Below are 71,705 nucleotides of genomic sequence, written 5' to 3'. Positions count from 1 at the left end.
CCATGCTGAATTTGCAAAACTGAGAAGGATTACTCAACCAGAAAGACTATTCACACTCACATATACAGTTCGGAATTCATGCCTAACTATTTCATTTGAACCAAGCAGGAGAAAAGAGGAGTTATGATGGAAGATGATGATGATGAAGAAGATGATAACTACATTCCTGACTGGACTCAAGGAGGTGCCTTTGCAGATGCTGCAATGGACGAGGCTAAAGAAGAGATGGTTGCAGAAGAAGGTCCGACCGATGATTTAGGTCAGGTGCTATGAGATGCAAAGGAAGACTGCGAGAATGTGAAGGACTGAAAGAAGTTTGAGCATATGTTTGATGATCATAAGAAATTGTTGCACCCAGATTGCAAATAGGGGTACAAAAAGTTGGGTACCACACTGGAAATGCTGCAATGGAAGGCAAAAAAATGGAGTTTCTGATAAGGATTTTGATGAGTTAATGAAAATTATAAAGAACATGCTTCCCAAGGGGAACGAATTGTCGTCCTCAACGTATGAAGCAAAAAGGTTGTTTGCCATATGGGTTTGGAGGTACAAAAGATACATGCATGTCCTAATGATTATATCCTCCATCACGATGAGGACTACGAGAAATTGGAGGCTTATCCTATGTGCGAAGCGCTGCGTTATAAGATCAGGCGAGATGACCCAGTAATGTTGAGGGGCAGGCCAGCAAGAAGAAATTTTTTGCAAAGGTAATATGGTATTTCCCTATAGTACCACGCTTGAAGCATTTGTTCAGAAACAAGGCACATGCAAAGTTGATGCATTGGCACAAAGAAGAATGTAAGCAACATGAAATGATTAGACACCCCACTAATGAGTCCTAGTGGAGAATAGTTGACAGAGAATTTTTTGAGTTTGAAAAGGATGCAAGGAACATACGATTTGGTTTAAGTATAGATGGATTCAATCCATTCAGTGAGTTCAGTAGTGGTCATAGCACTTGGCTTGTGACCTTATGTCTGTTGAACCTTCCGCCCTGGATGTGCATGAAACGAAGTTCATTATGATGCCGGTAATTATTCATGGCCAAAACAACCTATCAATGACATTGATATTTACCTAATATCGTTGGTTGATGAACTTTTAATGTTATGGAAGGTAGAAGGTGTACGTGTGTGGGATGAGGATAAAAAGGAGAATTTTAACCTACGAGCATTACTGTTTGTAACCATCAATGATTGACCCGCACTTGGTAATCTGTCTGGACAGACAAATAAGGGATATCGAGCCTGCATGCACTGTTTAGATGATACTTGCAGCATGTATTTGAAACACTGTCGAAAGGTCGCGTATACGGGCCATCGTCAATTTTTGCCTGCTAAGCACCCATTAAGAAAGAAAGGGAAGCATTTTGAAAGGGAGGAAGAAAAACGTACTAAGCCCGTTCACCGTAATGGTAAACGTGTATTTTCTATGATAAAAGATGTGAGAGTAGACATTGGCAAGGGCTCTGATAGCCAACCTGTTACGAACGACGAGGATGGACATGCACCCATGTGGAAGAAAAAGTCTACATGAGCTACGTTATTGGGAAGTCCTTGATGTCCATAATGCAATCGATGTGATGCACCTGATGAAAAATCTTTACGAACATGCTTGGTTTCCTAGGTACATATGGAAAGGCAAAGGATACAATTGAAGCATGTCGGGACCTGAAATGTATGAAACAACGAGTTGGCCTACATCCAGAAAAGAGAGATGATGGACATTACTTGCATCCTATCAGTTACACTCTCAGCAAGAAAGAGAAGGAAAGCATGTTTGAGTGCTTGAATAGTATCAAGGTCCCATCGGGCTACTCCTCAAATATACAGGGAATAATAAATATTAAAGAGAAGAAATTCATAGATCTAAAGGCCCATGACTGTCACATCTTGATGACACAATTGCTGCCTGTTGCACTGAGGGGTACTCTACTAGAGAATGTGAGAATTGCAATCGTGAAGCTATGTGCAATCCTCAACATGATTTCTCAGAAGGCAATCCATCGAAACAATCTACTAAAGCTGTAGAATGATGTGGTGCAATGCCTTATCAGCTTTGAGATGGTCTTTCCACCTTCCTTCTTTAATACCATGACCTACCTTCTAGTCCACCTTGTTGAAGAGATTTTTGTTCTCGGTCCTATATTTCTACACAATATGTTCCCTTTCGAGAGGTTTATGGCAGTTCTGAAGAAATATGTTCATAATCCTACCCATCCAGAAGGAAGCATCGCAAATGGATATGGAACAAAGGAGGTCATTGAGTTTTGTGTTGACTTTATTGACAACCTGAGTTCGATTGGAGTCCCTTCTCGTGCAGCTGGCCCTCCTCGCACAGCACCTCTGCCTCTCCGCTAGCCTCCTCACCCCGATGGCAACGCTGCTTAGGAATGACATTCGAGCGGGCTTGGACCTGAAACCCACGGGTTTTAGACCCAATAGGGGTAGGGGCAGATCTGTCCCCCCTCCTCCCCCACGGGTTTGCGGGTTCAGGGACCTAAAACTGGGCAGGGGCAGGTTTCTAATCCCCCCCGCAGGTGACCCACGAGGCCCCAAAGTTTACATTCTAGCCCAAAAATTAGATGTAGCCCAACCCAACAAGCAATTGGAAACCCTAGATATGTAACTCTCCCAACCTTATCCTCTTCCACCCACTCCACCATCTGGCTGTCTCCCACTCTCCCTGCATTGCGTCGCAAGCCCGCACTCACTCCCGCACAACCGCACCTCGCCCGCGGCGCCGCCTGCTCCCCTCGCCCTCACCACGGTGGCGCTCGCACACCTCGCTTGCGAGCGCTGCCGCCTGTCCCCGCCCCTCGCTCGTTAACTGTGATATGTCACTATCTTGCTCGGGTTTCAGGGGGCCCGTCAGGTTTCGGGCACCCGCGGGTTTCGGGGGCGGGTGCACATTGTCACCCGAAACAAGGTTCGGGTTTGGGTGGGTTTTATTCTCGGGTTTCGAGGGTGGGTCTGCCGAAGCTCCACCTGACCCCAACCCACTCCATTGCCATCCCTAATGCCGCCCCCTCCCCGTGCACGTACCGCACGGCCATCCGCGGGCTTTGTGTCTTCTCTACCGACCTTAGCCCGTGGTCGGGTGACATCATTTTTTTGTTTTTTTCCTTGTTTTATTTCTGCAATATATGAAAATAGCTAGAAATTGTAGAAAAATTGTTGAATTAGCTAGAAATTATAGAAAAATTCTTGAATTAGCTAGAAAATATAGAAAAATTCTTGGAAAAGTCTATTAATTGTAAATTATACAACATTGATTATGCCATGTTTATTGTATCCTGTTAATTGTTAGAAATGTCTAAAAAATGATAATTACTTTGATACTTCTAGAAATTTCCAAGAAATTTTATGATGGTGAACGACTACGTTTCGTTGTAAATATTTTGGATGTCATTTATATTACAAATTCATCAAATAGTTCAATAAATTATAGAAATGTGCATAAATATTAGAAATGTAACAAATTGTATAAGTGTTTCATTCTTTTTATTCATTTATTGTTACAAAATATATAACTATTAGTCATTTATTTTTTAGTCATTTTTGTAATAATTGTGCATAATATTTTAGAAAATATTTGATGATGGTTGTAAATGACGCGCAATTCAATGTAAATAAATTTTTAGTCATTTATTGTAACAAATTGTACCAAGTGTTTGATTCTTTTTTTAGTCATTCTTTTTATTGTTGATGGCTACTATTTCTTAGAATAATACTTTTTATATTATATTAGTTAAAGTGGCACGATCAGAGGATGAGCAGGTCCGATTGGACGAGGAATACCTAATGGACTTGATTGATCAAGGTCGCATGAACGATCAACCAAACGAAGAGGTCGATCACAGCCAAACTGACATCTACCTCAACGTGTCTGGTGATGGCAATGAGGAGGAACCAATTGCCGAGTGAGGCAATGATGGGAAACAAAGAGATATAGCAATTAGTATACATAAACACGATTTGAATTCTATATTTATTAAGATTATTGGGAATTAATAGTTCTTTCATTTCCAGCCATCTGGATCGAGAAGGCCTAAACGGAAAAGAGGCCCGAAGAAGAAGCTAGAGGGACGTCTCATCATCATGGAAATTAATGAAGAGGGTGAACCAACTGCTCCAGACAATGCTAAGACCAAATTGATGAATCAAATTGGATTTCTTGTTAGAGATAGAATCCCAATAAGCTTTCAGAATTGGAAAAGCCCTGAAATCGATGAGAGCGTGGTCCCCACAATCATGGTCCCAATAAGTGTGGTCCCTAATGGGGAGAAGGAAATATTATGGGAGCAGATAAAAGAAAATTTCATGTTCGAAGGTGTAGATGAAGCAAAAGTGAAAGATTGGAGCTTTCATAAGGGTGCAATTGCTTTTCAGACATACAAAAAGAACCTGAACAAAGATTACATAAAGAAGGGCCTTACCCCAGATTTCATAAAGCACATGAAGTTAAGAAATCATTGGGATTCATTTGTGCAGTTCAAATAGTCGCAAAAGAGCGCTAAGGAAACTAAAACTAACACCGACAATGCTCATCAGAAGAAATACTTTCATTATCTTGGACGAGGAGGTTATAAGAAGGGAATCATGAAATGGCAGAGGATGGAAGATGACATAATTGCTAGGGGAATAGTACCAGCGACTCTCGAATGGCTGGAGCGAGCAAAGCATTGGTATTATTCTCATGGCAGCACGTTCAATCCCAAAGATGGATTATTTGTGTTCGGACAAGAATTAAGAGAAGCGGCTATGAGGCTTGTTGAGTTAATAAAGGCAACGATCGAAGGATATTTCGTGCCTGATCGATAGAAGGACGAGCTGACTATGACATTAGATAGTCCAGAACACCCTGGACGTTGCCGAGGCAAAGGAGTAATTCCATGGAAGTTTGCCATTCATGAGCACATTGATTCCTACAGAAGTCACCAAAGAAGTAAGGCCGAATACGCACAACAGCTGCGAGAGTTGCAAGAACACATAGCTTTGACAGAGGCAAGAATGGAGGAAGCAATCGACCAGCATGTGGCTCCAGCTCTTAGCAAACAAGCTAGTGAACAAGCAGCTGCATCATCAGGGGCTAATATCGATGTAAGTCCCTCTCAGCGTCGAAGCAGCATCGCTTCCATGGAAGCCCCAGCTGGAGGATCTTCTGACATGTTTGAGGACAACCAATGCCACCCCGTGGATGACAGCACTGAGAAATCCCCTTGTGAGCTTGTTACTCCCGTGAAAACAAGCTCATCATGGTGGCTTATGGTGTGGCTGAACAACCAACACAAGGCCAAACGATTCATGGCATGGAGATTCCAGCTTGTGGTTATGCCAAAGTTGGGCTGGACCGAGTGGTCGATGGTTGGGATGACCTGGAACTAGAGATCCCTAGAGGTGATGGGGAAAAGAATCTAGGAGAAGCCATCCATGGTTGGATTCTATGGACCAAGTGCTACATAAGGATTACGCATTTGTATCCCCCCGACCTTGGGATCATCTCCTCAAGGCTCAAGGGCAAGATCACCTATGGCATCTGCCAGGGCACCCTCTCCACTACCAGAAAGGGATCCTAGCATGAGTCCACCAGCAGACAGGGATCCTAGCATGAGTCCACGTTCTCCACCAGCTAACAGGGATCCTAGCATGAGTCCACCTCCCCATGTTATGAGCAAGGCTACATGGCGAAAGATGCCTTTAGTTCTGCCTACTGCGGCTACAAAGAAGAAGCAGAAGAAGTTGAAGGAGAAGTAACTAGAGCCCAAGAAAGCTTATGAGATTACTGATGCGGAAATCAATGAAGTTGTGGATGTTGATGTTAAAGCTCACTTCGCACCAAAACCTCCCGTGAAGAAAGATCCACCACTTGATAAGGTTAAATTTTGGGCTTTCATTAGAAGCATGGAGAAAAAGGCAGAGAAACCACCGCTATCTAACTACGACCGCTTAATAACAAAGGCTTTTCAGAAAAAGAAGAAAAGTAGGTCAAGTATTCCACAGCACGAAACCCAATCCAACCAATAGATTGCCCTGTTCCAGGTGCTTTTGGAGTTTGATAAGAACCTATTTCTATTTGCCAAAGGTACAAATCTCACCCTAGCTCAACTTTGAGGGGAGGATCACGTCCCAAAGCACCCTGGGGCTGCTAAATGGAAATTTGAGTTAGGAAAACCGCTTGTGTGGCCGCAGTTGGTGGACCGTCTTCCAACGAAGATGTACAAATTGCACCAATGGTACATGGAGGCTGCAACCAATGATTTACTCATGCTCGAAGTTTGGATTGGAGATCAAGATTATTTCCGTGGGGAAGACATTATAAATGTGTCGCTGGAGGAACTCTATTTCCTTTACAATAAAGATGCACTTGACAAGTCACTCATCAGTTTCTGGGTTCTGTAAGTCTTTAATTTGCTCTAACTTCAAAATTCCCACTCTAGTCATTGTGTGATATCTAAACTCATATTCGATTTTGTATCATGCAGGATGGAGATTCAAACTTGATGGAGGAAAGGATACTATAACATCGGTTTCATGGACCCAGATATTATAAACAAGTCAACTATAAGAGATAGACCAAATCGGACCTTGAAGAACATATATAAGTTTCTATACAACCAACATTATAAGAAGTACATACTTCTACCGTACAACTTCAAGTGAGTGTGTTTCCCATCTCTTTTCTTTTTCGAACTAGCAGTTAAACATAAGACTAACTAGCTTTGGCTATGCATATATGTACAGCTTCCACTAGATACTCCTTGTTATCGCGGTTGATCGAAGCGCGGTGTATATCATGGACTCTTTGAGGAAATCAAGAGATCAATACAAAACCTCATAGACATTCTTAACAAAGCATGGGCTCGCTTCCATCGACATCACATAAGTGAATTCAAGAAGGAACCTAATTTCGAGCCTGAATTCCTGGTATGTGATGAATTTCCACATCTCGTGACACTTTCTTGAACACAACAAATATTTCATAACTTCTTTTGCCATATATATAGTGTTTGAGACAGATCCGAGAAATAATTTATGCGGATACTACGTATGTGAGTTTATCAATGGCTTTGTAGGTCCCAAGCGTATAACCGACCACGAATTTAGAGTACATATACAAATTTCTTAACAATAAATTAGTTCTAATTGTGCAAACTCATTGATCTACTATATAATAATCTTTGCCAATGACACAGACGAGAGACATGAAGGAAGCACTCCTCGAGATGGAAAAAATCAGGGCAATTCAAGAACAACTCAGTGGATTTCTTCTGGATGAGGTAGTAAATCCAGCGGGGAGTTCCACAATGATGGATCAAATCTGCATCACTGTCAGGACTCAGGTTCAGAATAGTTGATCCAAATGTTGATGCAATGTAATATATAATATTATATCAAATGTAATCTTATAGATAGATACAACTTTATATATATTAGTGTATTAGAACTAGTATACGTAAAGGAAACAAATACGAAATACCAATATAGAATAAAGAAATAGAAAAGAAAATGAGAGAATAAATAGAAAATAAAAAAAACCTTTAGTACCGGTTGTTTATACCAATTGGTACTAAATTGCACGTGGTTGAGGCCAATTTAGTACCGGTTGGTATAAATAACAGGTACTAAAGGCCCCCCTTTAATACCGGTTATTTGACCCGGTACTAAAGTCCCTCCTTTAGTACCGAAGTAGCAATACCGGTTGCACAACCGGTACTAAAAGGGGGTTAGGAACCGGTATTGAAGGCGCTTTGCCAGCATTGCTTGGTGCTATACGCTGGTTGTCGCTTTGCATTGTCTGCATCATCTCCACCATGAGTTCAAAGTACAAGTTGGTTACTTGATGCTTCTCCTTCATGGGGAACAATGCTTGGAGCTCATTCACAATGTCAGTGTGCTTCTTGTTCATGTCGTTCGATTAATTGTTGTTGGTGTTGTGCTTGGCTATGAGAGATTTCACCATCTGGATATAAGAGGCACTCCATTGAACATTGAACCTGGGATCCATGGGGTTTCAATACTACACAACAATTGGTAGTATGAACTGAGACTGAGGGTTGTTGCGTTTGTGGAGAATGGCAGGCACAAGTCCAGGTATTTATAGGCCCTATAGCGAATCTATTTGTGCTAGTTTTGATTGATTGCAGAACAAACATTGATACAAGGCAAACCGTGATCTTTGAATAAAAAGATTTAAAGATATGGATTCGTGCATATATATATCTATATATATATTCATATATCAATGCACATTAATTATGATTTGTATACTTTAGAAATAACTAGCAGAAATGATTGTGCGTTGCTACGGGTCCTTACTTGCTCTCACATTCTTATTCGCTTGTTCCTAATATGTTGGCTTTGCTTCACAATATGTTGGTGCGTTGTCCCTAGTAGTGGTTTTATGCCATCTGTCGGTGGTTTGATGCTATCTGTTTATTACGTGGGATCCACACACAAAAATAAAAAAAATTCACCGCTTAACCTCCGCTCTATCCATTCATTCGATTTCCCTCGTATTCATTGTCATCCAGCCAGTCGCTGCCTTTTTGTCCATCGACACCACCCGCATCTTGCCCCATCCTCACCGTCGCCCAGGCACTGCGCATTTTGCCGTCTTCGCTGTCGCCTAGGGAAGCGCTCATCCTCCCCATGCCTAGCCTCATTCCTGCTTCGAGCGCTAGGCCACATTGCTTCTGGCCGCCAAGAGCAGGAGTACTAGCAATTCTGGTACTAGAGGAGGGTCCTTTAGTAACGGTTGAAATAACCGATACTCAAGGGTACCATTCAGTACCAATTGGGGATACCAACTGGTACTAAAGGGTCTTTTCTTATTTTCTGTTTCTTTATTCTATATTTATATTACGTATTTGTTTCCTTTACATATACTAGTTCTAATACGCTAATATATATAAAGTTCTATTTATCTTTAATATTACATTTAAGATACTATTATATATATATATACATACGTATTGTGCATACACATATCGTATCTACTAATCTGAACCCGAGTCCTGACGGTGTTGTAGATTTGATACAGTATTATGGAACTCCCCTGCAGGATTTATGACCTCATCCAAAAGAAATCCATATAGTTGTTCTTGTATTGCCTTGAAAACTTCGGTCCCGAAGAGTTTTTTCTTCCTGTACATCATCTGTGTCATTGGCAAAGTTTATTATATATATAGTAGATCAATGGGTTTACACAATTGAAACTTTTTTGAAGTATAAGCAAATGATCAGAAATACTTAATCTAATTTTTCTAAGTATATACACATAGATTGGTTTTTGAAGTATAAGCAAATGAATTGAAATACTTAATCTAATTTTTCTAAATATATACACATGGATTGGTTTTTGAAGTATAAGCATATGAATTGAAATACTTAATCTAATTTTTCTAAGTATATACACATGAATTGGTTTTTTAAGTATAAGCATATGAATTGAAATACTTAATCTAATTTTTCTAAGTACATACACATGGATTGGTTTTTAAAGTATAAGCAAATGAATTGAAAAACTTAATCTAATTTTTCTAAGTATATACACATGAATTAATTTTTGAAGTATATACACATGAACTAATTTATTGTTGAGAATTTTGTATACGTACGGTTAAATCATGGTCGGTGATATGGTTCGGACGCATAAAGTCGAGGATGCAGTCACAAACGTAGTATCCGCATAAATTAGTACCCGGTGGCTGTCTCGAAGACTGTATATATGGAAAAAAAAAGATATGAAATATTTGTTGTGTTAAAGGAAGTGTCACGAGATGTGAAAATTCAACACATACCGGGAAATCTGTCTTCTAAACAAGTTCCTCCTTGAATTCACCCGTGTGAGTTCGACGGAATCGAACCCAGGCTTTGTTCATAGCGTTGATGATGTCAGCGTATTATTTTTTTGGTTTCCTCAAAGAGTCGAAGACATACACGAAGCTCATATCGAGCACAATAACAAAGAGTATCCAATGGAAGTTGTACAGCCAAATTAAAGCTAGTTAGTATTGTATTTAATTGCAAGTTCAGAAAAGAAAAATGGGAAACACACTCACTTGAAGTTGTACAGTAGTAATATGAACTTCTTGTAAAAATGCTTGTCAAGGAACGTAAATATATCCTTCAAGATCCGATTTGGTTTATCCCTTAGATTTTCCTGGTGTATAACTTAGGGGTCCATGAAGCCTACGTCATGGTATGCGTTCCTACGACAAGTTTGAATCTCCATCCTGCATGATACAAAATCGAATAGGAGTTAAGGCATCGCAAATTGACTAGAGGGGGATTTTGAAGTTAGAGGAATATGCTAAAGACTTACAGGACCCAGCAACTGATTAGTGACTTGTCTAGTGTGTCTTGATTGAATAGCATATACAGTTCCTCCAGCAGCACATTTATGATGTCATCCCCACGGAAATAATGTTCATCACCAATCCAAACTTCCATCACGGCCAAACCCTGTGTTGTAGCATCCATGTACCATTCGTGTAACTTGTACATCTTCGCTGGGAGACGTTTCACCAACTGCGGCCACACGAGCGGTTTACCATACACATATTTCCATTTAGTAGGCACAAGGTGCGTTGGGATGTCATCCTCCCCTCGAAGTTATGCTACTGTCAGACTTGTATCTTTACTGAATTGTAGCAGCTTCTTCTCAAACTCAGAAAGCACCACAAGCGGGGCTACCGATTAGTTGGATTGGGTTCCGAGTTGAGGAATAGTTGTTCCACTTTTCTTTTCTTCTTAGCTGCCTGCTTTCTTATCTTCCTTTCGCAATCAGTTAGCGGAGGTTTCTTTGGTTGTTTCCTTTGCTCTGCCTCCATTCTTATGATGAAAGACCAAAGTTTATGCTTATCAAGTGGTGGCTCCTAATTCTGTTTCTACCTCCATGCTTCTTTTCGAGCCTCACTCCATGCTTTGTACTCAGCTTCCACTACTTCCTTCAGTTCCTCATTTGTCATATCATATGGTAATTTCTCAGCTGGTTGCCTCTCCTTCTTCTTCTTCTTCTTAGGAGGTTGAGGAGGAACTGAACACTTCTTCATAGGAAGGGGAGGTGGACTCATGCTTGGATCCCTTTCTGGTACTGGACTCATGCTAGGAGACCTGTTTGGTAGTGGAGAGGATGCCTTGGCAGATGGCGTAGGTGATTTTGCCCTTGAGCCTTGAGGAGATGATCCCAAGGTTGGGGATTCGGTAGCGTAATCCTTATGTAGCGCTTGAGTCATAGAATCCGACCATGGATAGCTTCTCCTAGATTCTTTTCCCCGTCACCTCCAGGGATCTCCAGTTCCAGGTCATCCCAACCATCGGCCACTCGATCCACCCCAACTTTGGCATAACCGCGAGGTGGAATCTCCACATCATGTAGTGTTTGGCCTTGCGTCGGTTGCTCAGCCACACCATAAGCCACCACTATGAGCTTCTTTTTCACGGGAGTAACAAGCTCACAAGGGGCTCTCCCAGTGACGTTGAAGCGTCCCCACATAACTAGAGACTAAATGTGATACAAATATCAGTCCTAGGAGGCTGATAACACATTTATTCAACAATGATTCATAAACCATACAACTCCAAGGGAGTGGGCGTGGAAGCCACGCTGAAACGATAAGTAAATAAATAACAGCAGCGAGCCAAGCTACTGTCAAGAGACAACACTCAGGACTAAAAGGCAGCGGAAGCATTCTGCAAAGGCCAACACCACAGGCAATATTGGGTGTGGAAGCGACCTCCTACTCGAAATCCTCGGCGACGAAGTCCGGGTCTTCCTATGAAGCAACAAAATAAGGGTGAGTACAAAAGTACTCAACAAGCCTAACCCCATCCACAGAGGGGGACACAATCAAGAATATGCACATGATATATCAAGGATAAGGCTAAGGTTTATTTGCAATAAAGCTAGACTTTAACACATGCATGGGTTCATTTTTGAAATGGTTTTCACAAAGCATTTGTTTAGCAACCGTATCAAAAATCAGGTTGATCCTACACTAAGGATCCAAGTTTTAATGCTACCAGATTCCCCGTCCGTAGTAGCTCACCGCACAACTACCGGACACTTCCGAAATCCAACACACGCTATGAAAATCACCCATCTCCAAGCACTAGTTATGTGCAAAGCCATAACTCGTCCAATGCCGTGGACACGGCTACCCGGATAGGTTTTAACTCTGCAGAGGTTGTACACTTTTTCCACAAGTAGGGTACCATAGCACGATCACCTTAGTGTCAGTGCAGATCCTATCAAAGCCATTACCCATCTTAGCTTAGACTGACAAGTCAACACGGAAGCAACCAAGGGGTTAATGACCTACCAACGAGGTCTTAACCAGGATCTAAGTTCACACAGTTCTTACTCCTTCTCTATGGTCTCCCATTGCTCACCAGCTCTCCTGATGACTAACAGACTAGCTAGTGGGATTTATGCTAAGCCGTTGCCGCATACAACGGTCGAGTGGTTGCATGATGGTTGGGTTAGGCAAGATGACACATCAACTCGGTCCTTAATTTGTGACAAGATGGTTATCTCCCAACATTGCTCAACCACAAAGGTACGAGCCCAACTTATTAGCATTTCACACAAGAAACACCCATCCATCCCATCTAAGCATTTCTTTCCTTTATTTCCGAAAACCTATTTTCCCTTTTAAAAACACTTACACATTTATTCTTTAACGAAACACATTGTAGTCATGATTGAATTGAGTAACAAGATCCTAAGCATTCTAGCAGTAATTATCATCCAAACAGAGCAAGTCATATTTAGAGATAATTATAGGACAATCAAGGAATAATCATAGCAAGCAGGGGTGGCTATCTAACCATGTTTCAGTAATAAAACAATATGCAATTTATAAAACAGGCCAATAGGTTGTGTTTGAAAAACTAGGATAAATATGCATCAAAGGGTGAGATTGGACTTGCCGTCCTCGAAGCCTTCCGGGAGTTCTTGCTTGCGGTGCTGGTCTTCGGGCTCGGGCTCGCGGTCAAACTTCTCCTCGTGCTCCACCTCGGGTACTCCGCGATCTACGGCACACACAATCGAGCACACAATAAATAAAAGAAAATTAAAGCTTTTACCCGTTGAGCTCGAACAGAGAAAGCGAACGGAAAATAAAAAGAATGAGTATTTTCACGAAATTTGGAGATGACTCGGTGGAAGTATATTGGAGGATGTTGTGGTCAAATTTGGGAATAATTGGAGGAAGTTTGGCGCATGAAATGATGAGATAACCGTGTATTAGGGGCTTAAAACAAGTTTTAGGACTAAACTGCGAGAACTAGGGACCTATTCATGAATATTTATGGAAGGTGGAAGGGCATATTCGTGAGATAACTTTGAGAGGGATGGGAGGGCTGGTTCTTTAACGAAACACATTGTAGTCATGATTGAATTGAGTAACAAGGTCCTCAGCATTCTAGCAGTAATTATCATCCAAACAGAGCAAATCATATTTAGAGATAATTATAGGACAATCAAGGAATGTTCATAACAATCAAGGGGTGGCTATCTAACCGTGTTTCAGCAGGAAAATAATATGCAATTTTATGAAACAGGCCAATAGGTTGTGTTTGAAAAACTAGGAATAAATATGCATCAAAGGGTGAGATTGGACTTGCCGTCCTCGTAGTTGGCTGGGAGTTCTTGCTCATGGTGCTGGTCCTCGAGCTCAGGCTCGCAGTCAAACTCCTCCTTGTGCTCCTCCTCAGGTACTCCACGATCTACAGCACACACACAATCGGACACACAATAAATAAAAAAAATTAAAGTTTTACCCGTTGAGCTTCGAATAGAGAATGCGAACGGAAAATAGAAGGAATGAGTATTTTCATGAAATTTGGAGATGACTCGGCAGAAGTATATTGGAGGATGACGTGATCGAATTTGGGATTAATAGGAGGAAGTTTGTCGCATGAAATGACGAGATAACTGTGTGTTTAGAGGTTAAAACAAAGCTTTGGACTAAACTGCGAGAAACCAGGGACTTGTTTGCGAATATTTCTGGGAGGTGGGAGGGCATATCTGTGAGACAATCTTTGAGAGAGGTGGGAGGGTTATTTCACGAATAGGAGAAAGCAGGGGGTTAGATCGAAATTGGGGGGTGTTTTTGCTTTCTCCTTACCCTGGGCACGGTACAAGGAGAGGGGGAGGAGATGGCCAGCGGCGGCCGGCCGGCCGGGCCTCGCCGGCAGCGAGCCGAGTGGCGTGGGAGGTAGAGGAGGGTGAGGGGGGGTCCCATTTGGGGCCTCACCTTGGTGAATCGGTGACGGGAAGAGCGGCGCCGGTGGTGGACAGGGAGGCGGCAGCGCAGGGGAGAGGAGGCGGCGCTCCTGGTGGCGGCGTGCTGCGCAGGGGGAGGCGGGGCTCGGTGGCAAGGGAGAGGGGGTGTGGAGGTCGGTCATTGAGGCCCTTTTATAGTAGGCAGACGGAGGAATGGGAAGACGACGAACAGGGCGGAGGTAGGGGCTGGCGGCCGGCGAACTCTCGAGCGGCGGCCTGTGGAGCGGTGGTAGGGGCTGGCGGTGCTGGCAAGGGAGATGGGGGACAGGGCATGCAGGGGCTGAGCGCTGGGGCTCGCGCAGCCTGAGGGGTGCCGGCGCGGCCCGCGGTGCTGCGAGGTAGGACCAGGTGGCATGGGCCCGGGGGCGCTGGCGCGCACAGCCAGGTGGGGGAAGAGGGCCGACCAGGGGAGGGGCCAGGCGTCGGAGGGAGCCATGGCCAGGGGCCGTGTGTGACCAGCCAGGAAAGAAGAGAGAAGAAGGAAGGAGGAAGGAAGGAGAAAGAAGAAGGAATAAGAAGAAAGGAAGAAAGAGAAGGAAGAAAAAGAAAAGAGAAAATGGAATAGGGGAAAAGGAGAAAAAGAAAGGGGGAGTCAGCGGTGATTGCGGAAAGCGGTCGAAGCACGCGGCGAAATTTGCGGAGAGGATAAAAATGGTGGTTCTCGGCTTTGGGTGCCGGGACGGCGAAATCGCCGGGAAGATAGGAGCTCAACGGTAAAAAGATTTTGAAAACAAATTTTAGCGGGTGATTTAAGTTGGTGATTTTTACAGATGTTACAAACCTACCCCACTTAAATTGAATCTCATCCTCGAGATTTGGTTGAGTTCTGAAGAGATGGGGAAACTCCTTCTTTAATGCATCTTCACGTTGCCAAGTAGCTTTTTCTTCACCATGTCTATTCCACTAGACTCTGCAAATCCGCACCACTGAATTCCTTGTCCTTCTGGTGACGGTGTCTAAGATTTTGACAGGGAACTCTTGATACCGAAGATCCTTTTGTACATCTATTGTTTCTACCGGTACTTGCTCTTCCGGTACTCTCAAGCATTTCCTTAGTTGTGAGACATGAAACACTAGGTGTATATCCGACATTTCCTGGGATAGTTGGATACGGTATGCTACAGCTCCAACTCTCTTTAGCACCTGGTAGGGTCCAATATACCGAGGGGCTAATTTTCCTTGAACTTGAAACCTTCAAGTCCCTCGAATTGGTGAGACCTTGAGGTAGACAAAATCTCCTTCATTAAAACTCAATTCTCGTCTCCTCTTGTCTGAGTAGCTCTTCTGACTGGATTGTGCTGCTTTCAACTTCTCTCTAATTTCAGCCACTCGATCTTCTGCCTCCTTTATAACGGCAGGTCCGACTAAAGTGTGTTCTCCCACTTCTGACCACATCAGAGGGGTTCTATACTTCCTTCTGTAGAGAGCCTCAAATGGTGACATGCCTAAATTGGCCTGATAACTGTTGTTGTACGAGGACTCTGCATAGGGTAAACTCTGTTCCCAGTCCTTGCCATAGGTAAGGACACAGGCTCTCAATATATCTTCCATAATTTGATTCACTCTCTCTGTTTGGCCATCGGTCTGTGGGTGATAGGCTGAACTAAAATCCAACTTGGTGCCCATGGCTTCATGCAGACTTCTCCAGAATCTAGAGGTAAATTGGGTTCCTCTATCCAAAATACTTCTGCTAGGCACACCATGCAGTTTCACTATGTTGTCCACATAGAGCCGAGCCAGTCTTTCTCCACTATAAGTGGTCAGTACAGGTAAGTAGTAGGCAACTTTAGTGAGTCAGTCCACTATTACCCATATGGAGTCATTTCCTTTTTGAGTTTTGGGTAAACCTACCACAAAATCCATACCAATCTCATCCCATTTCCAAACTGGAATGGGTAGTGGTTGTAGTAAACCTGCTGACTTCTGATGTTCGGCCTTGACTCTTTGGCAAGAATCACAATGGGCGACGAACTATGCGATGTCTGCCTTCATCCCATTCCACCAGTATTTTTGCTTTAAGTCCATATACATTTTGGTGGATCCCGGATACATGGAGTATGCCGAGTTATGGACTTCATCCATAATGATCTGCCAAAAATTCCCTTCCTTGGGTACGCAAATTCTATTTTTTGTACCACAAGGTTCCTTTGTTATCCACTCTAAAATCCGGGGCCTTATTTTCTCCAGTTTGCTCACGGATTTTCATTAAGTCCTGATGCAAACCTTGGGCTTCTCTGATTCTATCTTCCAGAGTGGGCTGAACACTTCACTTACGGCTAGGATTTTGGGGAACAATGAGCACATTTAACCGTGCCATTTCTTCTTGCAGACGGGCACTCTCAGGTCCAGGCTGTCCATAGGATTTCCTGCTTAAGGCATCAACTACAACATTAGCTTTGCTGGGGTGGTAATGGATTTCCAGGTTGTAATCCTTAACCAATTCTAACCACCTTCTTTGCCTTAAGTTCAAATCTGGTGGGGTGAAGATATACTTCAAATTCTTATGGTCAGTGTAAATCTTACACTTATTCCCAATCAAATAATGCCTCCAGATCTTGAGAGCATGCACTATGGCTGCAAACTCCAAATCAAGGGTTGGGTAATTCTGCTCATGAGGCTTGAGCTGGCGGGAAGCATATGCCACTACTTTCCCATCTTGCATGAGGACACATCCTAAACCTTGTCGGGATGCATCGCAATAAACGATGAAGTTCCACAGAATATCCGGCAAGGTTAACACTGGGGCAGTCGTCAACCTTTTCTTCAACTCTTGGAAGCTTCTCTCATAGGATTCTGTCCAGGTGAATTTCTTATCCTTCCGGAGTAGCTCCATCATGAGCTGGGCTATCTTGGAAAATCCTTCAATAAATCTCCTGGAGTACCCAGCTAAACTAAGAAAGCTTCTGATCTCACTAACATTGGTGGGTTGCTACCAGTTGGAAACAGCCTCAACTTTCTCAGGATCAACTGCTACTCCCTCTGCAGTCAAAATAAGGCCAAGGAATGCCACTTTCTCAAGCCAAAATTCACACTTGCTGAATTTAGCATAGAGTCAGTGGGCTCTCAATTTTCCTAACACCACCCGTAAATGTTGTTCATGCTCTTGGACACTTTTGGAGTAAATAAGTATGTCATCGATAAAGACTACGACAAACTTATCTAACTCATCCATAAACACCTTGTTCATGAGGTTCATGAAGTAAGCAGGTGCGTTGGTTAGTCCAAAAGACATCACAGTGAACTCAAATTGACCATAACGGGTGACAAAGGCCCTCTTTGGTATATCACTTTCCTTAATCTTGAGCTAATGGTACCTAGACCTTAGATCGATCTTGGAGAAGTACTTGGCTCCTTTTAGCTGATCAAAGAGGTCATCTCTTCTAGGGACGGGGTACTTATTCTTGATGGTGACCTCATTTAGTGCGTGATAATCCACACACATCCTCATACATTCATCCTTTTTCTTAATAAAGAGAACTGGGGCTCCCCACGGGGATGAGCTAGGTCTGATAAAACCACTCTATTTTAACTCTTCTAGCTACTTCTTCAGTTCTGCCAACTCTGATGTTGCCATCCTATAGGGTCTCTTGGTTATTGGGGAAGTTCCAGTGATAAGGTCAATTACAAATTATGTATCCCTGTCTGGGGACATTCCAGGTAGCTCTTCAGGGAAGACATCAGGGTACTCACTCACTACCGGAACTTTCTTAATGGCCTTAGATTCCATGCTAAAAATCATGGGGTCTGGGCCACTTCTTCGAGTGTGACAGGTCACTTGCACACCGTCCCGATTGATCAGAGGTGTACTACCTTATTAGCACATCCTATGTGACCATCATGCAGGTTTAACCAATCCATTCGGAGAATCACATCTATCCCCTTAGACTTAAGTACTACTAGATCCGCTAAGAACTCTACCTCACTTAAATTGATCCTTCCCCGAGAATAACCTAGTTGACACCGAATGTCAGCTCCAGGCATTCGGGTTAATAGGGGTAACTTTAGTAGTACTGTAGGTATAATGTGCTCTTCCAAAAAACTTGAGGATATGAAAGAATGTGATGCTCCTAAATCAAAAAGTATTGTTGCCAAGACTGAGCTGACGAGAAACTCACCGAGTACCACGCCTTGAGCTTCTTGAGCCTCTTGCGCACCGATGTGGTTGATACGGGCTCGTCCAAATGACTGTTGGGTCGGCCTCATCTGCTGATCGTTGTTGCTAGGGTTGTTGTTGCTGCAGACTGGGACACGGTTGGCTCCTAATAATGCTGGCCTTGGTCCATTCACAGAGTTGGAGAAGGTTGATGTTGCTGGCTTGTTGGCATATGGGCAGTTGGCAATGAAGTGCCCTGTCTCACGACAGTTAAAACATGCCTTGATGTTGCCACTGACTTGGCTAGCACTATGCTGTGGGGCCTGGGTGGTGTTCTGGATCCTGAATGGAACATTGTTCTGGTGAGAACCGAAGGTCTGAGACTGAGTCCGGTATTGCATGGGAGCCTAGGACCTGAACACTGGATGGCTGAAGCTCCTCGGCTTCTGGAAGCGGTCTTGCCGGGCCTTGCCTTCTAGGAACCGACGCTTGGTGTCCCTCTTCTCGTCTGTTTTGGCCCTCTCAGTTAGGATGGCCATGTTCATCAAGGTGTTGAAGTCCGAGTAGATCTGAGGAGTGAGCAGGGTCCTCAGTTCTGCGTTCAAACCCTTCTTGAACATATCCTGCTTCTTCTCATCTTTGTCCACCTCCTCTGGATCATAACGGGCTAGCTCCATGAACTGACACGTATACTCCTCCATGGACTTGCTGCCTTGGCGCAGTTCATGGAACTCATCCGCCTTGCGCTTCATGGTGGCTGCTGGGATGTGATAGCGGCAGAATGCCGTCACAAATTCCTCCTAGGTGATAGTGGAGGCATCCTGGGTGGCAGAGCAGTAGTTCTCCTACCAAGCTAAGGCAGTCCCGGTGAGCTGATGGGCAGCCAAGAGAACTTTATCTCTATCCTCACATCCAAACGGCTCTAGGTTCTTCTGAATGACTCGCAGCCAGTCATCTGTGTCCAGAGGGTTGACAGACCCACCAAAAGTGGGTGGCTTGGTCCTAAGGAAGTCTGTCGACTTCTCATTCATGCCTTGCCTGCGGGGCCTCTGGTGAGCGACTGCATTGGTCAAAGTTCCAACAGAAGGGTCTGGTTGTGCATCACTTGAACCAGATCAATAACCGGTGGGGGTAGTGGCTGCTGTGCTCCCACTTGGCTTTCACCTCCACCTTCAGGCTGACTCACTTCCTGCTCCTCATGAAGCCCTGCCGATGGTGGTTCTTGCCTTTCTGGCTGTCTCTCAGCACTGGGAGTGGCATAGGCCTGACTCGAGGAGGTCTTGGTGGCACGCTTGGGAGTCATCTGTAGATTGAGCGGGATATTATGAGACTAGGATTTGGGTTTAAGTGATCTTTAAGTAATTAATTCGTATTTTCGAAAAGACAGAATACACCTCCTGTCGACAAGCACACAGATTAATAAACAACAAGCACAAACGATTTTTTTTTTGCCACTGGGAGGGTACAACACTTTGGGGTAAGGCCAAAACACTCACTACATGACTGAGTACAACGACACGACTGAGGGGTACAACTCTAAGCTTCGGACCGAGACGGTTTCATTCCCTTGGGTGCAACTCTGGGCTGGGCACACTATTCGTGAGGCGAGTCTTCTTCCTGGACGGAGTGGTCTTCTAGTGGAATGAGGAGGGCCAGCACCTCATCCTTTAGTGTCCTGTCTGTTGGAGGGGGCTCTACTGCTTCTCCATCGGCTACCTCAGAGCCTCTTTCTGAAGGCAGTGGTGCTGGTGTGGCATCAGGGCTCTTCCGCTTGCCGGATCCCTGGGTGATGGGAATTCCATCAAGGATCGGGGCCTCCTCATCCTCAAGAGCCACCATCCTCCTTCTGGCTTGATTTGTGAGGTGGGCATCCTTCAATTCCTTGAAGTGCCGATCCTCGGCCTCCTTGAGGACCTCAATGGTGGCAGCCTCATTGCTTTGGGCAGCTGCTGCTCGTGCCTCGGCAGCTGCTAGCTTCACTTGAAGCCTCCTCACCATAACCTCTGCATCCTTGGCTCTACAAATTTGCTGCTTCAGCTTTATAGCCTGCTCATCGTAGAGCTCGTCCAGGGTGAGAAGATAAAGCAGCCATGTGGAGCACGGTGGGGTCATCCTCCCGCTGTCCACGTCCTTCCAAAGTCTTCACCCGGGCAAGCCAAACCGGGCGGCTCTTTTTGACTGGTGGGTAGAATCTCATCGGCATGTGGCCGAAGTGCCTCTCATAGATCTGGAACAAGTAGCGGAGGGCCTTCCGAGCTGCCACTTGGTAAGTATCCTTGTGCCAAAAACCGGTGGCAGTCACATTCCAGGGTTGGATCTCGGGGTAGCGACTGCTCCTTCCGACGTAGATGATCATCTCGCACCGGGGTGTCCCGCGGTCCTCGTACTCCCTGCTAGTGTACTCCAAATGCTCATAAATGCCGAGACGATCCATGCAGGTGAACAACAACCTCGGGAATCCGGGCTCTTCCAGGTAGTGGCTGTTGACCCATCCTTCTTCGGCTATCTGGAAAGAATCGATGTGCAAATTAGTTTTGCAATCAAACAGGGGAAGGAAGAAATTTTGTAAATCACTTATTTTGGTCAAAAAGGCTTTTCCGGTCCTAAGGTCACGTCCTACAGCCAACGATAGCTCTGATACCACCTGAAGCATCCTCACATCGCGAAGACTAAATGTGATACAAATACCAGTCCCAGGAGGCTGATAACACATTTATTCAAAAGATGGTTCAAAAACCGTGCAACTCCCAAAGGAGCGGGCGGGCAAGCCACACCCAAAGGAGAAACAAACCAACAACGATACAGATCCAAGTTGCAGTCCAGTCGGACTCTGGGCTGCAATCGGAACTAAGCGACAGCGGAAGCATTCTAGGAGGTGGAAGGGCATATTTGTGAGACAATCTTTGAAGAGAGGTGGGAGGGTTATTTCGTGAATAGGAGAAAGCAGGGGGTTAGATCAAAATTGGGGGGGTATTTTTGCTTTCTCCTTACCCTGGGCACGGTATAGGGAGAGAGGGAGGAGATGGCCGGCGGTGGCTGGCCGGCCGAGCCTCGCCGGCGGGGAGCGGAGTGGTAGGGGAGGTAGAGGATGGTGAGGGGGTCCCATTTGGGGCCTCACCTTGGTGAATCAGCGATGGGAAGAGCAGCGCCAGTGGTGGACAGGAAGGCGGTAGTGCATGGGAGAGGGGGCGGTGTGCTGCACAGGGGGAGAGGGGGCTTGGTGGCAAGGGAGGTGGGGTGTGGAGGCTGCGCGTTGAGGCCCTTTTATAGTAGGCGGGCGGAGGAATGGGACGACGGCGAACAGGGTGGAGGTAGGGGTTGGCGGCCAGCGAACTCTCGAGTGGCGGCCTATGGAGCGGCGGTAGGGGCCGGCGGTGCTGGCAACGGAGGTGGGGGACAAGGCGGACAGGGGCCAAGCGCCGGGCTCGCACGGCACGAGGGGCGCCGGCGCGGCCGGCAGTGCCGCGAGGCAGGACCCGGCGGCGCAGGCCCCAGGGGCGCTGGTGCGCACGGCCAGGTGGGGGAAGAGGGCCGGCCAGGGGAGGGGCCAGGTGTCGGAAGGAGTCATGGCCAGGGGCCGTGCGTGACCAGCCAGGAAAGAAGAGAGAAGAAGGAAGGAGGAGGAAGGAAGGTGAAAGAAGAAGGAAGAAGAAGAAAGGAAGAAAGAGAAGTAAGAAAAAGAAACGAGAATGGAATAGGGGAAAACGAGAAAAAGAAAGGGAGTGTCGGCGGTGATTGTGGAAAGCGGTCAGAGCACGCGCGGCAGTTTGTCGACCGGCACGCGGTGAAATTTGCGGAGAGGATAAAAATGGTGGTTGTTGGCTTTGGGTGCCGGGACGACGAAATCGCCGGGAAGATGGGATTTTCGGGAGCTCAACAGTAAAAAGATTTTGAAAACAAATTTTAGTGGGTGATTTATGTTGGTGATTTTTACGAATGTTATACTTTGCCATCACCAGCCATGTTGAGGTAGATGTCAGCCTGGCTGTGATCAATCTCTTCATTTGGTTGATTGCCGCCTTCAGCAATCATCTGAAATATGAGCTCCTTTGTCATTTGTACATCATGCTCATCCTGTGATCATGCCATTGTAACTAGTATAATATAAAAGAGTGACTACAAAAAGAATTAAACACTTATAGAATTTGTAACAATAAATAAATGACTAAATAAATAACAATTTGTAACAATAAATAAAAATAATTAAACACTTATAATAAGAATGACATATATGTAACATGGCATGTCGTACAATTTACAATTAATAAGCTTTTCCAACAATTTCCAGCTAATTCATATACTGCAGAAATAAATAACAAAATAAAAAAGAATTGACAACAAAAATAGAATGAAACAATGCTAGAAAATGACAACAAAAATAGAATGAAACATTTATACAATAATTGAGTACAAAAATATTTACAGTGACTTGCACATTTCTATAATTGATTGAACTATTTGATGAATTTTGTTACAATAAATGACAACATCATAAAATTTCTCAGTAATTTCTAAGTATTTCAATTCACGGGAGAAATCAATTCTAATTCATTTGCTAGACGAGAAATACTAGGAATAAGATTTCTCGTCTCCCTTGGTGAAATCTAATTCATTTAGTAATACTAGGAATAAAAGCTAAGTGTTTTGAGATTTATAGTTTTTTATATGAACTCGGATGGATACAACTTATTTCTATGCAAAAGGGCAATCATATCTAGCTAGAAAATACTAGTGGCAAAGGAAAATCAGAGTTATTGATGCGATAACATTATTGAAACACGTTGTCACTCATTCCATCCAAACACCGTACTCTATAACCTCAAATATGTAATTTTCTATAATTTCTAGCTACTCCAACAATTTTCTATATTTTCTAGCTATTTTCTACTACTGCAGAAATAAAAAAAGGCATGATTTCCAACACTCATACAAATTTTTCTACAATTTCTATATAATTTTCTACAGTTTTAGATAACTTTCTAGCTATTTTCTAAATTTTTCTACAATTTTAGATAAAAAAAATTAATGACGTCACGGCGGCCACGGGCTTACATCAGCGCGATGACGAGCCCGCGACCGCCGCGAGTCAGGGGCGCACGTTGGGGCGGACGGGAGGCTAGGGCTCGGGGCGGCAGCTGCGTTCGTGGACTGGGGCGAACAGGCGACAGCGGTCACGGACAATCGGCGACGGTCACGGCGGACGCAGACGGGGCCGGCAGATGGGGCCGGGGCGGACGGGCGGCGGCAGCGGTCGCGGTCGCAAACGGAGACGGTGGACGGAGGCGGTGACGGTACAGGGGCGGCGATAGAGGCAACGGGGCCGGCCGGCGTCGGGGTTGGGGCGGCGACGGCGGCGGTGATGGACGGGGGCGGCGACAGAGGCGACGGTCAGGGGCGGCAGCGGCAGTCGCGAACAGAGGCGCGACGACAGCAACGTCAGGGGAGGAGGTAGCGACAGATCGGGCGAGGGGGCGGCGTCGAATCAGGTGAGGGGACGGTGTCGAATCAGGCGAGGGGACGCGATGAGGGGGCCGGCGACGAGGACCAGCAGCGTGGGAGGGGGGCGGCAGATGGCGGCGGCGGGCGACGAGGGGCCGTGTGGGGGTGACGAGGGCGTGGAAGGAGGAAGACGATGGGAAAAAGTGAAATTTGTCTTAAGTGTGAGGAAAGGGTGCTACTCACGGCCTTTAACCCCCCCTACCCCCTCTCCCCCCTCTAGTACCCGGTGCAAAACAACATCCGGTACTAGAGACCCTCTAGTACTGGGTGTTAGTAACAACCCCGTACTAGAGGAGGGGCTCTAGTACTGGTTGTTATTTTGCACCGGTACTAGAGGGGCTCCCCGCGCGTGAAATGAAATGTGCCCCTAAAGGGGTTGCATAATCCTGTTTCAACTTCCCACCCATCTTTTTATTTTTCTTTCTTTTACAATTGCTGTTATATTAACTTATTGCGTAGTAAATCAAATAACATTCATAAAAATTGTAAAAAATAATTTGGTAGCTTCATGTTTATTATATATACACTAAAAAAATGACAGATGCGGTCAGATATCAAATATGGTAAAGTTATTAATTTTAACTTAGTAATAGGTTATAATGGTCATAATACTTATATTAACTTTAAAATTTGAAAAAATAGATTTTTTGACCATGCAAAAATTTAGAAGAATAGTGCCTTTAGTGTTATTAACATGTTTACCATGACTTAATCATGTTCTTGTTTAATTGTACATAAATTTATTATTTAATATTTAATGGTGCTTAAAAAAATTAAAATATTTAATATTTTAACCATGCAAAAATCTGTTCGGGTGAGATTTTATGCAAAAATCAGTTCTTGTTTAATAATGACATTGTCGGCGGGTGCGAAGTGTACGATTTAGCAACTTGTCCAAACAATTAAAGTGAAACAAATGAAAGCATTATCTAAGCATTGACCAAAGGATTACAAGCGAGAGGAATTACTGGAAGCGCTTTAAAAGTTTCACCCCCCTTACTCAATTGACCAATGTACCCAAAAATAGTGAAACAAGGAGAGACAAGAATGGAGCATCAGATGAAACTATAGTCAACGACCATAAAAAAGATGAATGTTGAAACTGAAAAGGTGGAGAAACCTAATGGTAACCAGCACCATTACATTAATTCCTTTGTTGATAACCAAAAATACAACATAATTCTTCAAATACATTACGCAACATCATCTAATGGAATGTTAATAACTCTCCTCTTGACAAACGTCCCTTGGTTGTGATCGCAGCATAAGTATGGAGTGTCCTCTTTGGCTAACAGGATGCTTGGTCAACCTCGACTAAAAATGGAGGAAGATCATCGAACTGATCATAATCTTCTAAAATGTTGGTCTTGTCCTCAACTCCAACGAATTTTCTTTTCCCTAGAAGAACTATGTGGCGCTTTGACTGATCATCTGACTTATTAACACCCTTCAATTCCTTATTGGTTTGCTTGTCATGTCCTTCACGTAGAAAACTTGAGTCACGTCATTGGCTAGGACGAATGGTTCATCTATGTATCCAATCTTGTTGAGGTTTACTATTCACATCTATAGTTGTCTGTCGTTACGCCTCCTCCAGTAAGTTTCACCTATTGGCACTGAAACAGAGGGATTTTCAAAGGTCCATAGTCGAGTTCCCATATCTCCACAATGAGACCATAGTATCTATCTTTTTTTCCATTGTTGTCTATTGCATCGATACGAACACCACTATTTTAGTTTGTGCTCTTTTGGTATTGGGCTCTGGTGTAAAATGAGTACCCATTTATCTTGTATCCTTCGAATGTCGATACTGAGATAGATGGACCCCTTGCCAACCATGCTAGTTGTTCTTCAATCGTATCATCACCTATCAGTCGTTGCCACAACTAAGAGGCGAAAGTGTCAATGTGATAACGTGTAATCCAGGCCTCAGTCTTTGCTTGGTTTGAGGACCGTACATTAGCCCTGTGCTCCTCCATATATGGAGCGACCAGGGATAATTGCTGCAGAATCATGAAGTGTGCTTTACAAAATGTATCCTTATCGATGTCCATCCGAGCTTTCCTTCCTAGTGTGCCCTTTCCCTTCAGTCTCCTCTCATAGCATGATACAGGGACTCCAATCGAACTTAGGTCATCCATAAAGTCAACACAAAACTCAATGACCTCCTTTGTTCCATATCCCTTTGCGATGCTTCCTTCCGGACAGGCACGGTTACGAAAATATTTCTTCAGAATTGCCATAAACCTCTCGAAAGGGAACATATTGTGTAGAAATACAGGACCGAGGATAAAAATCTCTTCAACAAGGTGGACTAGAAGGTGGGTCATGATATTAAAGAAGGAAGGTGGGAAGACCATCTCAAAGCTGACAAGGCATTGCACACGTCATTCTGCAGATTTAGTAGATTGTTTGGATGGATTGCCTTCTGAGAAATCATGTTGAGGAATGCACATAGCTTCACGATTGCCATTCTCACATTCTTTGGAAGAATACCCCTTAGTGCAACAGGCAACAATTGTATCATCAGGACATGGCAATCATGGGCCTTTAGATTTATGAATTTCTTCTGTTTAAAATTTATTAATGCCTTTATATTCGAAGAGTAGTGCGATGGAAGCTTGATACTATTCAAGCACTCAAACATACTTTCCTTCTCTTCCTTGCTAAGAGTGTAACTGGTAGGATGTAAGTAATGTCTATTATCTCTCTTTTCTGGATGTAGGGCATCTCGTTCTTTCATACGTTTCAAGTCCCGACGTGCTTCACAAATACTAAGTATAAAACTTAGTCTAAAAATCACAAATTACTCTAGCTCTAAAGCTTAAAACTTAGTATACTAACCATGTATCAATGGAGGATGAAGTTTCTAACCTTTAGAACACTTGAATGAGTAAAATCCTCAATAAATGGTCACAAATCCGGCAAAACCTCCTCCTATTTCACCATGGATAGGGTGAAGCTCGAGCTGGAGGATCTAGCTCAGATTGGAGGAAGAAGGAGGGTATTTATAGAAACGAAATTAGTACTGGTGGGGGGGCAACAACAGGTACTAAAGGGGTGCCCTCTAGTATCGGTTGTTGCCCCTAACCAGTACTAGATGGGAGGTGCCACACTAGTACCGGGTTGGGACAACAACCAGTACTAGAGGGTATCCCGTACCGGTTGTGGCCACCAATCGGTACTAGAGGGTGGGTAGTGCATTAGTACCGGTTGTTGCCCCAAACCGGTACTAAAGGGGTCCCTATAGGCACCATCCGTTGCATCCGGTACTAATGTTAGCATTAGTATCGGATCCAAATCTAACCGGTACAAAGTCTCGGGACGAGATGTCATATTTCTAGTATTGTGTAATGATCACATCATATATACCTATATCTAACGATGGTAAGTTGCTACATCATAAATGATCATGAACAATCCGAATCTTGAATATATGCGTATCTTTTCTCATGATCCGTACTCAATTGTTTTATTTGATCTACATATATAAGAGCCACATGAGTAAGTCGACATTTTGCAACAAGTGTATAGCGTGTCCATGCATCGCTGGTTTGGTCTTCCTCTTTCCTTGAGAATTGTGTAGGGAGATTAAGGTTATACTTCACAAACTAATTTGATAACAAAATTTTTATGATTTTCGCTAACCACACCTGACCTAGTGTGGGCGGGCCAACACCAACCGAGCTCAGATCGGGCCCATAGGCCGGGCCGGGCTGGGCTCAAAATGCTCAAGTCTGTTCACAAATGACTCTGAAAACATAGCACAGTAACAAGTGTTTTTATTGTCAGAAAAGACTCCTTCCTTTGAAAGTATCAGTGAGGTGGGCCTAAACTCCAACCACTCCAAGCCCAAGATCGAAAACGGGAAACAGAAGCCCATTTCTTCCCTCTCGCTTTCTCTTCCATAGCCCCGAGGGCCCCCGATGGGATCTGTTGGCTGACGTCTGACGATGCTCCGCGGATGGGCGCGGATGGCCATCCGCCATAAACCGCCAACTCCTCGGCAAGGCGGAAAACGAGAGCGGACCGCGACGCTCCGTCCACTTACGGCCACCGCGGGCACGATCAGGGCACGCAGGAACAGCGCAGGCCCCCAAGCACCAGCCAACCTCGAGCGCAGGCCAGAGCAAGAAACACGCCGTTCCCGACCATTCCCACTTTCCCAGTGCGATTCGCTCCGCATCTCCCACAGGGCCCACCGCCCGATCCCCAAGAACCCTGCTGAAACCTTCCGCCGATCCGCCCCCGCCCGGCGCCCCCCATGGCCGCCGCGCGGCCGCCGACGCCGCCGCGGCTGGGTTCGCTGTGGTCGACGTTGGAGGACCAGCGCGGCTCCACGGTTGCGCTGCTCTCCTCCACCTCCGGGGAGGAGAGGGAGCAGCAGCCCAAGGAGAGGCTTTTCCGGCGGGCCGTCGCCGCCGTGGCACGCTGGTGGGGGGTCGCGTGCGGTGCCGTGTCGGAGCTCTGGGCGTTCGCGCGGGCCGACCCGCGGAAAGCCGTGTTCGCGGCCAAGGTCGGGCTCGCGCTCGCGCTCATCACGCTGCTCGTCTTCCTCCGGGAGCCGCACGACATCGTGAGCCATTCCGTCTGGGCCATCCTCACCGTTGTCGTCGTCTTCGAGTTCAGCATCGGTGAGCGCTGCCTTCCCCTTCCGTCCTCTCTGGGTTTCATACCATTTGGGTTCAAAGTCTCAGCCTTTCTATGCTTAGTTTGATGTTCAGTCTTCTTGAAATCTCTTCATTTTCTCAAATCTCTCGCGTGCCGTTATCTCCTTTTAGGATCCTTGTGCTGCTGTTTTCTCAGTTCCGACACATCAGTTCTTGGACCATGGCCATGTTAATTAGGGGTGAATGAACATTTCCACCCAGTGTTCATCTGATATGCAGATCAGTAACTGCCATTGCACTCAAAATCAGGCGGGCCTGGCTGCTTAAAGCGTTATTACGAGATCTTTCTTCTTTTAGGCAATGATACTAGAGATGTTAACTGTTAAGTTTTTACTCCCAGCAATGTGCAACACGGGGCTGCTTTTAGGGGACCAAGTGAATTAGTTACTCCGTGCAGAGCAAGGATCACATTCCATTAGGCCCATCTGTTGAACGTGCCCCACAGCTTTTGACATTGCTGAAGACCAGCCGCTTTTTGACATTGCTGAAGACCCGGTGATAGAGCCACTTTTTGCAATTGCTGAAGACCTGGTGGTAGATGGATTAAGAAATTGGTGCTTGCATAGTTTAGCTGTTGGCTGGCAGATTTGATTACTAACCTGTGTGCAGCTGTGCACTGGAATGTGTAACTTTAGAACCATATTTATATTGGTGATGGACCACCACATCTTAAAAATTTAAGCCAGATGTTTCTTGAGACATCTTCAAACAATCTTACCTTAAATTTAATCCAGACGGTTCTCTGAAACGTTATCGTTATCTAGTTATCTATAATTGCTTATTAAAGTATGGGTATCACTAAATTTACTTGGAAACCCTTTTGTCTAGGTCTAATATAAGAACTTAGAGAATAATGGCCACTCGTATTGGCTAAAGAAATTAATTCTATTTGCAAGAAAAGGTAACATTGGTTGTTAAATGGCAAATGGTGTAAGCATCATTTCTGTGGTGCAGAAAGTTAAAAACATAGAGAAATGGTAGTTTAGGTACATGGATTTAAATAAGTATAACTCTTATTAATTATGAGGGGAGAGTTTTGATTTGATGTTAAGGAACCAGTCTATTTTGATACCTTTAATTTTTGTCACTAGCCTGTTAGGTGCTTTTTTTTCTTTGTGTTTTTGTCTTAATGCTGTTACTTAGACCCGTAAACAGAAAAGTTTCAACTTAGAGAACATGGATCCAGTGGCTGGGAAACCAGCAAAGTCATGTGTTCCTATTCTGTAATTGATTTGAATCAGTGTTAATGCAGGTGCAACCTTAAGCAAAGGGTTTAATCGTGGATTGGGGACACTAACTGCAGGAGCTCTTGCTCTAGCGGTTGCAGAATTGTCCAAAAACCTGGGAAAATTAGAGGAAGTGATTCTTATAACGAGCATCATTGTTGTTGGTGAGCACTGAGGCATTCTGATCTGAGAGCAATCCATTTCTTTTTTTTTTTCTCAAGGGGACCTATGAATATATCTAACATGCAACTTCCCTTGATGATTTGTATTGGTAGCCTTTGTCACAACTTTGACAAAGCTGCATCCGAAGATGAAGCCATATGAGTATGGATTCCGTGTGTTCTTGTTGACATTCTGTTATGTTATGGTCTCTGGGTACAACACTGGGAAGTTCACTGATACAGCTACAAGCAGATTTATACTGATTGCCATTGGTGCTGCTGTCAGTCTTGGAATCAATATAGGTATTTACCCAATCTGGGCAGGAGAGGATTTGCACAACCTGATATCAAAAAATTTCACTGGTGTTGCCAAATCCTTGGAAGGTATGACCCTGCACCCAGCAGTCTGCTCACAATTTAGAGTATTTCACATGTTGCCTTATTTCATGCACTGGCAGAGTTAAAATATGATTTGTGGTGTCATTGGTCAAATGGCTATAGATTATAGATGCGTCTGATTTGTTAATTTTCTTGCCAAATTAATGATATCAAGTTCTTGTATGCATGATGCCCTTTTTTGGACATTTGCTCTAGGTTGTGTTGATGGATATCTGAAATGCATGGAATATGAAAGGATTCCTTCAAAAATACTTGTGTACCAAGCATCTGATGATCCTCTATATAGCGGGTACAGGGCAGCTGTTGAGGCATCTGCACAGGAGGAAACCCTGGTTTGTACTTGCTCTACATTCAACTGTTCTACCTAGATTATTTGGTGAATTTTGATTAGGCCCTTTTGAGTGTTTTCAGCTTGGTTTTGCTGTATGGGAACCACCCCATGGTCCTTATAAAACAATGAACTATCCTTGGAGGAGTTTCACCAAAGTTGGTGGAGCATTGAGGCACTGTTCCTTTGCAGTCATGGCGTTGCATGGTTGCATTCTTTCGGAAATTCAGGTTTGTTTATTTAATGTAAACAACAAACTGTTAGGTTCCCACATCTATTTCCTAAACAAATATATTATTGAATTTAGGCACCTCCAGAGAGCAGAAGGGTTTTTGCTGCAGAGATTCAGAAAGTGGGTCAGGAAGGTGCTAAAGCGTTGCGCGAGCTTGGAAACAGAGTTAAGACGATGACCAAGTTGAGTTCTATAGATATTCTATTAGAGGTCCACATGGCAGCTGAAGAGTTGCAAAAAAAGATTGATGAAAAGTCATACCTTCTGGTGAATACTGAAAGGTGGGATGCTAGCAAGCAGGCTCAAGGAATCAAAGAAGTCCTTAATGGCACCAATACTGTGGAAAAAGGAAACAGGAACAGAGAAAACAAGAATGATGGCACCAGTGCTGTGGAAAAAGAAAGCAAGGATGAAGGGGTGGAAACTACCATTGTTGATCAGACTTTATTGCATCAATCAAAGAGCTTTCTTGGTAACTCATTTCTAAGAAGATATGATTCAACGTCAACAATGGATGGTTTTAAGCTGTCTTGGCCTGCTCAAAGATCATTCAATCCAAACGTGCCACTTGAAGATGAGGACTCCAAAACATACGAAAGTGCAAGCGCTTTGTCCTTGGCCACATTTGCCTCACTTCTGATTGAGTTTGTTGCCCGACTAGGGAATGTTGTTGACGCATTCAAAGAGTTGAGTCAGGAGGCTAACTTTAAGGATCCTGTGGAGGAGCCTACTACAGTTAGCACAAGTGATGGTGGGTATTTCGATAAAATACGCAAATTGGTAGGATTCTAGATTTGACACTGATGATGACACTGCAAGGTTTCAGATGGCCTTGCAATCCTTTTTTGGCATCCAATTTTGTTTTTAAAAGAATTTTGGGGTACGGAATGTACACTAAAACTTGTAATTGCTGATCTATGCATCCGCTGTATTGTGTTTTTAGCGCCCTGTAAATAATATTAAACCTGGCTGATTGCACGTATGTATATCTTACGTGAAGCTTTTGTTTCAAGTATGTTTTGTGAATTCTGTTTTTTTTTCTTGTTCTCGGAGTACTTTGCTCCTAAGTTGTGATCATGCTTTGTTTTTGCTAGAAATTTTGATCTTTCATGTTGCTTTGATTTCTTTTACTTTGTGCAAAGTTGTGATTGCCCTTAAACGTATATTGATGAAAATTGTATGAAGAGACTTGCGAATTAAAATTCTTGTCACAGTATTCCATCAACAAAAATCTGCTGATGAAACTGAAAGCGGTCAGAAATGTCTAAACTGCTGTCGATTATTCCTTGATATGCTTCACCACTTTAGTCTTACACAACGTGAGTGAGATATACCTTACAACATACATAGAATACAGGCTTCTGCTTCTTTCGACTATATACAGACCGAGCAAAAATATGAAGTACATGATGCTAGCTATGCTTTATCTACCTTTCCTTTCTCTTTCTCCCTATCTCATAATCATTTTCCCTATCTAGTAATTACATTCCTTCACACGATTACATCAGAATTTGGACGCAGAATTGCACGTCCATAAGAACAGGCGCGGTCAGACGATCTCAGGTAGTATGTGTGTAATGTTTACAAAAGTTGGTTGTGCAATACTTTCCTCAGGAAGAAAGGAATTCTGCTTTGTTCGCTTGGGTCGGTGCAGTCTGAATCAATCCATCCTAGCTGATTCTCATCATTGTCATAGGCAATCAACTTTCCACGAAGAGAAACATCTGCAAGAAATAGGAGGGAAGGATAAATTTAGAAGGAATGAATTGGGCAGTGGAAATTTAACAAGAAAATGAACACTGAATACCTCCAACTATTATAACTGAATCATAACCGATCGCTGTCCCATCGAGCACCCCCAGGCAGACATTGCCCTTATCCTGAAATGAATCCCAGGGAAAACATGATGATGTACTTCAAAGAGGAAATGGGGTATTCAGCTTTAATCAGATGCCTGACAGAGTGACATTGCATAAGAACCATAGGATAGGAACCTACACTGACGATCAAGTAATCTTCAGGACGAATGTTGAAAGTTCTGGAGAAGAAAAATTGTTTCTTGAATTGCAGACTCAAGGGCTTGAAAAAATGTTTCACATCATCCACAGACCTGAAGAAAACATACATAAAAAATCCAAGAAAAGAACAGAGGTTTATTTATCTGGAATAATATGCTTGTCGATTTAATGTCCTAGCTGACAATTTAGCAAAAAAAAATCTATTAATATATTTTCATCATGTTACCTCACTGAAAAATCAGCTTTCATACAGAAAGGCAGCGTTTTATCTGAGTCATCGTGTACAAATCTCGGAGATGCACCATTCAGCTGTTAAATTTCAAGAAAACGTAAGGAACACAGAATTGACCTGTTCCGTGATTCCATGGATTCACACTCACCGCAGCAATCAGGTTTAAATACACTTCGTGTGGGAAATATGTATGTGTGGACCCACTGTCAAAGATCACTTGAGTCAACTTCCCCTGCACATTGAGCTGCTGATCCCCGTGGTTTACTTGCTGGAGTTGGGCTCTGCGTACATTACTGAAACTCACAAAAATGGAAAAGAGTTTCAGTTATATATCCATCTAACTTTCGTGATGTGAAATTTATATAATGGTGTATACATGTGCTATTTTGGTTCACAGTAATATTGGAGAGAGTAAAGCAATACAGCAGAGCAGTTAGGCAATATTTTCCCTTTGTGGTTGTTCCATGAGAGTGACAAGAATTGGTAAGATTTTTGAAGATATGCTGCAAACACAGAATATCGCATTGACTAAATATGATGCATGACATCCAAGGGAAGAATGATAGCCACATGCACACGGAATTAGTTCTCCATAGAACAGATGGAACTTACTCTGCTGGACCATTTCGGACAGGAACCCATGTCATTCCCCATCTAGGAATGTAATCATCACCAAGAAACAAATAACCACCACTACTGGGATCTGTCGTCATACAGTGACCGAAAACATTGGAAATAATCCCTCGGCTGGCTAGCTGTGTAGGAAGGCTTATTTCCCGGCTGCCCAGGCCTAGCACTCCATCAGTATTTTCTAGTGTGTCCAAAATGTTTCCTCTCTGATCATATCCACACCTGCATATGAATACACAAATGGAAGTCAGTGTGCTAGCAGAAATCATCACTATACATGTCATGAATCATGATATTATCTTTTGGAAGGTTGACTCATACCCAAACACGATGTCTAGATTTTCCCTTTCACCGTCTTCACTGATGAGTTGCATATTATCCCTCACATAAACGCCCATAGAGGAGCTTCTGTCAGCATAGTTGATATCGTAGTTGCACTGATTTGGGTCGCGTTGAACTCGTTCACAAAGTGGATCACTGGCAGGAACTATGTTGGCTTGTGCGGGCCTATATGGAGAATGAGCTCCCTGCAACAGCATTGAATGTTAATTACAGTAATTAATGAACTTGAGACCATTTTGCTAGAAAAAAGAGAAACACAGGAGGAACTATCTAATTTTGATTTGAAGGAGAATGGGGACCTTGAACCCTTGACCTCAAGTCCTCAACCACTAGGGCCACATGGATGTTACCAATTAGGCTCATCATGCAACAATAAAACATTGCAAAACGAAGCATGTAGCTGACATGGTGTGTACCTTTGCACAGCTTCTGGATGGCGTGTCGCACTGGATCCATGTTATGTCGCTGCCAGTATCAACATCAACAAAATAACCCCTTGGAGGATTGCCAATTGACACAGTCGTGTAGTATAGCCTGCAGGGTAAGGGCAGAAAATTCAGGAAGGAAATCGGTGGCATATTAACAGCGTAGTGAAAATGACATATTGATGATTTGACATGTAAACAAGAAAGGGGATCTGAATCATCAAATGGTTATGTTCAATCGCTGGCAAAAGTTTTGACTTCATCAAGGTCATCACGTATGTCTCTCCCTCCCCCTAATTTATTCATATTTAATTGTTAACCTAAAAAGCTAAACACAATTGTATATCTAAATATAGACAACTTTGAGAAACTAGACCCTACTACTCCCAAATGATTGAAAGAGCTGCAATTTTGTATGATGGTCAAACTTCCAATTCTGTCCGACACGGCTAGAGTACAAACTCTGCAACTAGTAGTAAACAAATCATAGTAGCAACTACTCCCCGAATACAAACAGCAGTGCTATTACTTGTTCTTCTAAAAATCAACTGGTGGATCCCCACAAAAACATGCCAAACTGAAATGAAAAAAAAAACAGACATGAAAATGAACAAAAAATCGTCAAAAATTGTACACAAATGTGCGCAGTTACGAGGCAGCGGACTCCAAAGTCAGAAATTGTACAGAAACGCGCGCAATTGGAGGCGATGAACTGGCAAACTCAAAACCACCGAAAAATCATCAAAAACGATAAACCCAAAAACCGATGCAAACAACGCCGCATTCAAGCGAGACGTCGCAGAAAAAAAGGAGAACACAAACCTGATCCCCCCACAAAACCAGCAAAAGGAACCAACTATTTCGCTCCCCGAAATCCCAAGAAGTCGTTCGAGAACAGGATCGCAAATGGAGCAAGCCGATAGACAAAATTACGGAACCGAAGAAATAGTCGCAGCAGCTGTACGCACCCGGTCGAGAACACATTGCCGGTGGACGGGAACGCCGCGGCCGTCAGATTCTCCGCCGCGCCGCCGCTGGCCCGCTTCCTGGCCTCCCCGCCGCCGCGGTGCGGCTTCGGGTACAGCGGCAGCAGGAAGGACTTGCGTCCTCCCCGGTCCTCTCCCTCCTCCTCCTCCTCGCTCGCCCCCAGGAGCCGCCACGCCGCGCCGGCGGCGTCCCCGTCCGTGTACAGGCAGACGTACCCCGCCGCGGCCAGCGCCGCGAGCGCCAGCACCGCCACCGTCGCGCGCCACAGCGTGAACGACTGCCCCCGCGGCCGTGGCCGCTCCTCGTCTGAGCCGACGGCGCCGGCGTGGTCCAAGAGCGCGGCCCGCAGGCCGTTCCCGGATGAAGCAGGCAAGGCCGAGCCCGGGCCGTCCGGGACCGTGATCAGGACAGCGCCGAAGGGGCGCTGCGAACTCCGCTGCCGATCCCCATCCCCATCCTCCTGCACCGGTCGCCCCGACGGCGGCGACGGAGCGCCGGTCATGTCGCTGCGGCTGGAGAGGAGGCGGACGGAGGAGCAGGCTGGCTTGGCTGGCGAACCGGTCGCGAGAGAGAAGGCAACGCTACTGCGAGTGCGAGGGAGAGGGAGGGAGGCGATGGTTTGTTTCGCGGCCTGGGTTTGGTATATTACTGGCCCGCCCCCCGAGTCCCGACGCCGGCTGCGGCTGCCGCTGGCGGGTGGCGCGCCCGGTTTGACTTCGCGCGGCTGCCTGCGGGGTGGTCGAGGGGTAGAACGGGGATTTCCGCGCGCGGTTGGGTTCCCCTTCCCCCGGACCCGGACCGCGCGAGACAGAGGTAGCCATAGCCGAAACCCGAAAGGTTGTGCTGGCTGCCTCGTGTCAGCTTCCGCCTCGGCTGCACTTCGGCTATGGCATTGGCATGTAGTTGGTGGCACAGGGCTCTAGTCGATAATGGCGTTTCCTGTATCAGAGCATTGTAATTTGCTAGCTCCAATTTCGTAGCATCTAGTTTGTGGGCAAACAAAGGACGAGTTGCAGCGTGGATCATTTGGTTTTTCACCTCTTTGTTGGTAGAAAGTCAATGTCATGTGCCAAATTTACAATCATCTTTTTAGAAATCAAGGTTTCCAGCTTCGCAAATCTTTCTTGTCAAATCATGCAAAGCGAGCGCATAATCCAAATGGTTGGCTGGTTGCGTTGTCAGCTCTCGTCTTTCCCGTGGATATTAGTAACAAAACAAACATTTCACCAAAAAACAATTAGTGAGAAAAAAAAAAGTTAGCGCAAGTAATGTGTGAAGCTAAACTAATGCAGTTGAGACTTGGGAAAGGCACTTGCCTGATTGCTGGCGTCACCTGGGGATGATTTGCAGATTAAGCAAAGATGCTACCACCAATCCATTAGCGTGAGCAGCAGCCACTCTATTTTCTTGGATGCTAGCTAGGTAGCTTGACGGCGCCCTAACAACTACTACAGCAGCAAGAGGTAATTTCTTATATACTTTCAGTCCCCTGCAGTTGAAAAAAAACAAATTAAACAAACTACAAATATTTGAGTTACTAGTAATTTCCATTTACGAATCTCGCCCATGATATGCATCACCAACGACTCTCAATCACCCTGCTGATGCTGGCCTTTCTATATGCGATGCAACTGGATAATCTGCCACTTTTTGTCGGTACCTGACACTCCCAGGCATCCAGAGGAAATGTATTTCCACGTGTACATGCGACCACATGATCTATCTAAACCGTTTATCTCGCTCACATGGTGGGTCATCCAACCATTGATTTTCTTACTATCCATGATTTCCTCACATACACATGATTCTCTCACCCATCCCAACCACTGATTTGAAAATGGATGGCTATGATAGACTCTGTTCGCCTAAACGGCCGTTTAGTCTGTTTAAACAGCGTTTAAACACTAAACAGAGACCTCCCGTGTTGTTTAGACCTAAACAGTGAATTAAATGGTTGGACTGTTTAAACCGTTAAAAATCATTTAAACCGTCTAAACAGAATCGAGTTAAACATGATTAGATGAGCTAAATGACCATTTAATTTATAATTTAGTCAATAGGAGGATTACAACTACCGCAATCAACAATAAACTAATTAGCATCGTAAGCATATGAAGTGTTGTGGGATTTAGATTTCTTCCAAAAAAATTATTCAGTAGAATACTTACATTTTACATTTGTAAATATGTAGACTTTCTAGTATATTTGACTTTTATATACATAAATATGTATATTTTAGTGTTATTATACAAAACCGTTTAGGTTGTTTAATCCCATTTAAACACCATTTAAATGGTCTAAACACTAAATAAAGGATGACTGGTTGTTTACCGTTTAGCGTTTAGGATAACATTGATGATAGATTATGGGGTCACAAGCATATGTGAAAAATTCATGTTCTTCCTGCGTGCATATTGTGAAGCTCTGCTAGTAGTAGTAGCAGCAACATTCAGGTGCCCCCAGACAGTCACACTATAGCGCACATCGCACGCCGTGTCAACGCGATCTTGCAGTCTTCGTGGGTTACAAGCACCAGAGGAAGATATTGTTGTACGAGGCAGGAAGGCATTTTCATCAGATGGTCCATGGCAACCGCTCATTATTTGGCTCGCCTTCGTCCACGCGGCGGCTGCGCGGTCAATCTCAGCGTCGTTGCGCCCGCCCGAACGCCCGCCTTTGAGTGCTGCGGAATCAACCGCGCGGCCCGAGTATCTGACCACCGGACGCAAGGCTGCAACACATTGCTGGCGCGAACGACAGCACGCGCAAGAGCAACTCGCACAAAGTACAGATCAGGCTTGCATTATTGCTGATTGCCGGTGCCCAAACCTCCCCGAGGATCACCTAACAAAAGGAGAAAGATCGATCGGCGTCGAGAGCGACCGCGATCCTGACGAATTGATCTGAATTCGTTGGTGCTTGGGATTTGGGAAAGGTTTTGCGTTGATCTCGTTTCACAGTTAGGGTGTCTGTGGCGCATTGGCACCGGAGGGTTTAGGTACCTGCTTGCTGGTTTGGATTTTTGTTGCCCGGTCAGTTTCAGTCTCAGTGTCTCCTTTTTCTTTTCCTCCGAGTGGCGCGTAATCACGGCTTCTGGTTCATGAATTGTCGGCGCTAAGGATGGTTATTATGTCTGAAAGAACATTATCATCTGCTTGTAGGCTGGCTAGTGATGGGTCAGTTTATGAATCAGGTGTTCGTTCAAAAAAAAAAAAGTTTATGAATCAGGTTTATTGTGAGAGGATTGGCGGGCCAATTCCCGTCAGTGCAATAGGACGCTGTCAATTTCCGGGCGGTCCCGGATATGTGCACTCTCTCTCTGATTGAAAATATAAGTCATTTTCCTCCATAATTTTGAACCCAATGTTAATTCGGAAATGTCGATGTGTGTTGTTATAAAATATTATGTATGCTGCAATTAAATGCCATTTGCTGACATCTGAACAAGAAAAAAAATGCAGATGTTGGCACATATGGGATTATTGTCTGATTTTGCAGAGTGGTACACAGTCTCTGCTCTCCAGGAGCAAAGCTTTCAGACAAGGACTTGTTCCTGCAGGCACATGCTTCTCTGACGGTCCACATATCCTAGCACAGCAGCTGAGATCTAGAGAGAATCAACGTGCAGGTATTACGGCATGGTTTGGCAATCAGAAAAAAAAGATATCGATGTTTCAGCTTCTATCATGCATTTCATTTCCTTCAGCAGAGGAGGTACGGCGCTTCAGCTTATTCAGCCGGCTTATCAGCTATCAAACAGTGTTTTCCTCTCACAACAAATCAGTCGTTTCAACTTTTCAGCCGACTTATAAGCCGAAGCGAACGGGCTCGTAGTAGTTTCCACACAGTTGTTAGTTGTCTGTTCGTCCGGGACGGTCAGTAACCTCCGGCAGGTACCGCCACCATACAAGTCTGAATGTCTGATGTCGTGTGCTGAGTTCGGTTCAGTTCAGGACTTCAGGTCAATCCAGTGATTTGTTAATGCAAATCCGGAAACCAAAACCAGATTCCAATATACCTGCTGCAGTGGGAACATTCAGATACAACCTCATTGAAAATGATCTGAATTATAAAGTGATTCCTTCGATGATGCGTAAAGGGCCCGCAGTTTGGGTTATATTATAACGGATTTGTTTCTTTAGTTGAATGGGATCAGTTTTATTTTATCCATCAATATGTATTTCTGTAAGTGGCATGGGAAAACAGATAAATAATCATTCCCCTATTTTATAAGGTTGCCCATTGATGCTGTGATTTTTTTTTTGCCACAAGGATTTTGTACGTAAAAATTCGGTCTCGCATTTGATTTTGTTTTGCTTGCTAATAAATAAATTGCTACGGTACGTAGGAGGAAAAAAATAGTGTTTTAGCCGTGTTGGTCGTGACGTGGTCTAGACGGATCTACTGCTAGCGCTTGTTGTTCGCTGGAATTCTTTCTTGGTGAGTTGTTGCTGCCCTGATTGAGCCCATCTTGAGTCCCGAGGTGAGAAAGCCATCATCAAGGCACGTCGGTTGTTACAATAACGGTGACACAGTAGCACACGGTCCATGATCTTTTGTGAAACTGAGGATACGCAACAACACTCACTACAAGCATGCACATCCGTAACCCTATCTTTATCAGCATCTCAGTAAGATTGGATTGGCAAATTTTAAAATAACGAACTAGTCCAAATTGTTGTGAATTTTCATTAAAATTTTACAAATTTTGCTCTTTGTTGCCGGTGAACGAAAAAATCAATTTCGGCTGAAAAATTTGTAAAATTTGAAAACTTCTAGCATCTATATATACCTCCTATAAGCTACAATAGGCATGTATCGATTGATAGTGCTCTGGTTGAGCTCTTGTTGCTCATATTAACGCGTTGTAGGTTCAATTCAATTCTCGCTGCAGACCCTATTTTTACACAAATTTCTTACACTAACAAATGGGGCTCCACACCTTCCCGGGGATTAAAAAAAAATAGCACGTGACCCTCTGGATCGGCTCAAATCCAGCCAACCATCAAGCTATAGAAAAGTTGTGAATACAAATTGTGTACAGCATTTGATAATGTTTATAAATATTTAAAGTTTCTATATCTTGGCAAATTTTTTACCAACAATCCAAATTTCACGAATTTCGTTGAAAATTCCTTACACTGACCAATGGGCTCCTCACCTTGGCGGGCATTTAAAAAAAAATAGCACGTGACCCTCTGGATCGGCTCAAATCCAGCAAACCATCGATCTATAGAAAAAGGTTGCGAATACAAATTGTGTACAACATTTGATAATGTTTATAAATATTTAAATTTCCAAATTTTGGTAATTTCTTTACCAGCAATCTAAATTTTACGAATTTTGTTGATTTTGAAGGGGACTGAAAAAAAAATTGAAAAACGAATTGCAAACCCTAAATGAACTCGAACTCATTACCTCAGTGGCAAGTAACCTAATACTGAAAGAATAAGCACTGTTAATTTGTGCATCTCTATAATACGCAAAAGAATGAAAAATTAGTTCATGGACAGATACCCAATTATCTGTGTCAGGCATCTGTCCTTGTAGGAATCCAAATGGTCACATGATAAAGAAGTTCAAACGGCCTTGCATTTACCACAATTGCAAGAGAAGTAATAGATCAGGCTCCACAGAAATGCAAAATGAAACCTTGATCAAAAGGGAGAGGAATATCTCAGTTCGCCAGCAACAAAAAAAATCATCTACTTATGCGTATCATCCTACCAATGCATTTGTTTCAATTGTGCCAGGTGGACGTACAGTGAATGGTCAATATCTGCAAAATCTTTCTGTGACATCCAAATTTCTGGAATATTCTGTCACTTCCAGTTCCAGGTCCAGGTCATTCGAGTGCGAAAGTGGAGAGCAAATGTAACTTCTTGGCTTGGCTTGCGGACCAGAAAAAGAATACATGCAGCATTCAATTTAGCAGAAGGGGAAAAATGAATGCAGGATCAAAACAGTGAGATTTTTTTTTTACTACACAGAAGCACCAACAAGAATTGCTAATATAACTTCCTCCAACCAAATGCATGTCTATGTCCTGCTGCGTGAACATGGAGAACCAAGCAACCCATATGCAAACATAAGTCGAGACAAGGATTGGTGTGGGAGGACACGTGCGCTACTGCAACGGGCATAGATTTCGTAGCTCGAGATTGCAGAGTTAGCCGGATGGCAGAGAAATTCATAAACTGCTGATGGTGAATCCAAAACTATGATACCAACAACGGCTTGGAACGGGTAGCTTAAGGTTGCGCGGCTAGGAAGCACCACTAGAGAACTGATTTAGGGAACTGATTTTAGATACTACTCTTTTTAGTCTCGGTTTACTTTCGGTCCGGGAAAAAAGGGGTACGTTACAATTTACTCCCAGTTGGTATTTACAATCGGGACTAAAACCCTTTAGTCCCGATTAAAAAATCAGCCACCCGTGGGGATCCTTTAGTCCCGGTTGAAAAATTTAGGCACACGTGGGGGACCTTTTAGTCCCAGTTGGTAAGATCAATCGGGAGTAGAAGGTCACCCTTTAGTCCCGGTTAGTATTACCACCTGGGACTAAAGCAATCGGGATAAAAGGGGATCCTTTAGTCCCGATTGGTGTTTCCAATCAGGATAAAAGGGTCCCCCACGAGTGGCTGAAAAAAGAATAAAGCCCTCAGACCCTTTTTATCCCGGTTGGTGTTTCCAACCGAGATAAAAAGGGTTCCCTATGTGTGGCTGGGAAAGGACTAAATCCCTCGAACCTTTTTATCCCGGTTGGTATTACCAACCGGGATTAAAGGGTCCTCCATGAGTTAATACAAAAGGATAGCATCCCCTATATAGATAGATGTGGTGTGTAGGTGGGATGGTAAGAAAGCTACACGTGAGGCTTGAGATCATGGGTTCGAATCCCACGGACCGCGCACATACATACTTTGCATGAAAAATCGCGTGACTTTTGGGGGACCTCCCGATATTTTTTATTTTTGCAATACCAACCAGGATAAAAGGGGCGGGAGGCAACCCCTGGCGTGGTGACCGGGTCTTATATCCCGGTTTTGGGACCCGTGATAAAAGACCCCCCTTATCTCGACGGATTAATCCTGGATGCATTTTTAGGAGATATGCACCCTACGAACTGGTACTAATACCGAATTTTCTAGTAGTGAAGATGATAATGAAACATGCAATCCTCATACACACGCCGTTGATGTAAGTGTAACCTCTGAATCCAATCAAAGCCAGGAACATTCGGACACCCCATAGGAACAGAAATGAGAATGCATGCACGCAGCGCGAAATCAAAATGACACTCAATTCGGACGAAGCAGTCCGTGGCGCTGTGGTTTACGGCGGCCAGGCCGGTTGGTGGCTGGCGACATGGTCGCGGAAGAAAAAGGCAAGGCAGCTGCGAGGGAGGCGACGGTTCCTGCCTGGTTTCTTTCGCGGCCAGGGTTTGGTGCATCACCTGGCCCGGTCGTGCCCCCGAGCCCCGACGACGAGCGGCGGTTTGACTCGCGCGGCCGCGTGGTTGGAGGCTTGGAGCTAGTGGCAGGGGCAGGACGGGGATTTACGTAAGTGATTCGGTCGCGGTTTGCCTAAAGGTTGTTTGGCTGGCGCCCTCGCTGCTCAATCGATCGTCCTCTCCTCGTATGCGCAGCACGATCGCGTTGCCTGTCTTTGTCGTCGGCTCGTTGCATCTTCGTGGCCGCTTGTAAGCACGCCGCAGCTGGTACGGCGATCTTAGGGTGGCCACGACGGGGATACGGTACGGTGGCGTGTGGTGGGGTACAGCGAACTAGCTAGGATTAGTGCAGGGTCATTTTCGCGGTGATAATTAAGCTGCTGTGGAAGATGTGCGAGGTTGCCTGAAATGGAGGTCGAATCATGCGTTCACCTTACAAGATGGAAATTGGTATCTTGGAGGTTGGGCTGGTGCCGCCTTTTCGAGTCTGAAATGAAAATTTCATGTGGTATTTGTTTTTGAAAAGAGTGAGAAATTTCAAAAAGTTAAGTTTATCTCTACAGTAAAACACTGGTTTCAGCTCCTATATATATGGTGTTCAAGCTTTGTACACTTGCTCTAGAGGCAGTGGCTACCATTCCTCATAGTTATGCCTTCATGATAAATAAATGATCAATTTCCTATTACAAATATCTATTCTGGTTTAGCTCTTTTCTCAAAAGAAGACGACGGATTCTTTAACCTCTTTCGTGCCCATGTTGCATCGTGGTATTAAATTAAAGGGGGAAAAGGTGCAGAATCCAATCCAATCCAATTCAAAGAGGAGAGTTGATATAGTTAACACAGAGAGTGGCCTAGCCTTTGGTTCCCAAAAGCTTGTTACTAAAATACGCATTCTGTCTCTGCTTTGTTTCACACACTTCTTTTTTTCAAATAAGGATTTCACACACTTCTTGAAGGTCCTGTGGAGATGAGAGGTTAGATTGTAGTTTTTTTTTTGCCCCATGGAACATGTTTTTGCCGTAGAAATATTGGACAAGAAGGGACATCTTTATGTGGGAGAAGAAATCTTTTTATGTGTTTTCCCTATAGTTTGTGCGTAAACGACTGGGACATGTCTTTATAATGGCCGTTAACATCAGAGAAGTCCTATTTATGCAACTTCCTTTTTTTCTCTCTGAGAAACTGCTGAGCAGACTTGAATGAACCGAGAAACTCGTGAGCACACTCATACAACAAAGAGCAAAGCAAATGATTGAGGCTGCTTCGTTCCATCATGTTTGACTATTATTTTTCGGAAAAGCGAAGGTTCTCAATGGAACTAAATTTTTGTTAGAGAGGAAAAAAAGTCTTTTTCTCTCCCCCTCTTCATAATTCCCTTTGTGAGTATCTCGGACTTCTTTTCTTTTCTTTTTTTTCTCCCGAGCGACCGAGCCCCGACGATGGCTGCGTGCCCGCACTGCGGGTGGCGGGTGGCGCGCACGGTTGCTGGGAGCCGAAAGGTGTTGGCTCCTCGTACGCGCGCGCGGCGCAAGCACGGCATGGTGGTGGTGCTGCTTGTCTTTGTCGCTTGCTCTTCGTGGCCGCTTGTAAGCAAGCTGTGACTCGCATGATCATGGCTGGCCACGCCGGGGATACGGTGGCCTACGTGTTCTTGCCGGTGGTAATCCACTCGTGGGCTAGCTGGATATCCATTTTTATAGCGATGAGTGGTAAAAGATGTGCCACCCTGATCCACCGCGCTATTATTGATCCTAGTGAACCCACATGTTATTCACGGTGAGAATAATGGACGATATATAGGTCGCCTGAAATATTCGAGCCTAAAAGGCTCGTGCTAACCTCTTGGGAATCATGGACCGGTGGATCCACAAACGAGAGGCAACGAATGCTCAGCTGAGAAAAGATTTGGACTCCACCTTTATGCTAACCTCTTGAGAATTATGGAAGGAACGGAATGATCGGGTGTTCGTCAGAGGCACATCCAAGCAACCGGCACAGCTGGTGCAAAGTATTTTGGAGGAGGTGCTGCTCTGATCTTGCGCAGGCACTAAGCAGCTCTCCATCATAGGTTGGTCGGCACCAGTGGAAGCTCAACGTCAGTAACGTGTTAAGGCCACAACCCTTCGGTTGTTTGTTTCCGAAATGTAATACCTAAGAAAACCGAACCATGTGCATGTGCTCGGGATGCTCGCATTGTAATTTGAACTATTCTCTTCTTCTTAATACAAAGATACACATCTCCCCTGCGTATTCTCGAAAAAAAAAAGCTCGTGCTAACTTTCAAAAAACATTTGAGAGACAAATTTCGAAAAGGTAAATTTGTCCGTACCATAAAACACCATTTTCATCTCGTACGGTAATAAACTTCCTCTAATTCATTTTGCTACCATGCATCATTTACAAATCAATAATCAATTTTCCAACCAGAGGTCCATTTTAAGCGCTTTCTCAAAAAAAAAGAGAGACGAGCCTCTTTTGCGATCATGTCACATCGAGGTATTACAAGGAAAATAACTTGCAAACCCCAATCCAATTTGGAGAGTAGATTACATATTTAACACGAAGTGGCCCTTGCCTTTTGGTTCCAAAAGCTAGTTATAAAAATGTCTTCTTTCTCCGTGTTGTTTCGCACTTGCGGGTATTTTGGAGTGAGTACTATGTTATAGGCGTAGATATTTGGATAGGAATTGAACATGCGTATGTACTCCTTCCGTTGCAAATTGTAATTCGTTTTAGATTTTTTAGATTTATAGATGTTTGTATGCATCTACATATAATGTATGTCTAGATGCATATAAATATCTATACACCTAGAAAAATCAAAACGATCTATAATTTGGAACGGAGGGAGTACAAGAAATTGGAGTAGGTCTTTATGATTGAGGTTAACATCAGAGATAAGTCCTTTTTGGTAAAATAAATAAATAAGTAAATAAAATCCACATTTTCGAGCAAACTTATACGGACCAAGAGACTCGTGAGCAATTTCTCTCACTTACACATTAAAAAAGGACGAAATAAATGATTGGGGCTGCTCTCGCATCATGTTGTTGACTTTTATATTTGGACGAAGCGAAGGTTCTCATGGGGACTAAAATTTGGCCGAGAGAGGAAGTCTTTTTCTCTCCTTTTTTTTTTCTGTTTCCCTTGTGAGAGCGATCTCAGAGAGTTGTTCCATGTCAACTTGCGCCTTGGCTGTACTTTGGTTTATGGCATGTAGTTGGTGGCACAGGGCATTGAGATATGGCGTCTTGTCCGTTTACTCTGCAAGCTCAAATGCTTGTGCTTCTTCGGCAGGATCAATTTGCAGCATGATCGATCATGTAATTTTTACTTCAATCGGTTAGAAATAAAGTCGATGTCATGCGTCAAATTACAAATAAAGTTTTACAGATGAATATGAAGGTTGCCAGCTTCACAATCTTTCATGGCTGACTTTTTTGTTTAATCATATATATAATATAATAAAGCAAGCGCATAATCCAAATGCTTGATCGCATCGTCAGATCATCTTTTTCATGGATATTAGCAACGAAAGAATCTTTTTGAAAGAAAAGAAAAATACGGTAAGCTAAATTAATAGAATTCAGAAGGCACTTGCTCTGCTGAAGTCACCTTGAGATCGATTTGCATTGCATCCTAAGCAAAGATGCTACCAGCAATCCGTTAGCGTGAGCAGCAACTCCATTTCTTGGCCGGATGCTAGCTCGCTAGCCTGACGGCGCCCCAACAACTACTACAGCAACAAGAGATGGAATTCTTCCTTTCCACATTGGAAATATAAAACGCAAGAAAGGAATCAACTCAAATCATATGGTTTACTAGCAACTTCCACTTGCGGTCACATCCATGATCCGCATCACTAAAAAGACTCTTGATCCTTTACTCTTCAATGGTTCACCTCATCTGCTGGCCCTTTTTTGCAACCGAATAATCTGCCACTTTTGTCAGGTCCTGTGACTACTCTGCCTGACGTGAACAAACTCTCAGGAATTCAGGTGCCCCAGAATACTGACGTCGTCCTGTGAGCTGTGAACCTGTCTACAAACTCTGAGGCTGTGAGCTAACATCTAGGTGCATCCAGTTATTCTAGCTCAAACTATGGTTTCAGACGATCTGCAGGTGGTTTATTACAAGGCAGGCATTATTGGGTCCCGGCTCCCGCGCTAGTCTAGGGCGGCGGCTGCACGGTCAGCTTCAGCGTCGTTGCCGCCCGGCCGCCTTTGAGTGCCGCGGAAACAACGGCGACCCGAGTATCTGACCAGACGCATGGCTCCAAGATACACTAACGCTGGCACAACAAAGTGCACACAACAAGAACTTGCATTATTGCTGGTCGCTGATGCTCAAACCTCTCGCTCTCTATCCCAGTCCCAGGATCATCACCTAACAAAGGCGGAAGATCGACCGGTGCAGAGAGCGACCGCCTTCCCAGTGATCCTGACAATTTAATTTGATCTGGTCTGGTTGGCGATTGGTGCAGGGAAAGGTTTTTGCGTTCATTTCATGGTTCCGGTGTGTGTGCCTGTGTGGCGCACCAAATGGCGCAGCAGGTAGATACCTGCTGCTGGTGCCCTTGGAACTTTGTTGTGCCGTCGGTTTCAGGTTCAGTCTCGGTGGTCTGCTTCGCTTTTCTTTTTTCCCTGAGTGCTGCGTGGTCACGGCTTATTGTTCATGAAATGTCGGCATTAAGGACGGATATGTCAGAAAGGGTGTAGTGATTGTAAGCTTGCTATTGATGCTACAGCTGAGATCCAGGTTCGCTATTGTGCATTTGTGCTAGAACCCGGCCAGTTCCCGCCAACGGGACAGCGGCCATTTCGGGCTGGTCTCTGTCTCTCTCTGATCTTAAAGATAAACTATTTTGCAAAAAAATCGAACCCAGCGCTGATCGGGATACGTCGATGTATATATGCTGACAGCCTGACACTATATTTTACCACGGGCATTGACGGCATGAATAGAATTACAGAAGTTGGCACATGCTGGGCTGGAGACTACTGCCTGATTGTTCAGCCCAAAAGGAGTCCTCGACGACCTTTAGGAGCAAAGTCTTGAGAGTTGAGACAAGGACTTGTTCCTGCCACATGCTCCACTGACCACACATTCTCCTAGCGCCGGAACTGGGAATAATTCAGAAAAGAGTCTGCCTGCAAACTGTCTATCAGTCTACGGCATGCTGCTGTCAGTAGTTCCGGCTTCCATTTCCATCACACCCTCTGCAAAGAAGGTACCTCTAAAGTCCAAACGCAACTGGCTGTTCATAGTCTTGTGTAGGTGTTCATAAGGGTGGATTGCGTGTGTGTTCGTAGGAGCGAGTGTACGTACGTGTACGTGAGCATTGTACTGTGTGATTCGGAAAAAAAAAATGCAACTGGCTGTTGCCTGTTATTGGTCTGTAACCTCCAGCAGGTACACGTCTAGCTACAGCCACCATACGATTAGTCTGATGACGTGTGTTCAGTTGAGCCCAGGGATTTGATAATCCGAATCCGGAAACCTAAAACCAGATTCCAATATACCCTAGTGCCGGTCTGCAGTGCGAACACTCGGATACAACCTGCTCAAGCTCAATCAATCCTAGGGGTTGTGAATTCTTTTCTTGGGCTTCGCTTTCGGGATTGCGTGCGCGGAAGGCGACGGGGTTGGCTGCCGTATTCAGCCACGGATAATAATCGCATGGATATGATGCCAGCATCGGGCGTTCGGACAAACAAGGAATCAAAGTTTGGAATAGAGTACGAGCGCGCCGGGGTCCAGCGCCGCCAGAGATTAGCGCATCCAACAAGCTTGCCTATGGGCTCTCAGTGACGTCAAGACTCGTGTTATCAAAGTATGGTTTTTAATTTTGATGCCTTCTGTTCAAGTGGAGGGCTTACAAATCTATGAATTCTAACCTGACGTCTGTCGCATGAAGGTTACAATTTAGAACGAACGGAGTAGTACTTAAATTAAAATATGTTTCTAATTGGGTATTATTCTGCGTGCCATTTGCATTGGCGGCAAGGCAACAAGTAACCACACAAGATTCTGTTCGTTCAATCGTTCTCCAACTTTCAGCTTGCTTGTGGTGAAGGTGACAAGCTAGTCTAGTTAGCCGAGCCTCACCAGTTTGGCAGTGGGTGCTACAATGACCAATTGCACCGCACTAGTTATATGCTGTATATATGTTTCTAAAATAAGTAGAAGAAATTTTTTAAAAAAGGTTAGCCAGTCGTTTCTTGTGTTTTACTTGTCATTTTGGGTACAGCTGCCAAAATATCATGCCTTTTGACCATTATTTTTCTAAACATTGATTATCATAATTACTATATATAAGAAAATACACCATTTTTATCTGATGCCCTTAATACTAAGTACTTCTTGAAGGCCACGTAGAGCCGTCGCGAAAACATGCAAGTGGGACTTGTGACTTGTCCAACCATACGAGGACCGATCGTTCTCATAGAGGTCCAAATGTCCATCACGCATGGTGTAACAGACACAAGAACCAAATATCAAAGTTGATATCGACATGCACCAGGGTCCAACGCAACAAGCCAAACACGTAGCAACGATCTGCCGTGCAGCTGTCCTGAAAGCCACTAGCTCATATAAATGTGTGGAAAAAAATGTGAAGTCTTTGCTCACCTACTCCCATGGTTCTTCCAAGGCAATATCTGATTGCTCATTTGGAGCAGCTGGAATTTGTGGGTTCATTTGGATCCAACGCTTGGATGGATTCTCTATGTTAGTTTTTCAGCACCCAAAGATCGATTCACGCCTCTTGACTACTTTATGAACCACTCTACATCTATGACAATATTTAATCTGGGGTTGTGTTCGCTATGATCACATAGTGAGCATGAACGACGTCATTACAAAAATTAAGTGGTATGAAGCAAACCAACAAACTCATCAATGGTATGTATTCATGCAGGACTTGTGGTAAGAACGAAGTAGGACTTCCCAGAGTGCTTCATTGTAGGCTAGTAAGTGTTTAAAAAGGCTTGAGATGGTAGCCAAGTTGGTGATTGTTCAATGCCCTGAATTAATCCTAAGGTTGGTGGTTTGCTAACAGAAGGCTGCTGCACAATGTTCAGTTTGCTATTGTGTTCTCCACTTTTACAGTGTTTTGCTTTGCGATAATCTTTGGGCAAATGTTGACTCAGGTTGGCTATTTCTGCCATGCATAAACGCTTGCGGTATAATAATGTCGTTTTGAGTTTGATATGGTACAGGAAAAGTTATAAACCTCATAGTGGATTAGTCATATTTAGCTAAGCCATTGATTTTTCTGAGTTTAACAGCAGTGTTTTCACAGCCAATATCTCCTTTTTCCTGCTTACCTATAAATGGAAGAAATAAGTTATTATATTAAAAAACTGCGGTGGGATACACCAGGGTAAAAGCAACAGCTCTGAGTGAGTGCAATTAGAAATTATGTTACCTCAGACTCATTTTCAGTCTTCGTTCTTGTGGCATCAATTTGTACTCACATGCATGAAGTCTACTTTCTTACCACTGTAAAATCGCAACCACTGACAAGGACTGTTAATTTCTCGATGGCCCACCTTAACCTTTGCTTGACTAGACTCTGGACTGAGCCTACTAAATTATCTAACCCATGACTCCAATCAAACCCTACACCAGGTTGCACCCTCCAATGAATATACCACACTATCCCAATTTGGACACTGGTACAAATTCAACCCATCCTCCATAGAAAACAAAGTAATAAAAAGGGAAAAGGATACTTTTTAAGGCTTTTACAGATCAATGTAGTGTGTAAACCCTAGAAGGCTTAGAAATTATTTATTTAGCACTGCACTCTACCAGGTGATTGAACCATTTAAATCCTTATCTCTTCTAAGTCAACAGGACCTGTAATACATGACAAGTGGCAATACATATTTGGAAATACTACTACAAGCATACAGTATACCACCTTCTATGCAAAATGCAACGTAGGCATACACAATCAATACTAATTCAGAGAAAATACAAATTGCTCTTTTTGCTGATTTGCAGGTGAAAATGGACATTAAATTTATCAAATTAAATAGAACTGTTCACAAAGTTGCCAATCAACGTTCATCAGCTAGTCCTTAAGGACAGAGCAAGGAATGATACATATCAGTTCTTAAGAAGAATCGAGTGTATGGTTTGTTAAAAGGGAGTTGGCACATGCATGGACAGCTGATTCAGTTTATACTAAAGTGTTAGTCAAAGTTACACCATGCATGCCACGAGAATACATAAATAGTGGTTCATCCAGAGAAGAATACAAATTCTGGAAGAATCCAATAAGGATACAGAATCCATAACGCATGGATCTCGTTACATCAGACAAGCATGCATGACTAACGGATTTCAAGAACAAAGGAATATGATGACCCAGTTGCATTGTATAATAAGTCGCTTACCCTTATCAGTTGGTAAAGTAATTAGCCATTAACTAATCACAAAATCTTGAGGAACGACGAAATGGCAATAAAAAAATCATTATGCCATTACAAATGCGTGTGCTTCTTACTTGTGACTTCCTTGCGGGTGAATTGGTGATGTGGCTGTAGCCTCATGCTTGTTGACACCACATACAATAACTGACAAAAAACAAACAAGGATCATAATTTGCAACAAAATAGTAGTAAATAAGACACATATATCACTTAATAAAGTAAAAATTCTTACAGAATGGAGTATGGACACGAGAATGGAAAGAATGGGCATGAGGGCAACCAAAGAAGCAAGCCTCAGAGTTAAAACTGCTTGATCCCGTAAAAAAAAATCATGCTATCTAAGATTGGTCAGTACAACAGCTTGTATTTACGCTGGTCAGCGCCATTGCTTCGCAATCTCCTCATCAAGGATTTGGCAAGCCTGCTGCCTAGAATTATCATCCAGAGTTCTATTGCTCATCAGTAAACTGCGCAATGCTCGCAGTTCATCACAATTAGCCCGTTGGAAGAGGCCCCTCAGTGCAATATGCAGTGGATCCTGAGGTGGCATATGCTGACTGTCTTGATCCTCAATGACAACATGAGGCCTGGACCGCCAGTACTCTGTACAGATGTGATCTCTATCCCGAACCTCAATTGCCTGTTGTACAATTGCACAAATGTCAGTTAGAACAGTAAAAGAGCCTTGCCATCGTGGAACAGTGCGTTGCAGAGAATGGTCAAGCGAATGCCAAGCATCAACACCACACCTGAACTATTGCTGGTGTTAACAAGCCGAACATTTCAAAGCCATCAATTGATCCTGGAGGCTGTAGTGTAGGAAGGTTAGCCCTACCCATACTGAGCTGCCTCCTTATTTCCATATTGAGCCTCTCACGGACCATATTCCAGCACTTGGAAGGAGAGACGTTAATAAAAATTTCACCAGGACAGTTTTCTACAGTCACCTGTAAATGCAACAAAATATCAAGCAAGGCACTGAAGAAATATGGAAGGTGCATAAGCTAAAGGCCAAAAACTTACCATAAAAAGAGGTCCCTGCTGGCCAGCGTCCAATATTTCAGATATGTAGTATGTCATTTCTACTGGATCCACAATGCTGAAGTATTTTACTCTGCTCTTAAACCCTGCATTTGCAAAGGGAAAGCATGCTAAAATAACATAGCAAAACATATATCAAACTGCAGACAAAAATCAAACCTATGAGTTAAGGCATTCAGAGATGTAGATATTGTAAGATTATGTATAATGCGTGATTGTGTTGCTTGAGCCCCATGGGCTGATTATATAGGAGTACATGGCTTGGAGAGCAAGTAGCCTCTCCCAGAGATAAGGAAGGTTATCCGGGAATTACAATCAATCCTAAACTAACCATATCCGGAGTTGCCTAATATACTCTAACAGATAACAATAGCGGAAACATTCGAATAGCAATTTGGATGTCTAGATACCATATATAAAATAGAAAAAGTGTTGAACCTGATAACATAAATCCTCAAGATGTCTAGAGGTGTGTCAATTTGCCTAAAAAACAAACCTTTTGGGAAGATTGCTTGGCTTGAGGACCACAACCTCCCAGATAGCACAGTACCAATTTCAATAGGTTCGACAGAGCATTTAAATCGGTGCACAACATTAGCTATGCGAGGACCCTTCTGTGCTACTCCATTCCTGCTGTGATTTTCCAAAGAAGGCTGCATAATCATAGCTGAATGGCCCCTAGCTCTAACTTCCACACCAGATAGAGGATCAGATTGTCTTTGATGCCACCTCTCATTTAATTGCTGATTACCAAAAGCCGGATGCCCACGATGGGCGCTGCCACTGCCTGAACCAAAAGCACCATACGAATTTTTCATAACTGAAGGATCTATGAGTGGCTTTGAAGCAGAGACATTGCACAATGCTTCCTGAGATGCAATTTGTGTTCCTGAAACAGTATTGGCAAACTGCTGGTTTGCAGTACTTTGTGTTCCTGAAGCAGTGTTGACAAACTGCTGATTTACAGTACGGGCCTGACTGCTATCTTTATCAGGCATCATTGAGGTATTAGTTTCTGATGTTATGAGTACTCGATCCTTGTATGAGTGACATAGAGCTGCATTGAAGTCGGATGCCATCAACCTATGAGAATTGCTTGAGCTTCCCAGACTTGGCTTCATGTTGGCTCCGTTGTCAATCATTGACAATGACCTGTTATGATGCTCACCAAGTGAAGCTGTACCGTCTCCAGTTTGAGAATAAGTTTCTCTACTCTCTTTAAGTACTGCCAAGCCATGCACACTTCTCATGGGTTCACTTGAAGTAACTAAGGGTCTTGTCACAGCATTTGAGGGAAATGATTGCCAAGAAGGAGCTGTCAAGCTTGGTGCTGAGCCTTTGTGGCCTCCAGTCCCTCCATTATATTGTTGTTGGCTCGCATCACTATTTGCTGGACAGGATAATTCATTCTTCACGCACGGCTCCTTCAGTGGTGAGACATTTCCCGGTTTTATCTGCTCTACTGAAGGACAGGCACTATTCGTCTCCTGACATATTTTAACCAAATTCATACCTGGACTAGCTACATCCAGTATCTTATTTTCATTGTTTTTCTGTTCCCAAGAAGGCACCAATGATACTGTTGATGCCTGTGACATGTAGGACCGTCTTGGGCCATCAGTTAATCTGCGAACAGTCTTGGAATCTTGGACTTTTTCTCGTTTGACACATGAGCTCAAACTTAATCCAAGATCAGAGACACCCCACCTGTGGATGGCACTTAGCTTTCCCCCCAAAGCATCAGCTAAGATATTTAGCTCATTGACATCATAACGGAATAGAAAAAATCTTTTGTCCCAGTCACATGAGCAAAGCTGCTTTGCATGTACCAGGCAAGCATATTTCTCTGGGGAACATGGACAGCCAGAAGCAGAAAGATGCAAATCATAGTAGCACAATGCACACTCCCTATCAGTAGAATCAAATTCAGCCTCCATTTTCCTAGATTGAGATGGAGAGCATATATGTTTTCTTTGTGCTAACTCCATCTCAATTCGTGCCTAAGGAGAGTAATTTAGAGAATATTAGATATCAATGAATCTGAAACAAATGACATTACTTGTATAGTTAAATATACTGTGACTGGCATTTACCTTCAGCGACTTGCATATGGTGCTATCAGGTCCACATATGCTCTTCCACCTCAAGTTCTCAGCAGAGTTCCGCTTGAGAAATAGGATGTCCCACTGAGCTCTTATTGCTTCTCTTGCAGCCCCAAGCAATAGCTTATCATGGGAGATAGTTATTTTCCGAGATTGTTCACGATAAAGCTCAACGGCATTTTGTCCAATTGGCAGCCAATCAATGGGTGCCACATTAACAGCTTCTGCACAATTGAACCCACAGTTAAAACCAGCATGGTATGCCCGTGGGAATGTCAGTACAAACTCTCCCTCATGCTGAACACAACGGTAGACAGGTACTCCTTCAGATTTAAGCAATGATGGTGAAAACTGAGTAACCTGCAGAAGAAATTGGCATTGTCATTTACAAAAATATACGATTACAACCTGCATGTAAGAGGGAGGGAGGGAGGGAGTCTTAAGTGCCTGAGAAGTCGAAACATAATCACAAAATAGCCCGAGTAAACTATGTTATGGCATAATCCATAGTTAACATTATCTGGCAAAGCTTTTATACCTGAAGCCATAATTGACAATCACCAACCAAGAGAGAAAAGTTACCAGGTTGTGAAGCAAATCAGGTTGCTCCTCAAACAACTCAGGTAGATGTTTCCTCATTGCAGCCTCTAAATTCACAGCATCCTTTCCTGGAACTCCATACCACATCTTTGGAGCACCCCAATGCATGTAGTTCAGTGAGTACAAATGATGGTCTTCAACATGCTGTCAACAGACACGACAAATTAGCCAAATGTCTCAGGATACCAGAATATCAATCTTTGATAATTAATAGCATCAATCACAAACTATAGAAAATAGCCATGCTCACAAGCATCTTACCCAGCAGAATGATGAAAAGCACATGCCGACATACACCCAAGGCACCAAAACACCAGAAATGTCACCACCCTCAAAAGAAAGAACTGAACCTTGTAGTCTAGGCAAGTTGTTTAGATTCCACCCAGATTGTGCATACTTATCATCCACATCAGATTTCATTTCAGGAGATAACTTTGGAAACCCGCTGCCAAAAGTTCCAGTCTCCAAATCAGCACCATATATTACCTATATGAGAATGTATTTCCCGATAAGTTAGAAGATAGCATGAGTATTTCTGTATATGTAAATAAATCGGTAACACGGAGCAGTACCCATTAAGATATCATATGCAAGGTCTATGACTATTTAGCAACGCACACTAGCGAGGAATCATACTAGCAGTAACAGCACTGAACTGCAAAGTGGAAACTAAAGTAGAAATTCTCTAACAGGACATGATCCAAAGATGTCTCAGACTTGGGACCACTAGCATCGCAGTTTCAAAAGCTTAAATCGCAACGGGCATAGGTACTCTTTGCTAATTTGTTATTTTTTTAATACCTCTATCTCTTCTGTCGGCCTTTCAACTATGCGCCAATACTCGCCTTCAATGTCTTCCACTGATGGTGGTGAATCTCTGCATTTTTCTTTCATAAAATACTGATCACTGAAGGCATCTGCATACTTCTGAAACATCTGTAGTGTGAACTCTGGTCCTGGTTCAAATCCAAACCTCTCTTGGTTTTGCTGCATTCCAATTTGATTATGATTAATTTCTTCAGTCTCTGAGAGCCTTCTCCGCTTCTTCATCATTCCACCTCTTCTGCTCTTCTTGGATGATTTACGGTTTTGGAGCTTGTCAACCTTCTGTACCCTAGTAGAAAATTTTGAGCATTCCCAAATGTTTTTCTCTTTAAGAAGGCACGGCGGCTTCCATGAAGCAGGCGGAACAATACGGCAAATTCCATAAGGTTCTGCCATCGGGCGGATACTCTCAATGTATTTTAAGGTATCCTGGAATTCCTGTTCCGCAAGAAGATACCATAAGATTAGTGTCTGCAAATAAAAAGACAGTACAGTGAAAGTTCTGATACAATACAATGTTGCAACAAACCTCCTCAGTCGGATAGAAAACAGGAGCCTCATCAAGAACAGGCCTGCGTGCACCAGATGGATTCCATCTTGCAATAACCTGCATGAAGTGATGTGACATAAGCAACAACATAACATCTTTGGAGGCAATACATCAATTTCACAGAATTGCACAGACCTTTTGGCAATTGGCACAATCTGGACATCCTCGGAGTACTCCTTTAGGGAATTGTTGTCTATGTCTTGCTGAACTTGCACCCTGTCCATATAATCGAGCAATATTGTGCAAGGCATTAAAATCATGATAAAATTCTGGTAACTGGTGAAGCAATAAAGGATAAAATAAGAAAGTGCAACCTTTTCTGCTACTTCAGCATCAGAATCATCGTCTGCGACAAGATCAAAGCGACTATAATCTATTGGAGGTCTGTTGCGCAGTGATTTCCTGCAGGTATCGCTTCCAGAAGTACTGCAAGTTGTGTCACTCTGGCGATTCACTGAACTGGATAGGTATTCCAAAATTTCCACATCATTGTCAACACTCTGTAATGCTACAACAGGACTAGAATGAGCATCAACAGGTTTAATATCGTCTTGGGTTGCCCACGATGCAGAGGCAACAAAAGGCCCAAATCCAGGTGGAATTGATGGTTCAGGGTCCTCAATGACTGTGGCTGCAATGCCTTCTGTTCCCATCATTGCTAAAACAAACGAAATATACTTTGATTAGCACAGCACGAAATACATTACATCCAAGCTGAATATCAAAAATGCACTGCAACTACATATATACTGACTCAAGCATCTTTGCTGCAATAAATAGCACAAGATTAAAGGAACCAAACCATAAAGCAACAAAGGAGCGTGCTTATCATCAAACGACCTAATTCAACATATAAAGATTTGAAACAAAAGGTGAACATGAAACTGAAGAGCAGCATCTTGACAGTTGCAAATAGCTTAGTTCCCATTTCAATTGTTGTCATATTGCCCTACATCTACTTAGTACTTACTCAAAAAAGTATATGCTTATTAATTATGTCTAGTATAATCAATTCCAAACCGACATCATAAATTCCAGATCATCTCCAATTCTCCACAGCAGATCCAGAAGAATACCAATCAAGAAGCATTCATGGATCAAACGCAACCTATCAACTTATAATTAACTCCACAGGGGCGGATCCAGTATAGGACATGGGTGTACATATGTACACCCAATGATTTTTTTTTTTGCAAATAATCGAAGTTAGTCAATATATCAGATCCGAATAAAATTGGCTTACATTAGGGTTTTGGGGAGGTCGATTTCTACAGCGGGAAGGGAAGGGGATGGAATGGAAGGGCATACCTGATGAATACTCATCACCCGCGCAGGGCCCGACGAAGACCTGGCGGAGGATGGCGCCGCTCGCCCAGTCGTCGGCGCTCGCCCAGTTGTCGCCGGCAGGAAAGAAAGGAAGAGGGGGGTGAACGGGAGAAAGCCTTGCTTGGGTACCGTCGTCAGCCGGTAGCAGCGAGTCGACCAATCACAAAGCAATGACGCAAGCAATGGCTGGGGCCTTGGGCGAAGTAGCTGTTTGCTGCCCTTTGTACGACTTTTTTTTTCTTTCTTTCATCGTTTCATTGTGCTTTCTGGTTTCGATTAATCAAAAATGGAAAAGGGTATTACTCTTTAGCATACAACATAATTCTATTTGTATGTCTAACATTTTTTTTGTTTTTTTATTTGTGACTACTTAGTAGTATTTTGGTCATTAAATGATTGTAAATCTATTCTAAACCCAGTGCAAACCAAGAGTTACGTGTTTTGATATCCCTAACCCAAACCTCTTCCTTGTGTTTATCATTTCTCATTTCCCTATTAAAAGCATGATGTATTCAAATGTCACTGGAGATTTTTTTTTAAAAAAAGATGACAGCAATATCATTTTTTTACCCTTTAATTTAGAATATTTACGAACCGTTTGCACAATCCTAAGTAAATGTTTGGAAAAAAAACTGGTTGAAGTCAAATGCGGTTTTACCATATGATTATAATCAGTTCCTTACGTTTCTAGAAAACAAAACAGGTAGTACTGCAGTGTGGGGGATGGACGGTCACGGGAGTTTGAGGGGTAAAAGTTACATGTATCTCCAACCACATAATATAAGATAACAAATACAAATAATATCTAATTCACCTTATTAAAAATTGCATCGTATGTAATAATATTATAAATATATGAACTATTCTAATAAGTTCAACATTGTGGAAGTGTCTCTAGCCTAGTGGTTAGAGCACCTGAGTAGCACTAAGCAGGCTCGGGTTCGACTCCGCGTGGGAGCGAATTAAACGGGTCTGGAATTAAAAAATATAAAAAGGGTAGGGATTCCCTTGCTGACTTCGGTCCAAAAATAAGTCCAACATTTGCAATAGAGATGTTCTTTGCCACACTAATTAAACTACTACGCTCATCTACGAAGCGTGCCCTCGTCCGACATCAACACGCCAACTTTACCAAAGTATGCTCCTTTCTTATGACAAATCTTGTGTAAGATAAACCTCACCATGTCCGTTAAAACGTTTTCGATGTCTTTATCTCCGATCTTGGTATATTTACCGCTGATGGTAGGCATCTGCAACTAAACAGTAATGAAATTACATGAAATAAAAAAGGAAAAATTAAAAAAAACAAACCGGTGCTTGTTGGAGACAGGAGCGTGGAGGGCCGGATGGCATGGCGGCACTAAAGGACGGGAGCAGGGGGTGGGAGGGGCGGCGGCGCTTGGGGACAATAGTGGGGCCAGAGATGCAGCAGCCCTCGGAGGCTGGAGGCGGGGCTGATGGCGGGGCGCTCGGGGTAGTGATCGGTGGGAGCGACAGCGCTCGGGGGATGAGAGTAGAGTCGGAGGATGCGGGGGGTTTAGGGACAGGAGCTGAGGGGGCGGGTTGCCGACGCACGCGCACAGGTCAGGGAGGACGGAGGCGTGGCGGGCCTCAGAGAAGGTAACGGGAGGGTGGCCGCCGTCAGGCGTGGAGACAAAGGGGCGCAGCGGGCCGGCGGTGCTCGGGGGCAACGGAAGGGACGGGGCCTGCCGCGTGCGCTCATGGGCTGGGGAGGAGGGAGGTGCAGCGGCGCTCGAAAATGGGAGGGGGTCGCCACTGGGGTTGGGGTAGGTGAGGGGTCGGTGGTGGAGATGAAGGGGCGTGGCGGCGCTTGGGGGTGCGGAGGTGCAGCAGCTAATAGACGAGCGGAGGGTGACCGCTATCGCTGTGAACATGCGGAGGATCGGCAGCTTCTCCGGAGGGCGAGGTCAGTTCCGACATGAAATTTGGCAGCTTGACGGCGTGATTAGATTTCGCACCGGGACTTAGGAAATTTTGCGCGCCTCCCCGCGCCTTATAGGGAGGCATCTGTGCTGGCGGGTGCTGGCGGATTTAGTGACCGGCAGTCCACCAGGGGGGTTTCCAAGTGGTAGATTTGTAGGCGAGGGAGATCGCAAGACTAAAAACTCAAATGGTAATAGAAAGATGTAAGGAATAGATAGGTTCGAGCCTCTGGAAGGTAATACCCTACGTCCTGTGTTCTGGTGGGTTGTATTGCTAGTATGGGAACAGATGCGCTGGGGAGAGTTGAGGTGCCCTTGGGGGGTGTCTCTGGCCGTCTTATATAGACTGACGACCTAGGGTTACAAGTCGGACAGGATCTAATCCTAGTCGGTTGTTACATGGAAAGCAATCTAAGTCGAACTATAACATATATTCTGCAATATCCGGCGGATTCTGTTCACCCGATCTCCTAGCTTGTGCTCCATGCATCTTCATGCCTTGCCCCGCACGCCAAGGTCGGGTGGGGCCCACTTGTCAGGCCGGCCAGTATGCTAGTCGGTAGGGACTCGTGGGTACCCTTATCCCTCAAGCCCTCGAGCAATATGGAGTTGAATAGGAGCCTGACGGATACACAACGAAGCTTGTGGTGTTCTCGGCTGAAGTTGCAGTTTTGTCGTAGAGACAGAGAGGCTGCGCAGTGCTCAAAAAAGAAAAAGAAGATTTAGACTCGAGCAAGCGCATGACCAAATGCACGTGGCGTAAGCGACTGCCAAGCTTCAGGATGTCAGGCATCCTGCAGACCGAAGGGAAGCAAATGGAGGGCATCGTAAGACGCACTCCATATGGAGTAGCCCCTGAGCCTTGAAGCAATTAAAGTAATCGGTCCAAGGGTCAAAAAATCTTGTTGATCAAGTTGTTGATGTGTCGTTAATGACCAAAATGGAATGCCCAGCACCTAAGCGCAAGGACTGGCGAAACCAAGGAGGCACGCCAACCTAGGATAGGCACCCAGCCCCTAAGCCATGGAGGCACGCGGACCTCAAACATGCATCTAGCCTCTGAGTGCGAGGACTGGTAGAGCCATGAAGGCACATTGACCTGAAATAGGTGCCCAACCCTCAAGCACAAAGGCTGGTAGAACCATGGAGGCACGCTGACCTGAAAAAGGCATCTAGCCCCTGAACACGAGGACTGGCAGAGCAGGCACGCGGACATGAAATAAAGCCATGGGGGAACCAGATGGAAGTCCCGCGGATTCCGTCAGGCGCAAGCGTCGTTCCGTCAGGAGGGGGCGTTTTCGCTAGGGTTATGTAGTTGGGGTATTCAAAAGATGAAGGGGTGCGGTCCCCAAATCCACTTTAGTTCCACTGCACGTAAGCACCGCCGCCCGCGAGCCCCATCGCTTCCGCGGCCGCGAACCCTAGGTCGCTCCGCCGCATCCGCAGGTCAGAACCTCCGCCTCCTGCCCTGAAGCGCTAGCTGCTACCACCGCGCTGCCATTGCGCATCGCATGCGAACCAAGAGGTCTGCCTACATCCGATCTGCATCGCGAGGAGTGGAGATCGAGGAAATAGTGACAGAGCAAGCACTGGATCCGTCCACCTACTAGGTCAAATCCGTGATGACGGAGGAGAAGATCCAGGCTCACGTTGACCATGGCCTTCTGGCCCCAAGGCACTTCTGGAGTAGAAGGCGACCGTGGGCTAGGATTTCCCCACCAAGGATAAGATCGAGGGCGTCATCTTTGTGGTGTTCTTCGAGTAGGGATTTGGAATCCCAACCGGGGATTTGTTCCATGGATTCCTGAACTACTACAAGATCGAGTTAGTGCATCTCAACCCTAACTCAATCTTGGACATTGCCATGTTTATTCATTTCGTCGAAGCCTTCCTCGGAATCCTGCCCTATTTCAACCTTTGGCGGTATCTTTATCAACTCAAGATTGTATCGGCCAAGGGGAAGCCGAGGGTAATTGGCTGTTGCGGGTTTTCTCTATGGCCAAAGAGGAGTCTCGAGTATTTCGATCTGAAGTTGAAGGATTCGAACAAGGGGTGGCACAAGGAATGGTTCCTTGTTGCCAACCAAAAGCCCGAGCTACCACTCCCCGCTGGGTACGCACTTGTGACGAAGCCGGAGTGGTCGAATCAGCAGAGTTTTGAGGAGTAGGTTCAAGTCGACAAGCTGTTGAAGGAAATCGCCGACTTGAAGAGCATGGGCTCACTTCTGCAGCTATGAGCAATAGTTTATGTCGAAGACTAACATAGCTGATCAAGGACAAGGTCCACCCGGCCTATGAATTTTTGGTCCAATGGATCCGACCCCGGAGCAGCAGTCGAAGGTTACCCGGGATGAGGTTAACGCCCAGGTGTCCGAGTTCTTCTACGGCGTGACCAAAACCAAGCACTGCCCTAACGCCTACTCCCTCAAGAGGCCGATTGACCTGGTGAGTTGACCACTGCATAATTCTTTATCTTTATGCAATAGACTGCCCGCATAACAAACTTGGTGTCTTTTCTAGAGCTGAGAGTTCAAGTCCTACTGTTCTGCGCCACTGCCCAATGGCTGCGACCAGCGCAGGCCCAAGGTCTACCCGACCACCGAGGACAACCAAGCACCAGCGGCCCTCGAGTGGGAGTCGAACTCATCAATAGAGAAGTTGGACAAGGATGTGGCGAGCCAAAACGGCCTGAGGGGCGGTGCCGATGACTCGGTAGGCCGTGAAGAAGGATCCTCTTTCCCAATCCTAGATGCCGAGTGGGAAGACGAAGAAGAGGGCTAGAAGGAAGAAGGAAGATGTTGCGCCTGGCACCACCTCTGAGCAAGTGTTAGCCAGCAATATGGGTGAGGCGGCTGAATCACCTAGCCCTACCGCCAAGAAGAAGAAGGCCGGCCTCCTCGAGACTACCGCTGCGGATGTGGAGAAGCTCAAGGAGAGGCAGAAGGTGGAGATCTGCGGGAGAAAGCAGAAGGAGGCGGCCAGGCCGCCACTGGCCCCCCTCCACCCGAAGTTCCGTGTGAAGTAGATCACCGTGTCGGTAACTGTCAGTGTTGGCCTGTGTCTTTTGTGTTGACACTGCCATTTCATTTTGCTGATGCGTGTGCCAATATCTGTGCAAGAAGGCGGTAACAGAGGATGAGGCCGACGCGCAGGATGCCAATGCTGGGACTCGAGCGGAGGATAGGACTGGTGATGCATACCCAAGTATTGCCTCCCCGTCCTCTAGCTAGGCGGGCAGTGGGAGCAGCGCGGTGGTGGACCCTATTAGGTCCGAGCATAGGTCTTTGCCGTGTTTGGATGTCTTCGAGGACGCCGCTGCTACTGCGCCCAGGGCCGTGGGTACTATTGATAGTCGTTAAGTACCAAATATGATCGTCAATATACTCAAGAATAAAAGAGGATTAGCATTTCTTACATGCATATTTGGTTTCAAATAATGTAGTTCCACTTGTCCTTGGAGAATATTTGGTTGCAGGTGAAATAACACAAAAGGATGGAGAAAGCACCCTCTATGGATCCAAGAAACACGCTTCTGACCAATGGAAGGTTGCCACGTGCACATCTCATGGATTGAACGGCCCACAAACTACCACAACCTACCTCAATCCACTGGATAACGCATACAACCACCATTGAGACCCAGCAGGTAGTCACCTGGAGAAAGGCAGTTGTGAGGGGGGCCCACAGGGGGTCAGCCGAACCCATGGTTTGGCCGAACCGCCCTTGTCCCCTCTCTTCTCCAGCTTCCACGTGGCGATGCCTTAAGTCGGTTAAGGGATATTTCCCAAAGATTCCCTCGTAGAACCGCCTCTTGGAGCCTATAAATATGAGGGGAAGGGATCCATTCTAGGACACATACCACAAGTGAAGCATTCTCTCCCTCTTAGTTTCCAAGTTAGTGAAGTTAGGCTAGAGTAACTCTACTTCAGGTTCCAGGTCTCCTTGGTGTCTAAGGTATGACTCTTATATCTTTTATTCCTAGGTTGAGTTTATTCTATTCAAAGTATACGTCTTCCTTATATAGTGTTGTGCTTGGTTCTTCTATACATGAGTTGGTTATATATCCTTGCTATAGTGACGTGCTAGGCTTATACGCTCGTATGCTAGTCGTATACCCTTGCTATCGTAGTATAGGCTTATATACTCTCATGTGTGCTTATAGACCTTGCTACATGTTATACCTTGTGTGCATACATATCATGTATCGGATATGTATAGGCTAGTTCATCTATGCTACGACATCGATTCAGTGGCCATTCCCATGGTGGCTTCAGCCATTGTCATCATAACCAGGATTGTTGGAGTGTTGTTAACAATGCAAGCATGGTGTTTGGATTGCTTACCATCATTGGATATGAATTTGCCCCACGGATTGCTAGGGGTCGGCCGCAGATGGTGACAGCCCTATTGGTCCTTTGTAACCCCCCACGTTCGGGTATGCTGTAGGAGTTCGTAAATCAGCAGTAACCACGCCGGCAGACCAGTAGGGTACTGTCTCCCCGTGTGTGCTTGGGTGCATAGGCCTGGTCCCTATACAATGTGTTTGTATGCTATGCTTGTATGATCTGTGCAATATATAGGAAGTACATATGAACCTAGAGCTAACTCGTAGTCCTTCTCCCTAGCTTAGTTATCTTGAGATGATTCTTGTGTGTGTTACGCTACTTATCTATCATTATCTTACCCCTACCATGTGTATTGTCTCTATCCATCCCATGGTATACTCATATACATAGTAAACTCTTGTGACGTACCCGCCTTCCTTTGGAAAATACAATAACCTTGGGAATACTCTTAGGGTGAAATGCTACAACGGTATATCCATGCGCTTGCGGATTTATTCGTGATTGTTAAATATACCAACAATCATTTCTGGTGCCGTTGCTAGGGAAGACACTGGTTAGAAGTTTTTACTTTGTATATGTTAATATTCATAGTTGGTAGATCTTTACTCAAGTAGGCTAACCATGATATGTCTTCTCTATCTTTGATGTGAAGATAGGTAGTGTATGACTGGTTTCGACTTGTTGACTAATTTCACTGAGAATCCTAAGTCATTTGTGACAAGGGTATGACCTCGTGTTGTTTCTCCTCATATTACTCTCTCGGCAGCCGATCCAACTTCCTTTGCACCATCTACGTCAAACGCTATGGCCCAGAAGACTCTTCGTGAGTACTCCGCTCTCTCAGCCTCTCAGGTGCTGAAAGGACCTAAGGTGGACATGAGGAACGCAAGCTTCAAGATCAAGACGAGTCTCATTACCATGGTGCAGGCTAGCCCATTCTGTGGGAAAGCCAACGAGGACATGAGTGCCCATCTGCAGTAGTTCCTTGAACTTTGTAGTACCTTCACCATCAAAGGGGTTAGTGAAGATGTTATTTGTCTCCGATTGTTCCCATTCTCTCTCCTTGGGAGAGCGAAGCAATGGTTCTATGCGAGCCGTATGGAGGTGAATACATGGGACAAATGCTTTGTGGCATTCCTCGCGAAGTTCTTCCTGTTGGGTAAAACCAACGCCCTTTGTGGGAGGATTTCTAGTTACCAGCAAGTAGCAATTGAGTCAATCCCCAAGGCATGGGAATGGCTCTAGGAGTACATCCTAGCCTGTCCTCACCACGGGATGGATAAATGGCTCATTCTTCAAAATTTCTACAACGGGTTGACTCCGACATCCCGAGGCCATGTTGATGCTGCTGCTGGAGGAGGCTTCTTCTCACTTACCATTGATGTTGCTACAACATTAATTGACAAGATGGTCTCTAATTAAGGGTGGAGCGATGAATGACTCCATCCCCATTAGAGAGGTACATATATCATCAAGGAAGCGGACATGCTTACCGCAAAGATGGACCTCCTCATGAAAAGATTGGATGACTGCACCAAAGAGAAAGCTACCAAATCCAACACCGTCCAAGCTATGGATTCTCACATGACATGTGAGGTTTGTGGGAACACTGGACACTCGGGGAATAATTACCCTGAGACTTTGGAGGACGTGTTGTACATGAACGACAACAGCAACGGATATCGTCCACAAGGAGGCTAAGGGTGGAATCAGCAATGCCCTTACCAAGGAGGTAATAACGGTAATTATTTCAATCCCAATCAACCCTCCTTTAGAGATCTCGTTTTTGGGCAAGCCAAAATCAAGGAAAGTCTTAATAAAAAGTTAAGCTACCAACGAGAAAACCTTGGATAGCCTCAACATAAAACTTGATGGTCTTTCTTCTGCTTTCAAGAACCAGCTGAGTTTTAACAAAATGCTAGAAACCCAGTTAGCTTAGCTAGCCGCTGTTGTTCCTTCTGCTAAGATCGGGAAGATTCCAAGGCAATCCAAGTCTTCTCGTGAAAATGTTAGTGCAGTGGCCGCCAAATGGGGTAAGCCATCTTGGAGGCCATTTTTGCTAACCAAGCAGGAAAATCCCATACGCCAAGGAAAGAATTATGGGATGAACTAGCAGCAACAAGCAAGGAAGATCCGAGATATCCAGCAATCAGCTGCTCGATATATGACTACTACATCGAGCAAGCCCTTTGTGACCTTGGAGACAGTGTCAACATCATGCCCAAGGTAATGTTTGAAAGGTTGAACTATCCTGCTCTTTCCCCTACCTTGATGAGGTTGCAACTAGTTGACTCGACGATCTGATACCCTGAGGGGATAATGGAGAATCTTCTGGTGAAAATCTAGGATTCGTACATCCTCACGGATCTTGTGGTCCTCGATATGGAAGGTGACTTGGGAATGCCGCTCATTCTCGGGCGACCATTCCTAAACAACGCCAAGGCAAGGATCGATGTTGGAGCTGGCGAAATCCATTTCCACATCAGGAGGAAGAACGTGATGTTCAGATTTCAACTAAGGAAGGAGCAATGCTACTTGATCCATCAATAAGATGAGTGTCACAGGGAGTGGACGGAGCCACAACGCCAATCTAAGAAGCCACCGACCAGACTGACAAAACCTTTAGAAGACCAAGAAGGTATGGCAGAAGGTGGAACGAGCATCTTCATCCACTTCTCCAGGATGGGACGCTGAATGGTAAAACACGACGGAGAAGAGTCTCGCTCGTCGGACTCAAAATGGTGAGCCCTTCGCCGAAAGGTAAAATCGGTAGTTATCTCATATTTCCCTTTCCAAAATTTGATTTCCTCGTTATTTGATTTTTCCATATGCATATTTGATTTTTGCAACCCACATTTGCATGATGGAATTTTTTTTGGCCATTTTTCCCTTTCCAAAAAAAATTATGAAAATGTTTTTTGAGCTAAAATACCTTTGAAATTTGAGCATTTTTTGAGCAAACTTTGACCGAGGCACCCAGGCATGATGTCATGTAGCCGTTGGGGAGCCTCTAGCCAAAGGGGGCAGCCGTTCGGCTAAACTAGGAGCAACGGCTCCTGGGTCCCACTTGCACCAACGGCTAGTAGCTATTGAGCATGGTCGGGATCCGACCGTTTGCCTCCATTGCTCTATAAATAGAGGCCAAGAGGGGGTGATCTTGACCCATTCAACACATTTCATTCACTCTCTCCCTCTCTACTTTTTGCTCTTTAGTTTTCCTGGAAGTTTTACTTAAAATTGAGTGCAAGCAATCTCTCTCTCTCTTGATTTCTTTGCTTTAAGATTGGCCAAGCATTAGAGGAGCAAATTCAGGTAATAATTTCATTCGATTACGCTAACTCATTCCGAGTTGCTCTTGTGTTTTCTCTGTCTTCGGTGGCAAGCATGAAGCAGGTTGCTGGTGCGTTTAGGAGGTTGACGGGTTCAAGCTCGTCCCGTTCGTGGGCTAGCACGAACTCTCCTCATTCCTCCGAACCAACACCGCGCTTGACCTTGATGGACTATGAAGAAAAGCAAGAAGGGCAAGCTGAACCACAAGTTGAAGCCATGGAGGTGGACGCAAGTGATGCCCTGTGACCACCCTAGCTAATTTAACCTTGCTTAAGCTTGATTAGGGTAATTAGAAACTCATTGAGCACATGAAAGGCCCAAGTTTCCCTTTTAAAGCTAAATTTGGAGTTAATTCAAAACTTGAAATTTTGTATAGAAACTTAAAGTTTTGCCAAACTAAAAGTTGTAGAGTTTTACTTTTCTAGCAACTTTCCTTATTAGCACTTTTGCTAGTAAGTGTTGAAAATAGTGAAAATTCTCAACTTGGCAGCCCTGTTTCTCACCAATTTGTACATGAACTCGAGTCAAACCTCTCATAGAAGTTTAAGTGCTACAAGTTTATTACAAATTCACTTATTTGACCCAAAGCTAAATCTCAATAAAAACCCTTCAAAAGTCAGGTCAAAGTCGACCAAAATGGTCAACCAAGCCAAAACCTCAAAACTTATGCTAAGTCTGAAAACAGTTCAAAGTTTGTACCTTGGCAAGCAAATTACTCACAAAACTTACACTAAACCTAAGAAAAACCCTTTATAAGAGTTTTAGTACTAAGTTCATAAAACAATTTAATAAAGTAGACCTTGGCCAAATTCCTAACAGAAGCCCTTCAAAATTTAAGCCTAAGTTAGCTAAAACCATCATTTTCGCCCCAAAGTGCAGGATCGGCTAAGTCTAAAAGCCAGCGTTCCCACGAACTTTGAGGCCTCGTTCCTCTAAATCTGTAACGAATTTGACCCAAATCCCATTCTAACAATTGAAGTGTGACATCAGGGCTACATGTTTTAGTTTTGGAGTTTTGCAAGTTCATTTGAAAATTTTCAAACAAAACACCCCCAAAACCCAGCCCTTTCGTCTGCACTACACGAGCACATGGTCGCCAAAGTGCGCCCGGCGTTGCCCGGAGCGCCGCCCGCCATGTGGCTTTGCCGCACCGGCGAGCTCGCCGTCGCTCAACCCGCTTCTAGGATAGGACCGGTCGAGCCGTGGCAGACCAATACGCCGGCGAGCTTATCCTTCCCCCTGCCCAAGATCCCTCTCGCCCTATCTCTCGCAGTGCCGCACATGTCCGCCCGCTCCCCGGTGCACCACGCCGCTGCCTCTCACCGGCCGGCTCTGCCTCCCTAACCAGCGTCGCGACGTGACAAGACGCACACCCCGCTCCGCCAGTAGCCCCTCCCGACAAATCCGCCTTTGCGCGCCCCTAATATCCTTTAGCCAATAAGCACAAGATTGACCACGAGCCGCATCCCACCCCGCCAATGGCGTCCATCCCAATATCAGAGCGCCAGTGACCCACCGGCTCCCCTCCGCCAATCACCACCCCGACGGGACAACCCAACCTGCCACTTCGCCAATCCCTCCGCCCGGCATAGTCGCGCTTGCACGTTCCAAATCATCGCGAGCCAATCACCACGAGATCATCCCCGAGCTCCGTGTGCCTCGGCCAATGCACGCCACCGGCCAACGGTGCTCCTTCCCGTTCCTCTCCTCCGCTCACCTCCGGCCACGTCCGCCGCCAGCATTGGCTCCGCCCTCACCCTCCGCACCTCCCCAGCTCTATAAAAGGAGTCGATGCGCCGCCTACGCAGCTCCGCGCACCCGCAAAGCTCCGTTGCCCCCTCTACTATAATCGTAGCCACACCACCTCTCCATGGAGCCCCCTGCTCTGCACCACCCATGCCTCGCCAACACCTCCGCAAGCTCCGCCACCACCAGGCACAACTCACAGCCCCCTCCTTTGGCCGCCCGAAGCACCGCCGGCGCCGAAACACCGAAGCACCTCGCCGCCGCACCCGCCTTTCGTCCCCACGGTCGTTCATCATCGTTTATCCTTCACCGCCACCCAAGACCTGCCCCAAGCCCCTCACGGAGAGCACACCCGCACCCTCGACCCCTTGTTCCCGCGAGTCAAGCCCTAGGTCACCGAGATTTTAGCTGCCTGCCACCATGGACGCCACAGGGACCACATTGCATTGATTGCATTTTATCCAGGGGCCTCTGCGTTAGTTTCAGGGACCACTCGTGATTGTTTAAAAAGTCTAAGGGTCCCCGCGTAAAACTGCCACTGCTTTTCTGTTTTAAATGTGAAATAAAAAGGTTGAACTTTGAAAATGCATAACTAATGGTAGGAAATTGATAAAAATACCAAACCACTTTTTTTAGAATCTTCAAGAGGAGTGGTTTCACAGAAAAATACTTTTGCACATGTCATTATTAAATGTATTTCTCTAGATTTTATTTCTTATTTAAGCCATGAAATGCCTAATCAATCATGGAAAAATGGTAAAATAGCAAAACCACTTTTGTTAGCTTTATTTGAGTAAGATTGTGCTATGAAGAATACCTTGGCCCCTATTCTAGATGTCTATGTCACTATTTTAGTTTTATCTTTGAAATCTAGTGAAAAATCTTTCTTTATGCATAATTAATGAAATTTGTCAGAGAAAAATGTGAAACCACCTGGGTTAGATCTCTTATAAAACTTTCTTGCTAGGAAAAATATTAGTCACTGAATGAAGCTTGAAGAAACATGCTTAACTTTTTATACAATTTTAAATGAAGTAAAAATATTGATAATAGATGTCCTTCACTATAAATCTTTGAAAAATCATAGGAGCGTCTGTCACACTAGTGCAACCTTCTGTAGAAATATCAGAACCAAACTGCTGCTGGAACTCGAGTTAAAAATAGATCTCTATAATCTACCATAGGGTAGCTCACTAATTGAGATTAGGAAGCCTGTGTAAAATTTTCAGAACCATACCCTATTAGGAGCTACCAGAAACATTTTGGGAATTTAATCCCTAAAAGCAAATGAATAAAAACCATTAGGTAAAAGAAGGGTAAAATGGTAATTTTAGAAGAGGTACAACAAATATTCAGAAATAGGATATCTTTCCAAATTGAATCTTTAGCAACCCTAAAGTGACCCCACCTTTATTTTTGAAGTCAAAGTTGTAAAATCTATATATGTACACAATCACCATCAATTACACCCGAGGTTTAAAACACGAAATTACTCATCTAGTATATAAAGTTTAATGTTTATCTAAGTGTAGTGGTCGTTGCGCTTAATATGTCTTTGCAATTTTAAATGCATCTTGCTTGCAAACTTGTGAAACTTGAACATTGCATATTCATCTCATGTAGAAACAAACTTCGCAGACAGAACCTACGAGTTGACGCCTGCTACCGAGGAAGGATCTGCAGAGCTGCACCACGTCGAGGCCGAGCAGGAGATTCGCGAAGCTTCCAACGACCCACTCACTAACATAGTTCAGGAAGGCAAGCGCCGGAGCATAACCCAGTTTTCCTAAATTTATGCACTACTTATGTTGATTATGTTTGTGCATTTAAGTTCATAGAATTTGCTTGAAACCTTAGCTACATGATCCTAGGTACCTATATGTTGAATACTAGTATGCTAAGACGAGTAGTTGCAATGCCTAAATAGGGACACGGTAAAAGTCGAGTGATTTCCTGTCACTCGCGAGTTATAGGAGTTGATTGCTTACTTATGATGCAACCCTAAGGACGATGGGTGGGGCTTGGCTATTTGAACTATTTTGGTGGTTGGTGGATTGCCCCGTCTGTCTAGCGGAAAACTGCTAAGGTTGAGATGTGTTAGAACAGTGGTCAAGTGTTTGAAAGTACTAAGCTCATACCTAGTATGGGATGGGAAAGCCTAATACCTTATTGAACCGGCATGGACCTTTACCCTGCTCTCTCTGGAACTAGGTTCCCATGCGGCCGCATGTGGGTACAAGGGCAGCCATGGTACGGCGATGTTCTGTAACCGGTGGGGCATTGTATGCCAAGGGAAGTGGGCTCTGGACAAATGCCGTGAATTGATGGGGACGGCTGATATATGTGAACCCGACGCGACAGGAACATATATCATGGGTTTAGGTCCACCTTGCAAGGTTAACAAACTCGATTCGAATCGTCTGCCTCTCAGAGTTTGAGACTACTTGACTACGCTTCTGCACT

The 71,705-nt window shown here is 44.6% G+C and overlaps 3 protein-coding genes across 3 annotated transcripts; 1 reads left to right on the top strand and 2 right to left on the bottom strand.

Annotated features, from left to right (window-relative positions):
• Nucleotides 1-27,939: 27,939 nt before the first annotated feature.
• On the top strand, nt 27,940-31,929 carry LOC101760130 (aluminum-activated malate transporter 9). Its single transcript, XM_004965144.2, has 6 exons — nt 27,940-28,521; nt 29,810-29,947; nt 30,059-30,328; nt 30,539-30,675; nt 30,755-30,901; nt 30,979-31,929. The coding sequence occupies exons 1-6, from the start codon at nt 28,152-28,154 to the stop codon at nt 31,693-31,695; spliced, it is 1,779 nt and encodes a 592-aa protein (XP_004965201.1). The 5' UTR covers nt 27,940-28,151; the 3' UTR covers nt 31,696-31,929.
• A 235-nt stretch (nt 31,930-32,164) lies between these two features.
• On the bottom strand, nt 32,165-36,201 carry LOC101759722 (aspartyl protease APCB1). The gene is made up of 9 exons (XM_004965143.3): nt 35,519-36,201; nt 34,542-34,659; nt 34,105-34,310; nt 33,766-34,005; nt 33,302-33,446; nt 33,148-33,230; nt 32,902-33,013; nt 32,711-32,783; nt 32,165-32,627 (listed from the first exon to the last, which is right to left on the bottom strand). The coding sequence occupies exons 1-9, from the start codon at nt 36,037-36,039 to the stop codon at nt 32,485-32,487; spliced, it is 1,641 nt and encodes a 546-aa protein (XP_004965200.1). The 5' UTR covers nt 36,040-36,201; the 3' UTR covers nt 32,165-32,484.
• A 14,840-nt stretch (nt 36,202-51,041) lies between these two features.
• LOC101759314 (lysine-specific demethylase JMJ703) lies at nt 51,042-58,043 on the bottom strand. The gene is made up of 13 exons (XM_004965142.4): nt 57,861-58,043; nt 56,867-57,210; nt 56,688-56,768; nt 56,532-56,609; nt 55,979-56,440; nt 55,439-55,663; nt 55,160-55,321; nt 54,569-54,937; nt 52,972-54,475; nt 52,458-52,561; nt 52,184-52,381; nt 51,667-52,074; nt 51,042-51,578 (listed from the first exon to the last, which is right to left on the bottom strand). The coding sequence occupies exons 2-12, from the start codon at nt 57,206-57,208 to the stop codon at nt 51,811-51,813; spliced, it is 3,789 nt and encodes a 1,262-aa protein (XP_004965199.1). The 5' UTR covers nt 57,209-57,210; nt 57,861-58,043; the 3' UTR covers nt 51,042-51,578; nt 51,667-51,810.
• Nucleotides 58,044-71,705: the final 13,662 nt, after the last annotated feature.

This window comes from Setaria italica, chromosome IV (genome assembly GCF_000263155.2).
Source record: "Setaria italica strain Yugu1 chromosome IV, Setaria_italica_v2.0, whole genome shotgun sequence".
Classification (NCBI taxonomy): Eukaryota; Viridiplantae; Streptophyta; class Magnoliopsida; order Poales; family Poaceae; genus Setaria; species Setaria italica.
This window is presented reverse-complemented; position numbering and strand designations above follow the sequence as displayed.

Coding starts and splice junctions, on each gene's coding strand:
- LOC101760130 (XM_004965144.2), top strand. CDS start 28,152: ATGGCCGCCGCGCGGCCGCCGACGCCGCCGCGGCTGGGTTCGCTGTGG. Junction 29,948..30,058: donor AACGAGCATCATTGTTGTTG/GTGAGCACTGAG, acceptor TTGTATTGGTAG/CCTTTGTCACAACTTTGACA. Junction 30,902..30,978: donor GCATTCTTTCGGAAATTCAG/GTTTGTTTATTT, acceptor TATTGAATTTAG/GCACCTCCAGAGAGCAGAAG.
- LOC101759722 (XM_004965143.3), bottom strand. CDS start 36,039: ATGACCGGCGCTCCGTCGCCGCCGTCGGGGCGACCGGTGCAGGAGGAT. Junction 34,006..34,104: donor AATCTAGACATCGTGTTTGG/GTATGAGTCAAC, acceptor ATTCATATGCAG/GTGTGGATATGATCAGAGAG. Junction 32,628..32,710: donor TTCAGTTATAATAGTTGGAG/GTATTCAGTGTT, acceptor TATTTCTTGCAG/ATGTTTCTCTTCGTGGAAAG.
- LOC101759314 (XM_004965142.4), bottom strand. CDS start 57,208: ATGATGGGAACAGAAGGCATTGCAGCCACAGTCATTGAGGACCCTGAA. Junction 55,322..55,438: donor GCTTTTCATCATTCTGCTGG/GTAAGATGCTTG, acceptor GTCTGTTGACAG/CATGTTGAAGACCATCATTT. Junction 52,075..52,183: donor TAACACCAGCAATAGTTCAG/GTGTGGTGTTGA, acceptor ATTGTACAACAG/GCAATTGAGGTTCGGGATAG.